Source organism: Dreissena polymorpha, chromosome 1 (assembly GCF_020536995.1).
Source record: "Dreissena polymorpha isolate Duluth1 chromosome 1, UMN_Dpol_1.0, whole genome shotgun sequence".
NCBI lineage: Eukaryota > Metazoa > Mollusca > Bivalvia > Myida > Dreissenidae > Dreissena > Dreissena polymorpha.
Genome location: NC_068355.1, coordinates 158858966 through 158931054, shown reverse-complemented (window position 1 = coordinate 158931054; position 72089 = coordinate 158858966). Strand labels below are relative to the sequence as shown.

The window sequence follows — 72089 nt, the reverse complement described above, 5'->3', positions numbered from 1 at the left end:
GTGTAAATCGGACTCTGATGTAGAGCTAAATGGATACGTTGTACATAATTTTTCAAGACAATTCCAGAACAAAAATGCCAAACGTTAAAGTGGTGGTTTGTTATTTATGTACAGAGATTATTTAGAAGGTGGTATTGAAATTTATTAGAAATCATTATGATTCTATAGTTTGGATAAGATTAGATCATGAATTTTTTAACATTGAGCAAGACCTATTTTTATGTGGAGTTTATATTTGGTGCGAGAGTTCGCCAGTTTATAATTTCTCAAATGTAGATTTGTTTCAAATTTTAGAAAAAGATATATCGGATTATGCTAGTAAAGGAGCCATTTATATATGTGGAGATTTCAATAGCCGTGTTGGACAAAGAAGTGATTTTATTTTACATGATTGTTAAAATGTATGTATTGATGATATTGATTACAGTCTGACATCACTTTGAGCAGGGCCTCATTGGATCATAGGCATAACAATCATGGGATTAAGTTGCTAGATCTGTGCAAAGCTACCGGTTTACGTATTGTTAACGGACGGCTCGGAAATTCAAATCAGTATACTTTTTTGTCCAACAACGGGTGCTCAGTTATTGATTATTTGCTAACCGTTGATAGTAATTTTTCACAAGTTTCACGCTTTTTTGTTGGAGATTTTAATGAATGGAGCAATCATGCCCCAATACTCTTTACATTAAGTTGCAGTCATAATAGGCTTGTAAACACTAGTCATAAACAAAATAGATGTAAATGGAACGATAATTTAAGGGATCAATTTCGGTCAGGTATTATTGGTAATCTGACAAAATTTAATTCCATAGTAAATAATATTAACTGCGAAAGCAGAGAATCTGTTTATAATATGATTAATGATTTTACTAATACTATACGGAGTGTAGCCGATCCACTTTTTTGTAAAACCGGCTTTTTTAATAATGACGTAAATTTTAATGTAAATAAACATGAAGAAAATAAGTGGTTTGACAGCGAATGAAAAGAAGCGCGTGTTTGCTATTTAGAAGCCCTGAAATTATTTAACACACATAAGACGGATGCGTTTAGAATTATTTTTTGTAAACGAAAAGAGGAGTATAAAATATTGTTACTAAAAAAAAGGGTATATACTACAAAAATAAAATGCGTGAACTTGAGCAGATGAAAAGGTGCAGACCTAAGGTTTTTTGGAAACATTTTAAATCAAAATCATGAAAAAATTCAAGAGATATTTCTTTGGATGATTTACTCAAGTATTTCGAAAATATGAGCACTGACAGTAGCAATGTGGAGTCTGAAGCTTTTAATGTTTATAATGATTTTAATTTGCCTAATGATGTATATCCAGAACTTGATAGAGAGATCAGCATTGACGAAATTATGAATGCCGTAAAATTTTTGAAACGCAGTAAATCATGTGACAAAGACACTTTGTTAAACGAATATTTTCTGGAAAGTATTGATATTTTATCGGCTCATATGTGTGTCATGTTTAACGCAATTCTTAATTCAGGTGCTTTTCCAGATGCGTGGACTGAGGGAATAATTATACCAATTCATAAACAAGGGTCAATAAATGACGTCAATAACTATCGAGGCATTACTCTAGTAAGTTGTTTATCCAAAATATTTACAACAATATTAAATAAGCGTATCGAGAAAGTCAGTAATGACAATAACATTATTTCGGACGCACAATTCGGATTTCAGAAAGGGCGATCTACTATTGATGCGGCGTTTATTATCATGTCTTTAATCCAACATTACTTGTATAAAAACGAGCGCTTGTATGTTATTTTCGTCGATATGATGAAATGCTTCGATTCTATTTATAGAAACGGCCTATGGCTTAAATTGTATAAATCCGGAATTTCCGGTAAAATTCTTGGAATTGTACGGGATATGTATAGTAAAGTAAAATCGTGCGTAAAACATTGTTCCTCATATTCTGATGTCTTTTCATTTGCAGTAGGGCTTCGTCAAGGTGAGGTAATGTCACCTTTGTTATTTTCTATATTTGTGGAGGACCTAGAGTTGTTTCTACAAAATGACATAGAATGTGGCATACAAATTGACGATATTTTACTTATACTTCTACTTTTTGCCGATGACATGGCTATTGTTTGTAAATCACCGAGGGAAATTCAGACTCAATTGGATAATTTATACGAGTATAGCAAAACTTGGGGGTTACAAGTAAACACAGACAAAACAAAGATTATGATTTTTCGTAAAAGAGGTGAACTATTGCGCTCCGAAAAATGGACATATAATGGCATACCAATAGAATCTGTAGATAACTTCAATTACCTTGGGCCAGTATTTAAATATACAGGAAACTTTAATCTAAATCTAGAGCATCTAGCCGGAAAGGTCCTTAAAGCGATGAACCTTTTATTACACAAATGTAAAATTTATGACCTAAAACCAATAGTTCTATGTCAAATATTTGATGCATTCGTTGGTTCTATTTTAAGTTATGGGTCAGAGATATGGGGCTACACAAAAAGTAAAGAAATTGAAAGGATTCACTTAAAGTTTTGTAAGCGTTTGCTAAATGTCCACACAAATACATGCACTGTCGCAGTCTATGGAGAACTGTGTAGATACCCTCTGTTTATAAATCGCTACGTTCGCATTTTAAATTATTGGCTCAAGATTATTTTGACTGATAATATTATCTTAAAGCGTATCTATTCACAGGCTGTAGCCGATTGTGACGATGGTAACCGAAATTGGGTACACAATATAAAAAATATGTTTAACGAATACGGACTTACTTTCTTATTTGATAATGCGCATTTTTAGATGTAAATTCATGTGTATGTACCTTTAAAAACAGGGTAATAGATAACTTCAAACAAGAATGGTCTCGTTCGCTTGAACGTAGCTCTGTGCTCGATATGTATAGGCAGTTCAAAGTTACCTTAGAATATGAAACATATTTAAATGAAGTCCCTAGAAGCCTAAGATATTATTTTTGTAGATTGAGAATGTCTGCCAATCCTTTACTAATCCAGACTGGGAGACACACTAATAAACCAAGAAATGAAAGCTATTGCTTGTACTGTTTAAATAACAACACATTTGATATAGAAGACGAATACCACTTTGTATGTATATGTCCTTGCTTTTCCGATTTAAGAAAAAAGTATATAAATAAGAAATATCGTAAACGACCATCAGTGTTTAAATATATACAGTTATTGAAAAGTGTAAATAGAATTGAACTTATCAAGTTATCTTCATTTATAAAAGAAGCATTAGGTGTACGTTCTGCCTTTTATAACAATATTGTGTAATTGCTCATCTCCACTGCCTATTGGCAGTCATTAATAAACCGACTCTAATTAACTATTGTTACATGAATAATACTTACTTCTTTCTTACTGTTTATAAACTGTATGATTATTCAATAACCATTGCTGTAATGTATTTCTTATACACCATTGTTGAAATGAAATGTTGTTAGTGTGTAAAATTCACGTTGTCACTTTGTAAACTATTTCTTGTGTTATAGACGATGTACCATGTACAAGTCTGAAACAAACTATCTATCTATCTATCTAATTATATTTACAGAGTGCCTACCTAATATAAATGTTCTACCCAGTTCACCATATAAAACTTTAAACTAAACTGTCTTCTGCCTCCTGACAATTCATTACACAATTTTAATGTATTCTGTCGATTCGTAAATTATTTAAAAGTTCCCGCATATTTGAACCTTAGCTTTAAAGAGAGTATATTAGTTTACGGAGCATTTCTAACTGATTTTGTATCGTAACATTATAAACTGTTAACAAACATCGTTCTCATTTAAAAATAGTGTTCAAGAATTGTCTAAAAAAAATAATCAAACAATTTGGAAAATCAACACCCGGATGAAAAAAGAAAATGCATGTTCATTTATCGATAATCTCTTACGAGTTAAAATTCATTTAAAAATAACGTAGTTAATATTTCTCCTCTACTTTCAACATTTTCTAAGAAGTAATTTATTAAGTTTTTGTGTATTTATAGTCTATTCACATACTAAAACAAACATCGCGTAGCCATAAGGTGCATGTAAAGCTATGACTTATCATTATATTGTTCTTAACTCTTGATTTAACAAAATAGTAAATATAAAAAATGATGTAAATCACTCAACCTCTAACGTCCATCTTAAGATTTGTATACTATGATACATCTTAACTAAATAATCAAACGCTTTTTGTAACATCAAGACAGGCCACGTACAATAACTTTTGCCTTGTCCGTAATTATTTTTTTAACAAGATATTATTCAAAAATATTATCTACGGTACCCATGTTCTGTCTCAATCCTCCCTCGGCTTCAATGTAAACATTAAACTTTTCAGCCAAACAAGTTAGTCGGTCATTTTAACATTTTGTAAAGATTTAACATAAGTTTGCTTAATACATTGTAGGTCCTGAAATTCTTTGTACTAGTTTATTCGTTGAAACCACTATACCATTCAGACCATATTTCTGGGAAATAAACCGAATAAAAATTTGTGTTAAACACAGTACTTTAAATTTAAGAGAGCGCTTTGATAACACAATTATGCTTTTCCTTCCTTTATAAAACAATGACTTCCGTGGACTTAATTTACCATGTATCGGCACTTTGTATCCATCTTTTTAATGACACAATTTTAATCGTCGATCATTACGTTTGATTCTTCATCGAAGTATTTTTCATTAAAATATCAAATATCTTATTTATATGTTTCGAAATCATGTACAGCTTTAAAATAATTCACACAATCGACAGATGTTTAAAATCTTGAGTTCCTAACCGTTGATTCTTTTAACATTTTCCACAGTAATTTTGCATTTGTTTTTTTTTCTTGCTTTTTCTAGTTTATTTATGTGTAATTTATCATTCTCACTTTTTTAAATTAAACTATTAAGACAATTATTGTAACTGTATCGTACTTCAGCAAGATCTATCATTAAAACGTCAAAATATGGATGTTCAAAATGTATAGAAGTTTAATTGAACCAGTTTTGAAGCAGTTAATGTCTATGACTTTATAACATCTAAAGGAAGACATTATTTGCATAGTTATTTAGCAGCATTTCAGAACAATATAATTTTAACAATTAATGAACGTCTCATTTTGTTCATTAGTATCAAAACCAGGTTATAACCGCTGACATGTGATTATACCTTGTCCGCTTAGTAGTTCTATCCGATAAACAATTATCACGTTCAAAAAGATAATAAACCTCTTCACCTAAGCGGTTAAAGTTACACAAAGTAAAAACACAATGGGGTCGATCTATCTAAAAGTATCGACTCAATTTGAATGAATTGAATTCAATGAATATGATTTGAATGGGCCTTTTCACACATTGTTGGCTGTTTTGAAGTTTGTAATTAAATGCTTTATATTGATAAATGTAAACATTGGATCTAAAAACTCCAATACAAAATCAAAAATAAAATTTAAAAAAAAAGAAAAATAAGTAACCCTCAGCAGGGCTCAAACCACTGAGCCCTGGAGTAAAAGTCTACCATTTAGACCACTCTGCCATCCGTGCTCATACAATGAAGAATGTATTTTATACTTTATATAAGCAATCCTCGTAGTTTCACAAGATATAACGACACCAACAGAACTCTCCATATTATTCAATCGTTTCGCGTTGCAACGCTTTATAATTTTCAGGTTTTAAAATCGTCAAAAGATGCATATAATAGCTATTTTAGACGATGGTTAATGTTCAATATTACTGTTTCCTCACAAATATCATAACTGAAACGAAATTTTGCGAATCTGAAACAACTTTTTTCAATTTTGTCAATTTACCAAAACGTGAAAAGGCCCCTTTAAGGTCATACTCGAATACCGTTCTGAGTAACGGAAAAATACGAAATAAGGCGATATTACACGAAGTTTGCAATATATTTAAATCCTTACAGCTATTCGTCCAAAACAATATTATGATATATGAATTAAACTTAATTTGTAGCTTAAACTTGTTTCTTCTTTATCAGTCATAAACACTTGTATTATATTTGAAAAGTCTATTTGCGTTGTTTAACTTTCGATTTCGTGTATCGACCTGTCCTGTAGTAATAACAATTAGTAATACTAGGTCGATACAGTAATGAATGGAGTCAGTCAGAACAGATCAAAACATTAAGTAAATCACAATGGCTGTTTCAAGTGTGTTTTTCAGTGTTGTAATGTTGTGTGCACTGACATGTTCAATCATCTGTGCAGAACACCATGAAGCTGAAGAGGACAAACATAAGTGTAACGATGGTGTTTGTTTGGCAAAGGATTCTTCTCTGGCAGAGATGACCTGGATAAGTTGCATAATTATCAGGTAATATTGTCTCTGAAAAAACGTAATATTTAAAATATCATATGTTTGATCCGCATCATATCAATATTGAATTGTTGTGCTATCGTGTCCATACCATCGACATATTTTTTGTATAGAGACAAGCATGTGATAAACACCCAGGTGATCTTATCATTAATATACATCGTTGTATTTAACTGAATCCAGCAAGCTTTTGTCATGGCGGTTTGTGCATTCGTTTATTCGTGTGTGTGTTTGATATTTCCTCCGATACCGTTTGGCTAGTACATGTAATCCAGATCTCCTCAACTTAGAAAACCCATATTATCGTAAGTACAAACAATGCTGAACCCATTAAGGTACCAAACTTGGTGTTGAGAACAGGACATTTGTCTTAAACTTAAACCAAGTGAAGTACTATGTCTTTTATTATACCCCATACAAACAAAGTTTAGGGGGGTATATAGGAGTGAGATTGTCTGTCGGTCTGTCGGTTCGTATTACGTGTCCGCTCTCTAATTCAAGTTGTTTTCATCCGATCTTCACCAAACTTGGTCAGATGTTGTATATAGATGATATATAGGTCAAGTTCAAATATGGGTCATGCCGGGTCAAAAACTAGGTCACGGGGTCACTTAGTGCGTTTTAAACATGAGCATGGTGTCCGCTCTCTAATTCAAGTAGTTTTCATCCGAGCTTCACCAAACTTCACCAAACTTGGTCAGAAGTTGTATCTAGATGATGTCTAGGCCAAGTTCGAACATGGGACATGGCAGGTCAAAAACTAGGTCACTGGGTCACTTAGTGCGTTTTAAACGAATCTTGCAATTACAGGCAATGCAAACGCAATCGAATGATTTTTTGCAAACATGTTACTATGAAACCGCTAAAATCTTTATATGGTTTGCACATTTTAGCACTCGTTTTTTGTATACTTATCAATATGTGCTGCTTCTAAAACAACTGTCCCGTTATTTCTTATATGAAATAAAATGTTATTGTTGTTGTGTCTCTTGAAAGTCACATTCTATCGTTGAGCGAATGCGTATCTAACCACGCATTGTCAATGTCTAAGTGTTATAGGTTAGACGCAAAATAAAAGTTAAATACATTTATAATTAGAGGATGACCTTGGTGTCTTTTATTCAATAAAATCTTCAATTTTAATGCATAAAAGAAGAGTAGTGCACAAACTGTGTTTGTTGTAAAATGAGTATGGTTCGAATCAAGCAAGTAATATGAGAAATAAGTTCAAACACAACTTAAAACTCTTTAATACGAATATGACGGTTTTAAATTCCGTTTGTACACACACTTAATCTTTGTTCCTTACAATGCGGTAAACCAACCGTTTACTATGTGAACATATCGGTGAGGCAACCTACACATGGGGAAATTTAGAATCGCCAGCAGGAGAGAAACAATATTATAAAATGCCATCAACGCGTCAATTCAAACGTCATTTTCATAATACGATAAACCATCCATAGAGTATTGAATATAACAATTTAAACTGCTTAATCGACATATTTTTCTAAAACCCTCGGTACATATTTAAATACTAGTAATATACTATCCGTTTCAAACAATACATTAATCAATGTATTCGATTCTTAAAAGTCCTCAACCCAGGATGACGCGGCGCTGGAGTCGCAACATATGCTTCATACCATGACTACAGTGGAGATGTACCGAGCACAACGTGAGGTGGCGCATTATCTCGAGTCGGCCCTTCTGATAAGCGCTGACCACGCGGACGTTGCCAAAGAGGTAACTATCTCACAACAGATATACGAAAATTTTAACCGATGTAATATTTCTGTTATAATTTAATCGCTCTGGCTTTATTAATATACATTTTATGAATGAAACGAAATTATTATGTTAATTGCTATTTTAGTAAGCTAAAATGCAGTTGCATTACATCCAGTCACGATAAAAAGCACATACCAATCAAACCGCAGTTATAATTGTATCACGACTGATACATTGTCTGTTTACAAAATAACCGTTGTAATAGTATAAATATTGACATCGTAATACGGTTGCAACCGCTGCTGTTTTAAAATCAAAGTACTCAAAGTACTGGTGGGGCGATTTTGCTCAAATTTTGTGGTCGTTAAAACACTATACACCGTGATGTCAACCAATCACCTTTTTTGAAAAAAACAGATGGAAGTGAGGAAGGTTGACAGGCTGTCAACATTGTATGATTTAGCTATTGGGGTTAAATGTAAATGCTGCTTTTTAAAACAAGTCATTATCGTATTTGCCAATTGATACCTAAACTGCGAAGATATAATACACTAACCCAGTTCCAAACCTGACATAGATTTGACAAAGACAACCATAGCAGTAATTTCTAATTAGTACAGTAAGGTTTCTGGATCGTTCTTGCCTAAGTACACGGGCCTCCGTGTGTGTCAAAGTATCAAGTAAATCCATTCAGTATCAAGTAAGATACGGCAAATGTAAGGTTTTGAGCAATTGGATACTAAAGGTCAATGTCAACCAGGTTTCAAGGTAAAAAAGTCAACCCAGTTCCAAACCTGACATAAATTTGATAAAGACAAGCATTGCAGTAATTTCTAATTAGTACAGTGAGGTTTCTGGATCGTTATTGCCTAAGTACACGGGCCTCCGTGTGTGTCAAAGTATAAAGTAAATCAATTCAATATCAATAGTAGAGGCTGTGGAACCCAAAATCAGTCTTAACCCGGACAAAATTAGAACAGATTTGAAACTTAAATTTTCTGAAAGGTTACAGCTTGTAGATTGTGAATTCACAAAGTTCTCGAAAATTCCCATCCGGGAAACCTCAGAATCCAAGATGGCCGCCGTAAATTAAGATCAGGGATAAAATCAGAAATATCACTTTGTGAAAGGTATGATTGGTAATAGAATTATAAATACTCTTGTAACTTATTAGACTTATATTAGCAAATTTGTTCACCTGTCTTTGACATACTTGAGATCAAGGTCAAGGTCACATTAAAGGTCAAAAGTAAAATTTTGAAGAAAATTACCCATTTTACAACAAAGAAGTTACGTTTGCAAGAGTAAATGGTGCATTCTGATATAACTAATTTTACGGTAGTAAAGTATAAGTAAAACTTGTTTCTCTGCTGGAAGTAAAGCAATATCTGGTTACCAAGGCAACAGCCAGAATGGCTTCCAAGATGGCCAACATCAACTATGTAGGAATAGAGGAAAGTCGTAAATTTGACTCCTCGAAAACTATGATTGAGAATGGAAACATAAATACTCCTGTCACTAATCGACATTAGATCAAAACATTTTATCATTTTTAATTGGCATACTTGTGGTCAAGGTTAAGGTCAAAATCAAATTGAAGGTCACAATATCAATTTTGGAAGGCAATTGCCTGTTTTAACACAAAGAAAACACATGGTTACCGTATTCACATTGTTTCGTAATTTTCGTCCTGCGGCGCGAGTAATAAAAACGAACGCGTTAGAAAACAAAAAATGAAAATGATGGCCAATATTGTACACCATTCAGGTGCTTTCATCTGATAACTGTAAATGACGTCATCAACAATAGAAAAATGATGACGTTGTATGCTACAAATTGGCCGAAGATATAAACAGAAGTCTGACAGCGATATAATTATGACGCAATGTGTCTGATAAAACCATGTAAGTATACAGCATTTGCTGAAAAACATTTATATAACATGTCCGTTACCATTAAAATATTAAATTGACAAAACATTTTCATTTTATTGAGACGGATGTAGATACGATCACTTTATCAAAACATGTACACCGAAAGTCATTAAGAGTAAAATAAGTTGATATTAATCAGAATGAATCAATCCTTGCTGATTCTAATTAAAATCGACAACAAAAAATGACTCTCGAGGAGCCACAAAATTACAAATATGAACAGAACTTGGATAGTGATACAGTCATAATTAAGCACAAAGGAACGTCTAATTATGAATGATTTGAAAACAGAGGCTTAAAACCAGATGGTACAGACGTAGAGTCCTCTTGTGAAAATGACTTGGTTGAAGAAGAATTATTGAAACACTACTGGATAAGTCGCTACTCGGTGAAGATGACATTCAATATGTTGAAAAATCGAATATTTTAAACAAAGCAGTTTGGACACTGAAGACGGCTATACAAAAGTAAACGAGTTCAGAACAGCTTAACTTTGGATTGAGTCTTTGAAATGGTCGACATTCTACTCAGATTTACAAAGGCAGAACGAACATGTAACTGGTTTTTACATTTACTGGGTTTTTACATTTACAGACCCTTTGAGAAATGTTACCATTTTTCGCTTCAACTGCACATAATAAGTTATTTAATAACTACACACAATCGGTATACATATACCTAAACAAGATGCTGGAACTACCAATAACTCACCCTTCTGTCTACAAGCATTTTCTTGAAGGCTTGCATGTAGTTCGGAGATATTTTGCAGGACTTTCAACTGATCTTATCAATGAGCAAATGCTAATCAGAAGTTTAAAGGCAGTAGGGGGCTTTAATAGAGGAAGAGGAATCGATGAATATCAGAGGGTTCAGTGGATTTTATAAAGGCGAGCCTGTTCTGAAATTAATATTCAAATGCAGGAGTTAACAGGTCGGGTGTACGAAGCAAGCGAGCAACACAAGGAAATCACGACAAGGAAGGGACGGGAAAGATATTCAGAAGATGATTAATTACTTGACTGATAGAAATCCATTTACAACGGAAGAGAAGTCTTTGAGAAGCATATCTAGTGGTGTTGTTGCAGGTGAATAAAGTGAATGCAGATAAAGGTAGAGAGGTGGGAGAAGGGAAGAACATTCAAGAATATAAATTTCCCAGGTTGAAACAATGAATTCCAATGCCTGTGTGAAAATTGATGGAGAAAAGGAAAATATAGATCTCCAAATCCTATTTTAAAGGTTAATTACAGCAGCTCAACGATCTTTACCCTTAGATGATCTACCTGAATTCTTTTCTTATGAGCTTTGTACATATCCTGCTTCCCTATTTGAAAGAAAGAATATGCTTAGAGAATTACAGAAGGTATCCTTAGGTGCTGATTTAACGGAAATAGTTTCTAGTAGTGAATTACAGCAAGATCATTTAGATATCCAGTACGTTGTTGATGGAGGACACTTAATTCAAAAACTGAATTGGCCTCGGGGAAGAACATATGGTGAAATTTGTGACATGTACATTAGCTTTCTTCAACAAAAATACCAAATATGCTCTGAAGTGTTTGATGGATATTTGTCAGGACCATCTACGAAGGACACTGCTCATACACGGAGAACAAATGGAAAGGTAGGAGTGGAGGTGCATGTGGAAGAAGAGCTGTTGATGAACACAACCAAGAAAGTCTTCCTCTTAAACAGTGCAAATAAACAGCACTTTATCAATATATTAGCATATAAATTACAGCAAGGTAAAGATGTTACAAAATGTTCGGCAGATGCAGACTATGAAATAGTGAAAGTCACTCTAGAATATGCAGTCAACACTAATACGGTAGTCATAGGTGAGGACACCGATTTATTGGGGCTATTGTGTCATTACTATCGATCGACAGGAAATTCGGTCCATCTCGAAAGTGAGTCAAGGAAAAAAACAAGTCAGTAAATATACGCAAATTACAGAAGAAACTTGGAGAAAACATATGCCAGAACATACTATTCCTACGTGCATTCCTCGGTTGCGACACGGTTTCAAAACCAAGTGGTGTTGGTAAAACGATTTCATTTAGACTCCTCAAGAAGTTTAAGCGCTTTTGTTAATCTGTGGCGTTGTTCAACAAACTTCCACACCAAACTTCACAACAATAAATTCAAAGCTGTGGGAAATCCTTGAGGATTATGCTGTATTCAGAAAGAACAGAGGCAATCTCTATAAATGACCTGAGAATGAATGTGTTATTAGATAAATCGGCACAAAACCCAAACAACAGTATGTCAAAATGACCTTCCACCAACATCTAGTTCAGCGAGGTATCATGCACTGCATGCTTATTATCAGGTTTTGGAATATAAAGGTATTGCAGCTAGTCCTTGTGACTATGGCTGGGAGAGAGTCAACGACTGTTTGGTACCGAAGATGACGGATAGCATGATAGCTCAAGACAATATCCTAAAGGTTGTACGTTGTTCATGCAAAGCTGGGTGTAAGACAATGTCATGTACCTGCAGAAAACTTGGACTCAAATGCATAATTGTCTGTAACTATTGTGATGGATCATGTGCAAACCAATATGAGATATCAGTGGACTAAACGGTGTCTATATAAGTACATTATAGTTGGATTCAGACAGAGTAGTTCATTCAATGAAAGGTTAATTGGTTCATGTGTAGGAACTTAAACTTGGATTCATGACTTTATGCCACATTTTCAAATACGATAAGGGTTCTATGGTTTGGACATTTTGTAATCATCTTCATTTAGAATGAATTACTTTAATAAGTATGTAATACCAAATTTTCTTCTTTTTTTCAAATATGTATAGACTAATTCAAATGGTGAAATTTAAAATTCAATTAAATTCAACGAAAATTTCGTACAATTTTTCGTAAAATAAACGTAACCAATAAAAAATCAGTGTTCCTTATTGAAATTGCCGAAATTGCAACGCCAGATGTGGTCTGGTAAAATAGATGTTTGTAGATACAAAATGCTCGTTTTTATTATTGTTGTGCTTATTTAATTCCATTTTAATTTCGCGCAACGATATCTATTCTTACGACACATGAACACTAACATGGTGTTCGTGTGTCGTATGAACAGATATATTCGCGGGAAATTAAAATGGAATTAATTGCGTCACAAATAAATAAAAACGAGCATTTTATAACTTCAAAAATCTATGTAATCATACCACATCTAGCGTTTAAATTGTGACTATTGCTATAAGGAACACTGATTAGGTGTTAACTTTATTTTACGAAATACTTTAGGAAAGTTTCGTTGATTTTGAGCGTTATAGAGACTTTAATTGTATGTCGTAAAAATAACGGTACCCCATCCACTTCTATAATAACATACCTGAAACGTTGTACATACCTGAATTCAGTCAAAAATATTAAAGTTGAAACTTTAATTTTGACATTATGTGCAGTGTTATGATAATTTCCTAAACATAATGGAGTGAACATTATTATATAATAAAAGAAAAAGCCATTGTAGACATATTGGACGCCCTTTTGGATTTTCAAGTTGATCAAACAAACAATAAGTCCAAACATGTAATTGTTGTGACATTACGTGAATGTAGGCAACAATTTCCACAATAAAATACTGTAAATTGTTTAAATAATTTAGAAAAAAAGCATTTTTAAGGTAAATGGCCGCCACTTCGAACGCCATATTGGTAATTTTAGTATGAAAACAAGCGATTTGTAAAAGTTTGCTATTATATCCTTATTTCAAAAGATATAGGCACAAAAATATGTAAACTTTTAAAGAAATAATCTAATAAGTGCTCATAGTATCAAAATAGACGCCATCTTGGACGCCATCTTGGATTCTGGGGTTTCCCGGATTGGAATTTTCGGGAACTTTGTGATTTCAGAATTTACAAGCTATAACCTTTCAGAAAATATAAGTTTAAAAGCTGTTCCAATTTTGTCCGGGTATACCCTTCCACAGCCTCAACTACAAGTAAGATATGGCAAATGTGAGTATTTGAGCAAATGGATACTAATGGTCAATGTCAATCAGGAGTTAAGGTAAAAAAGTCAACAGAAAGGTCTTGTCCAAAGGGGTATTCTGTCCAAGAATTAAGTAAATCCATTGAATAATAGGGGGGAAAAGTATCATCCGACGCGGTACTCAAACCCACGACCTCGAGTTTTTCAGTCTCGTGCTCTACCGACTGAGCTAGCCGGGCGTTAGATTGGTTACCTCCCCATTCGCATTCTCTCTATATAGGGATCGGTACAAGCTAATTTTACCTTTACAAAATTGGAACGGTTATTTTTAGAAATATATCGCGAGATTATTCGAGGTTCAGTGGAAGTAATCCCGGTTAATTTTCCCGAACTTTTTTTGACAGCATTAAGAATAAAAGCTCGTTCTAGTCAAATAAGATTCATTAAACATATGCAACTTGAATACTATATGATACATAATATCCTCGCGTTTCTTAAAAGTGAAAATTCTTGATTTGTGAGCATGTGAATCTTTGTATTAAAATGTGACGTCACAATGTTTATGTTGGCGCGTGGTGTTTCCCATAAAAATAGTTAAAAACCACGCTCCGATTGGTCTTCGCGTTATCCAATTAAAATCGCCGATACATTAGCCTGTACCTGTTTTATATTATACACGGCGCCTATACCACGTGACTTTTTCGGATCTGTGTTGGGAGAATAAAGCGCGACCCAGTTAACATTTTAAAGGATCTCTTTTTAAATATTTTAACATATTTAATTGGATAAAGTGGAGAGCCCGCTCATTGGTAAGAGTTTTCTGTAGGTATCATGATCTTTTTAAACAAATAAGTATTTTCTCAGTAAAGTGCAACCGCGCGAGTGAACGGTTAGAAAAAAATCGGATCAGTGTTGGGACTTCATATTACAAACGCGCGGTTGCAATTTACTGAAAAAAATACTTTTTTCTTTAAAAGATCATGACACCTTTAGAAAACTCTCACGAATGAGCGGGCTTTCCATTTTATCCCATTAAAAATTGTGAAATATTTTAAAAGACATCATTAAAAATGTAAACTCCGTCGAGCTTTATTCTCCCAACACAGATCTTAAAAACTCACGTGGTATAGGCACCGTGTTATAGTCAACGGAGTCGACGGTTATATTCAACGGGGGACCACTTAAGCCGGGCGTACACATTCGTCTTCGCAATATGTATTATTGAAAAAATCTAACACTTTCCGATAGCTTTGTCATCTTCTGATTGGTCAATTTTTGCAACGGAAAATACCGATGCACTTCGTCACAGTGTTTTCGTGGCGCATTAATACTAATACCATGCGATCGGAGCTATTTTGTTTGCGAATGCAGAATCTGGATGCAAAGTGGTAAGTTGCAGTAACGGACTTCTTTCTTCGGTATACGTATATTATGTTACCTATGGGACGAATTGCAGAAGGCAATTGCCCCAAAAAACAATCATAGTCTGCCTTTAATTAGACTGACTGGTGTATTGAATATCTTCATAACCCGCTGATCGCCCGTCCAACATATATATTTTAGTTTCGTATTACCGCCCACGAGTCTCGATCCCAGCATCTCATGACTTCAGGATTGATGAAGAATTTCGCAGTGACAGCTTTAGACATTGTTAGCAGAAAGATTCCAAAGCTTTTTGTTGGTTTAAAAATGAAAGTATGTTGGATTTTATTTACCCTTAGCTACCTTTTTAATTTAATATTAACATTACATTTGCATTTATTATCTTGCACAATTAAGTCACCAGATCGCTCTTAAAACCCTAGTCTGTCTGCAGCAATGCCAATTGGCTGATTCGGGCCACAGGTACCCATTTATACACATAGTAGTAAAGAATCAAGTATAAAAAGTATTGCTAAAACAAATAAAAGGGACATTATTTTCTTTGTCCGAAACATTTTTCGGCGTAAGCTGAATAAGCCAGCTTTTCACCCTGACTTGACCTTTGTAAGTGTCCAATAATACTCAAATAAAATTTCCCGCGGCTAGGTACGAATGAATACACTTCATTTATTCCATTGGCTGATTTGAGTATAACACCAGAACATTGGAAACATATCCGCGTCTTTGTAACACTGTTTTACTGCATGAAACAATTTTATCTCTAATGAAAAGGCCCAATAGATAGAACAGTTTTACAATCAATTTTCGACATAAATACAGTTTGTGCGTTCACCTTTTATTTTCAGAGAATTACCAGCGCAAAAGCGTTTAACTAAAGGCTATGTTGTCATATTTAGTACTTACTTGCATTGCATTTCAACCCGCGAGGTTTCGGGTCAATACGCGGTCATTTTGTGAAAGTCAGAGTTTATATACAGTTCATCACCGGAGTTCGCAAAAGGGGTTGCGATCATTGTGTCTTACTGACAATAACGTAGTGACTGTAATGCATTGCATTCCAATCCGCAAGGTATCAAGGTCAGTTTGCGGTCAGTTGCAGAAATCTTTATATAAACGCCGTCTCGTAAACTTTGTGCACTTGAAGTCTGTTTTGATCAGAAAGATACTAAATAAAGATATTCGGCGATATTATTGTGGTATGTCAATCATCGATTTTTAATATGGTTTCAAAATTTGCATGATAAGGACCAATTTTGATAAAATTAATTAGAAATATTTATCCATTTAGACCAGTTTATTAAGCATGACCACAATAATTCGCTATACTATAATTATGCAATTAAATAAGATTCGAGTATTGCCGGCTGACCTATATGCACTCGTTTATTTTCATGTTTCTTGTGTTTTTCTATTCTGTAAATATAGATATCTGAGTAATAATATCACATAAAGCAAAATAAGCCACGAAATCTGGCGCAACACCCCGTAATTGATTTGCTTATGATGTAGCTAACAACTGCGCAGAAAAAAGGCATCCGCTACTTTTTATCTCATAGAGATAACTTTTGATCGTTCATAAACATCGACCACAATCAACGCCGTATATCTTTTTTAAAGATATTTCTTGTTTTACTATCCAAACATGTGTAAATCATTGCGATAGCGGCTCGAGGTAACTTGCGAGGTCACGAGGCTGCGGAATCTTGTCAGTGCTTTACAGAATGTATTGTCATCGTCCCGTGTGGTCGCCACATAAAAATCAAAACGATTGTAAGTCATATATAGACGAAAGGCAATACACGTTGTAGACCCATAACAAGATTTTGTTCATGGCGTATGTAATATTTGGAATCGAATAATGGAAATACGATTACTTGTCAAACAAACTTCGAATAATACTGGGAATCAAATTAACATTATTTTCTACGTGCGAACTCCTTTTTATAATTTCATATTTACTAGAAATACATTTTAATGAATGTCACTGTTCATCTTCGTAAAAAAACATAAAAACGAAGTTGACATAAATATCAGTAAATATTGACAGAGCAGTTCGAGCCAAAGTTGCTTACATATTCAATGAACACAATTGAATTTAAAGGATTTAAAAAAAAGAGAAACGGCTTAACTCAGAATTCTTCCATTCTTATGGCTTGTAAAATCGAATTTGTTTCTGGAATGTCTACACCTGTGATAGTATCCCTATCTAATAACTCTGTAAGTTTAAAGCCTTGGTTTTGAAATTGAATTTTACAGCTGTACTCTTTTATGTTTCTGTTTTTGGACGTCGAGTTCATCGTTCATGGGCAGATGCACATTTCACTTTCGAAACTTGACATAAAAAATTCAGGTTTTTTATTTGCTTTGTTCCCCGTTTGCTGTGAAAGTAATTTTCATTATACAATTAAGTAATAAATCAAATATTCAGAAAAAGATATTCCAAAACCGAGTTACAACAAATATTATTTAAATTTTAAAATTTGAGACAGTTTTATCAGCGTTGTAGTGTTTTGTAAATTAAATGAAATTATTAATAATTTCATCACATTCTTGTTAATTATTTGCTCTTACTATATAACACTTTTTATGAATTTATGATTTTAAAATATAAAAACGCATGTTAAGTGTGTATAATATTATGACGACAAGATGTATATGCTTAATTAAAAACATTTTTGTATGTTCTGTTCTGTTGAAAGTTTCTTTTAAATGTGTTAGAAAACAATGTCAACCTATCATCTTCAGAAAACTCCTCAATCTGAGACAGTTTAGAGTTTAAGTGGCATATACCATCGTTTTTATATTGTTTAAAAAAATATTACAAAGTGGAGTGGGTGTACCTATTTCCGAACGCTTAAGCCACTTATAATGATGTTCGGAATTACGATCACTTTCAATCAAAGGGAGACAATAATCAACTAGATCTGTGCATATGATATACTTTAGTCCAATATAGAACCATAATGGCCCATCCAAAAAAAAATTATTTACAAAGCATACGCACATCCAACTGTTCCAAATTCCGAACATATGATCGTAATTCCGAACAGAAGTGTTCCTTATTCCGAACATGATGACCTTTTTAAAAAATCCCGATGACTCCATTTAATTGACACAGTTTGAAAAACCAACTTAGAAACATTTTCCGTAATTAAAACGATTACATGTAAGTTCGATAAATAACAAGTTCGGTAAAAAGGTAATATAGAGCAATAGATCTGGAGGTTTCGGTAAATTGATATTTTAAAATACGTACACAAAACAAGGATATTAACACGCATGTTGATACTTTACAGTTAATCACGCCCTTTGTTGACTATAGAATTATAATTTACCGAAACCTCCAGACATATTTAACTATTTTACCTTTTTACCGAACTTTTCATTTACCAAACTTACTGTCGAATTGGTGAGAATGCAAAGAACACTGTACCGGTAATCCATTACCACAATCAGATTTTTGATATTTATCCAAATTACACAAAAAAACATTACATTAAAAAAGTAAATTGTGCGACTGACGGACATATATACGAATATTTTGGCGAAAATTAACCAGTCTCTATTTAAACCAGGCAGCGTTGATGTCAGAAGTCGCGTTGATGTCACCCACAAGTGTGAGCAGTCAAACGTCATCGTATTGCATTGCGAAATTTTTCGCTAAATACACAATGCTCGGGTCTATGGCTGATTCTTGTTTCGCACAAAGGGTTAAAATACTTCTCGAGGCATCCATTATGACAGAACGCTCTTTTCCAAGCTGGACAGTGGTGCGCAAGTTGAGAGATGGGTGACGGGCAAAAAAACATCCATCCACTTTCAGGGTCTTCCTGCCATCCTCCGCAATTATTTGCATTACCACATGTGCGAGTTCCTTTCGGGCTCTCCCATAACCGATCCGAGACATGTGAAGGGCCCATTGCTCCAACTGTGTTTCGTCTATAGGTGTCAACATCGTTTTCAAGCCAATTTTTGAACTGCTGAACTTGTTTTTGACACGATCATGCAATGTTGTTTTCGGGATATTATATCTTTTAGAGGTTTGACAAAGAGACATACTTCCGCTCCTAACAACCTCGGCAGCTTGATCCATCATACAGGGGTCGTATGACTGCCTCTTCGCTCCAACTTGACGACTGCAAAAGAAAAACAAAACTAGTTATTATAAGTCATCGGACATGCAATATAAAAAGAATCTTTTAAATTTGACAAAATTTAGTCTTTCGTTTGGTATTTTGATCAGTCCTTGAATGTGGTATGTAATTCCGAACACTATCGAATCCTCCTTTACACAACCCTACATCTTGTTCATGAGTGTCACACATGATCAGATGTTTCTAGATTATTATTTTTCATAGAACGCTACTGAAACGAAATTATGTGTTTTGATATAACCTTAGCAAAAAAGTGTTATCAATTAGCTATCAAATAATTCCACTTACCGGAAGGCTGTGTATATCGGCAAATGTTTTTTTTCCGAAAAACTGGCTGCACCTTTAACTCAAAATGGCACCGAAAAGAAAGAGAAAGGAAGTTATATCAAAATAATTACTTCAGATTCAGGATATATTTTACGGCACATGATTGGATAAGAAATTTATATTTTGTTCGGAATCAGGAACATGGTCGGATTTCGGAGCACCCGCTCTGGTACATTTTATTGTGTGACCGTACTATTTTGTGACTGTTGTAGTTAACGTTTTCTAAGCATACACCGCAGATTAAGGTATGTCTTGTTCGTGCTTGAGGTAATGGCCTCGCTAAGTACCAGTCCCAAACATAGCTATTGAAATCCTCTGAACATGTTCTTTGTAATATAATATGGTGATATATAATTGTTTACACAAGTATGACGTATTAGTAAGAAAACAGTTTGGCAAAAACGACCATCAAAATAAAATATATGATAAAAATGCTCAAAAGTACTAATGCAACGGAAATGTAGTTGCTTTCGAAAGCGTTTGTAAAAATGTTGTTAAGTTGCTGAAAAATCACCCTATTACTCCTTACGAAAAAACATATATTCTATCTATTTAAAAGTCACTGTGTTTTACCGACTGAACAAGAAATGCTTATTTGGCCTTATTTTTGTTGAATGATTGTCGTAATACAATTGATGTATGTGTAATATCTATTAAACAATAAATGCTCAGTACCTTACATTATTTAGCACACGGCAGCGTTTATAAATCGGCATCCGTTTGACAATATAATTGTAAAACTCCACGACTTAATATATGTATAACATATGGTCTAACTTTTCCATTTATTTCTGTAATTAAAATGAACGTCGTCAACGTAATTTTGTTTCAAACACTACTCAGTAATACTACACGGATATAAAGTAAGTATTTGAATTTCACGATAAAATAATAAAATCTAAAATACTATTATTGTAGAAACCTACAGTTATCAAGACGATTTTAAATCAAATCCTTGCAACTGCTGAGGAGATGAAAATAGAGACCGAATTAACACGAAAAAGGTAGCGTTTTGTTAGATTGTTTATGTTTAAAATTGCACAATATGCGAAATTGAATGTATGTTAGTAGATATTCCGCAATTAAAATGTACTCTGCCTGTTATTGTACGTAAAAAAGGAATAAATCCAAACAATCAGCGTTTTGAGCTTTGTAGATAGCTGACACAATTTATTCCGTATTGACATTTAATAATCATGTTATGTTTCAAGGCATGCAATTTAAAATTACATAGTTTTTATATAACAAACAATACATTTAGCTAATTAATGGGCTGAGAAAGGAATTATAAACCCATGTCGGTGTTCTGTTTTCTTTTTAAGTACTTAATTACAAATGTCAAGAATATGTTTAATAATTATGGATTTGGTTATGTTTTTGAAAATTCAAATGTTGTGCAAATAAATAGGTCTGCAAGTGAATTCAAATGTAGGCTTGTCGACCATTTTAAATAAGAGTGTTTCGGTAAAATAAATAACAGTCCTGTATTAGATATGTATAAACTATATACAACCTCTTTGGAATATGAAGAATACTTGGACTTACTCCCCAGACGTCTTCGTTTATTTTTCGTAAGATTAAAGGGGCCTTTTCACGTTTTGGTAAATTGATAAAATTGAAAGAAATCGTTACAGATTCGCACATTTTCGTTTAAGTTATGAAATTTGTGAGGGAACAGTAATACTGAACATTCACCATGCACTAAAATAGCCATTATATGCATCTTTTGACCATTTAAAACCCCAAAAATTATAAAGCGTTGCAACGCGAAACGAATTAATAATTTGGAGAGTTCTGTTGTTGTCGTTATATTTTGGGAAACTACGAGGATTGCTTATACATAGTATAAAATACGTCTGGTATTCTATACGGAAGGATAGTCGAGTGGTCTAAGTCGTTGACTTTTTACTCCAAGACTCCAGGGGTCAGTGTTTCGAGTCCCGCTGAGGGTTTTTAATGTTATTCTTGAATTTTTACTGGAGCTTTTTATATCCAATGTTTATATTTATCAATATAAAGTTTTTAATAACAAACTTCGAAACATGCCAAAATCTGTGAAAATGCCCCTTTAAGAGTTTCTGCACACCCATTGAGGATCCAAACTGGCAGATATGCACATTACAACATCCCACGAAATGAACGTTATTGTTTGTGTTGTAACGACTTAGATTTAGAAGATGATTATCATTTTATATGTATATGCCGCTGTTACACTGATTTAAGAAAAAAAAAATCAGCCGTACATTGTATGTTAAGCCATCGGTATTTAAATTCCACAAGTTGTTAGTATCATAGATTAGTTATTTCTAATCAATGTAAATATATAAAAGAAGCTTTAATTATAAGAAATGACATCCTTAATAATATCGTTTAATAGATTTCATCATCCCCTATATACATTTTGGGTTCTCACCATCAATTGTGTTTAAGTATCCCCCGCCATCGGCGTAGGGATATTGTTTTGGCGTTGTCCGTCCGTCTTTCCGTCCGTCCGTCCGGAGCCATATCTTGGAAGTGCTTTGGCGGATTTCATTGAAACTTGGTATGAGTATATATATGGATAAGGGGATGATGCACGCCAAATGGCATTGTACACCATCTGTTAATAACAGAGTTATGGCCCTATGTATCTTGAAAAAAAGCTTTTTTGAGTATCAAATATAACATTTTTTGTGTCCAGAAGCATATTGGCGGGGAATATCAATTCAACGATTTTGCTTGTTGTATTTGTATTTTAAATTGACTATATATGTTATGTAATGCTAGATAGAAATTCTGTGTTCTCACCATCGATTGTGTTTATTTGTATTTGTATTTTAAATTGACTATATATGTTATGTAATGCTTTATTGTTTTTCGTAGTCACGTGACAGATAATCATGTGTATATTTGTGTATTAAGACGATGTAATTTTGTATTAGTCTGAATAAAGTGTCTGTCTGTCCAAAAAAAAAAAAAAAAAAATACTTGACACATTTCAGATACTACGATCTACATGGTCAAGTCCGAAATAATATTATAACTGTGAATACAAAAACTAATGGCAATAAAAAAAATCTGATGAATTGAAGGTAAAAATGGAGAAAGAAAAACAACAAGCCAAGCTTGCTTAAGAACAGGAACATAAGTTGGGGATGACAAAGGCTGATTTAGACAAGGACATTCGGAACCTCAAACAAGAGCGGGATAATCTATATGGTAAGAATTGTATATGCAGCATATCCATACAATAATATACTTTTAAGTTTTTTGTATAATTTAAAACTTTGCTCATCTTAAAATTTTCAAGCATTTTTTAAAATGCCCAATGCTCAAGTTAATTTTGGTTGACATTTTCACAATAAATAGAGAATATAGCAAGTGGTTTATAATAAATACATGTATTTCTTAGAGACATTTGTATCGGCGTACATCCTTTCAGCTTCACCTTTTATTGCGAATATGCCATCTAATTTACTCATATTCTTTACGAGCCGACCAAACAAAGTCATTTCCCTTCCACGGCAGATTTTCTATATAATCCAACATGGCCCTCGAATGTTGATTCCCAAAGTAATTTGCCACTAATCAATAAAACCAGATTTTAATTGATGGGCTTCCAAAAACACGAACATGAAAGAAATAAATGAAAGAAACATTGCTTGCTTTTGGGGCTAAACCGAAATGAAATTTCCCCATAAATACGGACAATTAACGCATGTATGCACTATATATTCAAATGCAAATACATGTGCTTTTGATCATAGAACTCGGATGCTTTTTATTTCTAGGTTCTGCGAAAAGAGAACAGGAAAATAGAAAGGATCACACGTTTAAGTTTGGACATAGTATGGGTGGTATTGGATTCATTTTGGACCTGTTTGGGAACATTTTTACCCACATTTTTGGGGGAAATGATAATTACGTAAGTATGGATTGATTTTCCAATAGGTTGACATTACTGTGAATTCTTCTTTTGATAGCACGCTTCTAAGAAATTGATAAATTATGTATTGTTCTTAAAAATTAAATTGATCAAAAAAGAAAGGAGCTTTATTTAATTAGATATTTCATCTGATACAATTGTACAAAGATTAAAAATGATAAGATATTTAAAACATAGGAGTATTTGTATATAACGAATTGTTCGGAGCATATTTCCCACTTAATTCTTTGTTGCTACATAGTTTTCAGAATTATTAAATGATTATTCAATTTTCCTCAAAATCATGATTACATTTGAAACCGAGAGAAAGGCATTTGTACTATAAAATATACGTTGTATATTCGATTTACATCATCTAATGAAACCACTAACATCATGCAATTTAAGAAATATCAAAGTAATAGGGGGATGAAAATGTTTCACTGTAAAAAGTTGTGTTGTAGAACGAGAATGTTTATGCCTAATGAAATGTTGTATCATCCCATACATTACAAGTTATTGAAATAGGTCGGATAGAACGTAAACAAATACAAATAAAAAGTTTAATAAGAATGTAGAATAAGAAAGTTTTTAGAAACCTCTTAAGCCAAACAGAAATGGTATGACAAGTACAAAACACAGCTAAATGTTACTATAAAAAAAATGCTTGCAAAAACTCGAACACTAAACTGATTAGTCCCATAACAGTTTCACCGAAATGGGCCAAATGTTTACACCCCGTCCGTAATATCCATCCGTCAGATTCTCTGTACGTCAGCAAAATGTGTTCATGCAATTTTCCAAACAAAAAAATACCGAAGTTATTCGATAAAAAATTTGGGAGAGGGCAACGCAACATTTATGCAGGATCCCTTATTTGTTCACCAAAACAAGGTCATGGTGTGCGTGCGTTTATGTTTTTTTCTAATGACCTGTCACGAACCGCTGTGCAAAATTAAACACCGCATCAAGAGAGTGATTCTCAGAGACCCTCTTTCGAAATTGTTCAAATCATATGTGCCCGTTGCATATGTAGTTCAGCAGAGCTTAACAGCATTGTATGCAAACCATTAGACTCATTGGAATCAGATTATGTATTTTGACTTATACACAAAGCAATAATTTAACATTATTTTGGTATTGAACGAAAGTGTCATCTTTATCGTGTACCATTTAAACAAATCGTGCTCCTAAGGTCATTATATAAGATGAATATAGTGCAACCTTTAGATACATTTCCTCTTAAACTATAAGGCATACATGTCTGGTATTTGATATGCAACACTATGGAAGTATCATGCATGTTTCTTAACTATTGGCAGTATGCCAATAGCCTTAAGTGCTGAAAAAGTCACGTGGTGTTGCTGCAGGCGGAAAAATGCTCGGATGGTGACAAACACATGCCGATGTTATCTTTTTCTGATTGGCTGGCGGTTTATGTACGCGTCTATATTTGTAGAAAATATGTGCCTTCAGACGGATACAATATTTTTCATAACTGTGTATACATGGAAAGATTATCTATTAAAAAGTCTTATGTTGATGAAAATTATATGGGTTTACAATTCGCAAACGCCAACGCCGACCTACATTGCAGCGTCGGCGCTATAGTTTTAAATGTGTTAGCTGTTATATTTCATATATTTCGAAAAAATGCAAAAATCTTTGAACAATTCCTTTAAAAAAGTGGATGGGAACGAGATTTTGATTTAATTATGGTACCTTAACAACTTGTGTCATTGATGCCATCTTTCAAATAAGTCTGTTCCTTACTTTTTAAGCTAACTTTTTGCATACATATTTATTTGTTTTTTACATAGTTAATCTCTTCGAACTTGATGTTGTGAAAACACACTTGCTCAATCTATTTATTAATTGGGTACGTTACGTTTAATAGTTTTAAAAGAGTAATAATTTCCTTTCGTTACCTTAAATAGTTTTAACGGAAAATAATTGAATTGCTTTTTGCAAAAGAATGGTGAGTCATTTAGGGCTGAAATATCGTTTTTTATGTGACGGCAACCATTAACCTTGAGATTTAGGGGGTCAATTAAGGTATTTTTTATATAAGTCTGAAAATCATATTTCATATTATTTGAATCTATTTGCATTATTTAAATATGTATGAAAACATTCAGAATTAGGGCTCCAAAATACAGCATTCATACAATAATTTGCGTAAGTAACATTGTCCGTAAACAACAACTACACAACAACTATAACGCAGTGTTCCTTTCTGCTTAGATGAAAATAAAGCGGTGTTAGCATGTTAATTATAGGAAACAAACAAAACAAGCAAAACTAAGTTATATTTTGACCTTAGCTTCCGAATGAAAAAGTCGTTCTGTCTCGTTACTAATTATGGTTTTATGATAACGGTAATTACCAACTAGTACGAATATTTCAAAGGAGCCTGTAATAGTTATGAGAAATAATTAATACATCCTTATAAACAAACAAAGGGCAGACTTGTAGGGAACAATTTTTCTACTTATTCATATAAGAGCGGGCATTTAATTATTCGCACGATATCAAGCTACCTTGAAACGTGTTTATGAATTTTCCGATTGATATACAAATGTATAACGTTTTTCAATATTTCATAACTTCTTGTGTGATGTATTTGTAATTAATTAGTAAAACATATCTTTTTGATAACCATTATTATTTTAATTAAGTCAAACGTTTATTGAACATTAAGTTTGGCGAAACTCCTCTGTATCTTGCCAATACCTTTTAATGCCGTCGGCGCTTTGATTTATCATACATCTATTGTCCAAATTTGTCCCACCCTGGGCTCAAAATTCGTCCTCACTTTGATTCAACTTTTTTACCCTATATGGATATATTTAAAATTTAGACACCAACTTTGGGCAAATCATGTCCTCTGATCAAAACTGCCTCTTCTTGGGATTAATAAGTTGCCTTTATATGTATTTAATTAAAGTCTAAAAATCTATTCACAACTGTTCGGTTCCTTCTGGTTTAAAGTGAGCAACCAACAGCCTTTGGTCCTCTTGTTGTTTAAAAGAATGTTGTTTTTTTTCATTTCATGCGATTTTTACCTCTACAGTATCAAGAGATAATGAAACAATACAGTGAAGCAGACGAGTCCCTGCGCAGAACAATGGAAGGACAGGAAGATATTATTGATCAAATACTCGATATGAGGGCAAAAGCATTAAGTAGTTTGGAGAACCTTAAAAAAATGGCTCGTCAACAAGGTAAAATAACAGTTTGAATGGTAAATTTTATTACAGATCTGACCTCGTATTCAGTGTAACGCGTGATGCGTAAGCAAGAAATCTTGATATATATTAAGACTAGCTGATGGTAACAGGAGTATCATTCTGGAGATGTTCAGGCACTTTCAATACTCACGACGAAGTGTTAAATTGTATAAATCGAGATTTTTCTTTGAACAAACATCAATAATTTTTCAAAAGATTTGATATACAAATTGTCAAAATACAAGATCCACATTTAGAACAATTACCGACACAACTAATCTATAGACATTCATGAGTCTTACCAGAAAAATATGGCGATAAATTTATTAACAATAATTATCAGTATATTTGATTTTCCGTCAGGTTTTATTTACTGTAAGAAAATGTAAAATTAGCGTGTGTTCGTTATGATTTTTTCGTGTGTAAGTTTCATAAGTTCTAATATATTGTATGGTTGTTTAAACATGTTGCACCATGTGTATGCCTTTTTAAGCAAGTAAGAGAGCAAGAACCGTAATTACTTATGTTTTCGGACACTCTAAGTTTTCGGACACCCCTTTTTTAGCAAAACTAATTATTTTTCGTGACTCTTAATTTTCGGACACACGAGTTTTCGTCCATTATTAATGTCTCTAAGTTTTCGGACAGTATATTTTACAGCGCTATTTTATCAAAGTTTGGTCCTGTTTTCGATTTCTAATGACACTTCGATCATTGGGTTTTCAAACCAGACTAACATCATAAAACATGGCAGGTGCATGCATGAGGGCAACGGACCATTACATTTGCGTTATTGGGTAATAACCTTGTAAGCCGGTATTGAACAATGGTTTCGCCCGAGAGCATAAGCGTTATGACAATTACCAGGGGTAGTGCCAATTAACAGTTCCAGGGGCGTAGCTGCTACTTGGCACAGCTGGCCCGGACCTACATTTTTTTTGAAACATGAAACAAATAAAAATGCTTCAACTTCGAAAAACGCATTAAAATGTTGACCCTGTGGGGGTGAGGTGTTAGAAATCTGCATTTTACATTGACATAATCCTCAGACAATGGATTCTGGTCGTGTTCAACGGACATATCTTCCAATTATCAACTCTACTTATTTATATGTGCATAGATTCTAGTTCGCTTCTTTTCACGTGACTTGCTGTTACAAGTTTACATAGATCTACATGTAGATCTTCTTTTCTCCCTTTCAACACTACAGTTAGTTGTAATCGATTATCTTTGGATTTTTAAGAAACATTCCGAATGATATTTATGACCTCGGACATTTAAAATGGAGCACTTGCCCCCGTATCCCGATCCATTGACTGAATCCGGGTTGGTTTGGTCTCTTGATGCCGAACAAAAACAAAATTTAGTTCTCTGACATTGAGATAAAACAGTAAAATACCAAAGAAAAACAGACCAAAGTCTTATATTTTCTTATCGTATCATTTGTCTAGATAATGCTTTAAATCTCACCATAGGCGTTATAGGATTTTAAAATGTTCAGGGGGAGTACCCCCGAACCCCCAAACCCCCCGATTCTATGTATCATGTCCGGGCCTACAGCTCAAAAAAAGCTAGCTACGCCCCTGAGTTCAATTATCTACCGCAATGGTACTACCCCTTCTCAGTAAAATAACTGTGACAAATACTAAACGCTTCAAAGTGTGATGCATCCTATTGCAAGTTTTACGAACAATGGAAGGTGTGTTAGACAACAACTATAGGAAATAACAAACAAAGAATTCATAGTTTGCTTTTTTATTGCGTAAATTACAGGTTCATACTAGCGAGTATCGGTACATCACATGCTCATTTTTGAACTCGTTGGTCACAGTACAACCTTTTAATAACTTTCTGTCAAATAAATTTAATAAAGCATTTAAAATTATATAAAATGCAGTGCAAATATATATAACTGTAATTTATACTATACGGCATGGTACTTTACAAGCGCATGCTATTACCGGTAGTCGTTGATACAATTGACGTTATTTTCGGACACTTCAGTTTTCGACTCTAAGTTTTCGGACACCTGTATTTTGTGAAAAATTTTCGTATCTAAGTGTTCGGACACGAATTTTTTTTAAATAGTTTTTAAGTGTCCGAAAACATAGAGTAATTACGGTACATCACGAACTTAAATGTCAGTTTGATATAGTCATCAGCTGATTAAATATAAAATACTTCATATAAAGAATGGAAACCTATATACCTAAACTCACATTGTAAACAAAATAAACCTTATTTCAATTTTCGAAATGCCTTTCTTTTCTCATTAATTACTTATAGTGACAGGAAAAACACGAAGAATGTCAGTTATCAGCGCATATAGGATTTATGCAATCCTAATAAAGGATAGGATGATATCTATTTGTTCTGTGATATCAATAGTCTTATAAAGTTGGGAATTTTATATTCTTAACTATTATACATGTATTGGGCGTATAAAGATTTATATATTTCCACAATGAAAACACTTTAAATACGTTTTTGTATTGCAATCATTAAAATAAATGTGTATGTCTATTAGTCATTTTGATAATGGAAATTTGAGCCTCTATTCACATGTCATTTTGGCGCCAAACATGTATATTAGATTTTTGTATTCCTTTGATTGAAATTAGTACATAACTTTTTTTTATTACAAAAGCATGTGAATAAATATTTAGAACAAGCATTAACATATATACATTCTGAATTTCAACTAAAAAGCGTTGATATGCACGTAAAGAAACAAGTCATGGTTTCCATATTATTACAGCAACAACTTTGAAAAAAAAAACATCCGGAAATTAATTTTTAACGCATATGTACATGTATTTGCCACATGATAGTATAGCATTAATTTAATCTACATTATTCGAATTATTTTATGACGTATGATTGCAGATGGCCTTGGTGATATAACTCACCTTCGAGAGGTCGACCGTTACTTAGGAAACGTTGATAAAGAGTTCACTAAAATCCTCACTTACTGGGAGAATATGGCTGCTACAATTAAATACCTAAGGGACGATATCGTCGATAGTAGCACATTCGTGGATGTGATTTCAGAACCTGATGGGGAAACGCAGTTCCGCGAAGATCTAATTAGAACTGAAAAGGTAAGCCATGTCAGTCCGTAAGTTTAATCATTCAAAGAAATTATTTGTTATTAAGATTTGTGCAAATGAGTGCGAATCGAGTGTATAACTTATTTCCTATATAATATTTTTACAAGCGTTCTAAGCAGTTGAATTAGAATAGCAGCAAACGAACACAAATAAAACAAAGTATTTTCATGAAATGAGTAAATGACATATAATATAATTAATTAACAATAATTGTGTGCAAAATTGTTGGCACCTTATTTAACGTTACCACTGTCGTGCGATCCGTTAAGAATAACATGATTGACCATACGGAAATGATCGTGGTCTTTTTCTGACATGCATTTCTGGCTTATATATGATATCATACGTGTGCGTTCTTTGCGATACGTTGCAATAAGCTTGGCAATACGTTGCAATAAGCTTGGCAATCACAGATGCTGTGATCTGACACGATCAGATATCTAGTTCAGAAACGATAACATAGTATAAGACGGTATTTTAACGAATAAGTTTTCGATTTGGTCGCAATCGATCACAAGCAACAATCTTGCACGAGATAATCGACTGGACCTTTGTAATATAAATATTGTCAGATTTTCTTTGAAACTAAAGTTTTCTTCAGGCCGCGACAGACCGTCATATTTTTTTCAACACATCGAATTCGGACTGCTTTATTGCAAAACATTACGATCTGATCTGATTTATATGATAACCCCGAAAACAATAATTCGCAGATGCTGATTTTAAACGTACACAGTTTTTTTAACTATTTAATTTGTGTTAAACGATAAATATGATTTACAAAATGGTCATCAATGTCTGATAATAGCCAATTAAACTTGGTTGCTTTAAACTTGCACCTGTCGATACTCGAATAATGTGAATCAAATATTCATGCGTGTTATTAAAAACAATTCCATTGAGTATATTTTTATTTCGAAACTTGCTTATTTATTTTTTTTTTTTGGGGGGTGGGGAGGTCGAAGAATCATCATTATATATTGTTAAGGTTAGTATACATTTTTATAAATAATTTCGTCATTACCTAAAAGAGTTCTAGCTCAGAAGCCTATAATTTCGTTGTAAATAGTGACAGATAGCGGGTATCTCCCAAAGTCACCATATAGCATATATGAGGGGATACTTTTACGAGACATAGTAATTTGTCTTAGGAATTCCCTATGCACGCGTTCAAAATGGTCTACGTTTTCATATCCCCATATGTCGCATCCATATGTAATTATGGGTACAATAGTATAATAAAAAACATTTAACGATAAATCTGAGTTATTTGCACGGGTATAAAGTAAATTCGTTGCTTTTTTACCTTTGAACATTATGATGTGCGCATAGAAATGAACCGTAAACTGAAATGAGCGCCATCTTTTAGTAACGACGTGTGCAACAGGTGTGATTTACAATGTCAACTCAAACCAACCTGTTTTGAACATAGTAACAGATGGGGTTATCACTGACACACAAGATGGCGACGCCCATGCCGAGACAGAAATGTTTCGCCGTCATGTACCCTTTGTTACATTTATAACTTGTTAAAACGCCGCTTACATGTACTTTCCAGCCATATCGGAAAGAAGTGATTAGCGTTTATATCGTGTAAATATTCGCGCTTTATCTCGACCTTACTCGCTGCGAAATTTCGTAGCGGATCACAACATTTCAGCTCCCGCTTAAAAAAAAATCGAAGAGAGTAAAGTCGAAATAAAGGGCAAATATTCAAAATTTATTGGCAATCCGGCATTTGGTCAAGAACATATTTACAAAAGAAACATGGCCAAGACAGGGAATCATACAATAATACAAATCAAAGAGGAGCAAATATCACAATCATAACAAATAATATATGTGACTATCAAATAAAATTATGTTTGTTAGCATTCAAGTATAATACAGCTAGACTATTTAAATTCTCACGTCTAAGTTTGAACGCTTCGACCAAAAAAATTGCAATGTTTTTGAGTTAAAGGCCATTAGTACAAGATATTTATTAGATTTATTAGATTTGTATTTATTATTAGTACAAGATATCATTGATATGTATTTACTTATCGAAGGCCATGATGTCCGGATGTTATTAATTCGTAAATCGTTATATAATGGACAACATAATACAAATTGATATTCGGATTCACAAACATTCTGGTTACAGAGTTGACACGTGCGTTCTATTCGGGACAACATACTATATCTATCAACTTCTATTTCAAGACAATGGGAACTTAATCGAAATTTGCTCATTTTGATTCTTGACGTTTCATTAGATATTTTCATATTAGATGCTTTTTTTAAATTTAAAGTAGAGTTCCATTTTGGACTGTGAGGCTAAAGTATCCCTCCACTCTTGAACAAATTGGTTTTTAATTCTTTGGTTTACCATGTAAAGAATATCGCACAAAGAACATCTTGTATGAACATCTAGAACATCTATGTAAGATAAAAATACAATCGGTTGTACTTCGTTTGTCTCAAAAACCAAATTGAAAAGAATTCTTTTTTTTTTCTCCCACACCAGTGTAATTCCTCTGTAATTGGAGGGCTCTTTCTTGCCACCTTTTTTATAAATTGGTATGATTGCACCTGTACACCGAGAATCTGGATAAATACCACGATCAAATCAAAGTACTGGCAGTACTGGTGTGACGATGCTTTTGAAGAGGATGGATATAAAACATCAATTTAAGTTTATCTATATCACCACAATTGTGTATGTTGATACGAACATTTGAGTACGAAAAAAAAATTGGGTACGAAAATTTTGGGTACGAAAAAAAATTTGGTACGAAAAAAAATTGCGTACGAAACATTTTTGGTACGAAAAAAAGTTTAGGGGTACGGGGAAGTAGTACCCGTGGGTAACTTGACCCATTGAGCGAAACTGGGAGGCGGGTCACATTCTTGTTCATTAAGTATGGCAATACATTCATGATGATTCTCGAAAGTAGGTATGAGCACATAGCCGGACCATGTGAGCTCAATCGTATGAGCACTTGACTATCCGAGTTCGCCCACGAACATATGGATAAGTTAACTAATAGCGCAATGACCTTATACATGCATATGCTGAAATCTAACAATCGAACGAAATATCAAACATAGTATGTATACTTAGGTGGTTGTGTAATTTCTGTTAGAATATCGTATTCAATATGTAAATTTTAAATGATTGTGCCCGCACTTGAGTTTGTTGTCAAGTTTGAGTCTATACGCGCCTAGGCTGCACCCAGTGTGTGTATTTGTGTTTTTCCAAAGTAATGAGTTACCTCCGCGCTGAGGCTGCATAATGTTGGGACCCGGAGTGTGTCCAGCACTCCTACCTAATAAGATTAGATTGACGACAGTTGGCACGAATTTTGAATGATAGCTGCAATTTCCAGCTATTTGTTTTGTACTGAAATACTTTTTTAATTTTTTATATGGTCAAATGCTGCGGGGAGGGATGAGATTTTCCGGAAAAAAAACAACTGTCAGGAATGGTGACCACAAAACATACAAAATATAACATTGCGCCGGGAGCGGGAATCGAACCGGTGTCGTAAAGGTGAAAAAGCGAACGTCCTTACCACTGCACTAGCGGGACGGACAATTACGCAAAGCAATGATGTTTTATCTATATATATCATAGCAGTGCAGCGTTTACAATTTGCAGGTTCGAAATCGTTCGCATTCTTTAGTTTTGTGATCACGTAAAAAGTTAATTTTACATGTTTTTATTCGCAATTTATTTACTAAATCGAGAACAAATATCAAACAAAAGAGAGAAAATATATAGTTGTTTCATTGGTCCATAAAAATAAAATGGATGTAAAATTACTAATTTGAAATTAACGTTCTGATACACTTATTGAATCTGTTTCCCCAGGATATGCTGTACTATTAATATTTACCTTTATCAACACGAACGACAACTCTGCTAGGAGAATGTTATCAATGAAAATCAATCTCCTACGCAGTGGCGAATGCCAAGGGAAGTAACTGAAAAATCGAGTTATCTCAATCGGACTGGCTCGGTCTTTTACATAGGTCGCAATTGTGAAGAATTTTTTTACTGGTTATAAAACCTTGGACGCTGCTGTTCCAGCATCGTCAAAAATGTAATAAAAATGTTAGTAAGCTATGGTGAGATAAAATCATTAGAGTCAATAAAGAAATCGGCTACATTGTAAAACAAGTCACAGCTTTTATTACGCTTCATTTCTCTTACTTCTTCTTCAGTAAATGCACAATAGAGCGTTTTGATTAAAGGCAACAAATTCATGTAATGTATTAAATGTACTGCTATGTGCAGTATTTGATGATTGTTTAAAATGGTTTAAAAATGAAACATTTTGATATCATTACTGTTTGGAACATGTTTCTTTTTGTATTTATTAATATATCGCCAACAAATTTCGATTATTTTGGCTTAGCATAGAAATATGTACGTTTTGTCTCCCATTTAGCGCGGCAATATTTATTTTTGGAATTTAACAATCTATCTTGTTACCGTCACAAGGATTTCGTTCTTTTACGTTCATAAAACTCGTTTTTGTTTATTTTACATTCTTCGTCATGATTTCGTCATGCATTTAATTGTGCGCTGGTTACCGCCTGCATGTTCAGTGTTATCGTTAAGCTGAAAGAAGATATCAAAAATTGTATTCGATAAAGCATCTTTACAGTTATCAATATTGTCACGGTCCGATAGCGATGTATTTGTTATTTCGTCGAAAATGTGTCTTTTATCTTCTAGGGTATGTTTGAAAAAATCTATATGATTTTGTTTCCAATCTATCTTAGGTGTGCCCTTGATTTGTTGATGTGCATTTATCACAAAGTAAAGTAAATTCAATCGGGCAGTGATCACAAAATTCAGTCAAATCAAGAACGTTCATATTGCTTATACGCGTTTACATATTGTAGTTCAATATCAATACGAAATACACGCTAATTACTTAATTGTTGTTATGCCTGGAAAGTGAGCGGCATTAAAAAATCAATACAAGTAATAAAGGGTGAAAAACGGCGAAAAATACCAGGTCTCGGCCTGGACCTCGCCATCTCGTTTGTCACTTGATTACCCTTCTAAGTAGATGCGTTATGCAGGAAAGTGCCACGTGACCAATGGTTGGCGCGTATCTTTTTTCCAAGCAGTCTAAACAAAAATGTTATCAAACTTTAAAATATTATCATAAATACTTAGTCACCGTGGAATATCTGTGGATCTATAGTAAAGCATATCTACAGGTTGTCGTTTGTTATTAGAAGATTTTTTAAACGAAGTCTTGGTATCGAAATGAGTACTCCTAATTCAGCATTTACGGGGAACTAGGGCAATACCCGTTATATATAAATCGCCATGTACGAATTATAAAATATTTTATACAAGTGTATACTGTTAAACAAACTAATTGTACATTATATAGTACACTAAGTTGTATGAGAAAAGGTGCTGAAAATATGATACGATGTAACAATTGGATAACAAAAGTACGGGACTTGCTTCAAAATACTGTGTTTTTTTTTAGATGTTTGGATTTTTCCAGAATCAGTAAATATGTATTTATTCCTATATTTGAAACTACACTTCTTGATATGTACGTAGGTTTGTGGCTATGTGATTTAAATGTAGAAAAGTTCATTAACTTTATACAAAGAATTGAGACATCGACTTGAATTATCTGATTACCTTAACACAATCAAACACTTTCATTTAAGAAAAAAAATATCAAAATTAAGACTTTCGACATGTTAAAAATTGAATCTGGGTGACCTATAAATATTCCTAAAATCGAACGTAAATGTAATATATGTAACTCAAATAATATCGAAGATGTGTATCATTTTGTAGTTGCATATCCTCTTTATACCGATATAAGAAAAATGTGTATTGACTTTCCTTAAAACCGACCTAGTATGCCTACATGTATTCTATTGTTAACAAATACTAAGACCAAAGTCCTAATAAACTCGCGATATATAACCGTGCTTGCTTTTTAGGTTAGATGATTTCAGAATCATCTTTATGATTTTATTATCGAAAACATGTGGTTCAGTTCGTGATTAAACCTTTTAAGAGGTGCAAGCATATTCAATTTCCTTCACAAACTACTATGTTTTATGAATTGTCATTACATCTGGTCACTGGTGAGTCATTTTATTATTTTAAGTGTTTTTAGTTGTATTATTGTTATAAATAATATAATATAATGCATTTCTATTCGATAATATTGATTTCCTGATACTATTGTCTTGCTCATGGTTGCGAAAACGTTCGCTCACATCCACTGAATTTTTTTTCATTATACATAAACGTTGTCTATACTTTTTTAAATTTAAAGTAACATTACTACTCAAAATCAACGAATGTTGCGTACAATATTTCGTAAAATAAACTTAACCAATTAAAAATCAGTGTTCCTTATGGCAATTGCCGAAATTTAACGCCAGATGTGGTCTGGTAAAATATTTGTTTGTAGATACAAAATGCTCGTAGTTTTTCCATTTTAGTTTCCCGTATCGATATCTATTCATACGACACATGAACACTAACATGGTGTTCGTGTGTCGTATGAATAGATATATGCGCGGGAAATTAAAATGTAATTAATTGTGGTCACAAATAAATAAAAACGAGCATTTTGTATCTACAAAAATCTATGTAATCATACCACATCTAGCGTTGAAATTGTGGCTATTGCTATAAGGAACACTGATTGTTTAGGTGTTAACTTTATTTTACGAAATACTTTAAGAAATTTTGGTTGATTTTGAGCGTTATAGAGACTTTAATTTGAACTAAAGCCATAAATCACACGGTATTCAGCTTATAAACGGTATTCAGCTGTGAAATACAAAAGTGTGCGAACCTGAAAGTATAATCAAATGATAATTAGTTTAAATATCATTACAAAAATAAGATCATCGTACCAGTTTTAAACTGAGCTAAAATATAAACAATTAACTGTCCTTATTATGCCCCCTTCGAAGAATAGGGCTATATTGTTTTGATTGATGTCGGTCGATCTGTCAGTAGACCAGTTCGTTTCCGATCAATAACTTGTTAAAGGATGGACCAATTGGCTTGATACTTCCCATGTGGAATGGCCTTTGTCACACTAAGAGTGAAAATTGTTTCCGATCAATTACTTGTGAACGGAGGGACCGATTGGCTTGATAAGTTCCGGGTTTATTGGCGTTAGACAATAGATGGCCCCTATTGAAATTGAGGTCACAAGTTGAAAGGTCAAGGTAAATGTCAAACTAAATGTGAAAGAGTTTTCGATCAATTACTCGTCAACTGATCAACCGATTGGCTATATACTTCCCATGTACAATGTCATTGGGAAGTAGATGACCCCCATTGAAATTGGGATCACTAGGTCAAATGTCAAGGTCACTCTCACAATAAGTGCGAACTTCTTTTTTGATCAATAACTCGTCGACGAATTGACCGATTGGCTTGATACTTCACATGTGCATTGGCCTCGGACAGTAGATGGCCCCAATTGAAATTGGGTTACTAGTTCAAAGGTCAAGGTCACTGTGACATTAAGTGTAAAATTAGTTTTTATTCGATATGTCATCCAAGGATTTTCCGGGAAGAGAACCGATTATCGTCGACTTTCTCATCCAACAACGATAAATCGATTTTATTCAATCATCGTGACATAACTAGTTCTAATAATATTATATTCTCAACCCATTTACTATATCGATGATTTAACAGAAAAGCATAATACTGTGTCAACTTAAAACTTATTTAAGTAACTAAGTCACACTAATATGATAAGATTAATGATCAGATTAATTCTTATGGTCAGTTTTGTTGCAAAAAAAATCCTGTGTCAAGGCCCTGTTTTGGGGGTTAGGGGGCATATGGCATATATCTCCGACTGCGGTTGGGTGGGGGGGAGCATATATCTCCGACTGCGGAGCTCTTGTTATTCTTTTATGTATGTACTTTTACAGAATTGGAAGTTTTTTGGAAAAATATGCAGTGCTTACATCGAAGAAAGCGACAAAGAAGTGTTCACACTGTACAGGTTTTTGTCGAAACCAATTGACAACAAGAGCGCCGAGGCGATACGAAAACGGCAAGACGACATTATAGCTCAGATCGAAAACGACATTAATTCTGCACTGCCTTCAATGGACGATTAAACTATTTTTAATAATATGCTATCGTTCTTAACTTAACAATTAATGTGGAACAGAGTCAGGTAATATTATTTAATCAGAGATCATCACATAATATATCGAAATTAGTCTACCTTTTTTTAAATGCAGTTCTGTGTGTTCGTTCTGTCATTTATGCAAATGATTCTTACATGATATTTTAATATCGTAAGTTTTTTTGCGCAAATATTTATTTAATGCTTGATCGCTCTAGAAAAAAGTTTACACAAATTAAAAATGTTATGGTTATATGTATCATGTAAAAAGTTAATGCACCTGCTTACTAATGTTTGTCATAACAACTGAGGATTGCTTTGTGTATTATTATTTTTTATTCATTGCCTTTATAATTTGTATTATTATTACTATTATCTAGCTATTTGTGTTGACGAAATAATAAAAAGTTAATAAATACCGATAATATATGTCGGCGTAAAGCAAAACGTTCAAGTGCTTGCAGCCTATGTATACTTATTAAAAGTTAAAAGCAGCCTATGACAAAAAAAATAAAATGTTGTTTAAAAATATCCCATGTCTGCATAAAAGGTAAATTGTTATTATTGATATTATTGCCTTAAAGTGATATTATGGGCATTTTTCACTGTTGAATCGAGCTGAAAACAATTAAAGTGATATTATGGGCATTTTTCACTGTTGAATTGAGCTGAAAAGAATTAACAGGTCAAAAGAGTAAGTTAAAATGTGGTTACAGCGCAATTATCTGCAACTCATCTTGCTACCAGTTGTTTATAAAAATATATTTTATATTATATATTTTACGTGACCCACCCAGTCCTGTAAGCCGAAATTATCCGTAAAACAAAATGGTGTCTTTTTGTCGTATAAACGAATCTGTACTAAAACTAAATTTAGGTTCACATTGTACATGCATGATCAGTTGTCAAACGAAAGTACGGTTGATATTCAAATGCATTATTTTTCTCTTTCCGGGATATTGTTTTAGAATGTTGATGCTGCATTAACAAATTTAAGTGTATATGAAGTGAAAACGACAAAAATAAACAACGGTTGCGATAGACACCTATAAACTGTTAGATGCCCATAATATCACTTTAACAGGTCAAAAGAGTTAGTTAAAATGTGGTTACTGACCAATTATCTGCAACTCATCTTGCTACCAGTTGTTTATAAAAATATATTTTATATTCGATATTCTTACGTGACTCACTCACCCAGTCCTCTAAGCCGAAATGATCCGCAAAACAAAATTGTGTCTGTGTGTCGTATGAACGGATCTGCACTAAAACTAAATTTAGGCTCACATCGTACATGCATGATCAGTTGTCAAACAAAAGTACGGTTGATATTCAAATGCATTATTTTTCTCTTTCCGTGATATTGCTTTAGTATGTTGATGGTGCATTAACAAATATATCGTGTATATGAAGTGAAAACACCAAAAATAAAAAGGTTCGAGCCCCAGTAGAATCAAATTATTTTATTTGTGTTCTATGTTAACTTTTTGTTTTGATGTAGACATTTTAGTTTAAATAAATATGCTGTTTTATTGTAACCATTTTTTGTTTTTATTATGACCATGAAATATATGTGTGAGAGGATGGGGGGGGGGGGGGTGTTCGTTAACACATTACAACTTTTACAGTGTGTTCATATCAATGAGTACTCAACCCCTATCGTAATTGAGCAACGTAAGAATAAGTTCAGAATCATCTCCCCTTGAAGTTGAGAAAAATATGAAATTACGCTTACAAGATGAAGCAGATTTTTTTAAAGCTACACAGTTCTGTCCCATTAATGAACACTGCACACTGATGCCAGTAAAAAAAAAAGGAAACCAATGTTAATAAAAAGAACTATGAAATATTTGGGGGTTACAACACAAAATCGTAGATAATGGTTATTTGGGGTTATAACACAACATCATAGATAATGGTTATTTGGGGGTTATAACACAAAATCATAGATAATGGTTATACCAGTATCTTTTTCTATTTTGTTTAAAATAATCGGCCAATATATTAATATTTACAGTAGAAAAAAAATTGTTCCATGTAACTTCATTGAGTGCCTTTTACACTGAAATTCCCGACGCCCTTTGATGCTTTGCATCAATCGTTATCTTGTAAGAGATAAGCAATGCAAGTTAATTACTCATTAGTGAAATTTTCATCAGAATACTATGATTTCAAAAGGATCAGATACAATGAAATGAAATATAAATGGAAGTATCAGATAAGCTCTTTCTTGTCCAGAACTCACCATCATATTGTGCTTATTCCAGATCATCGTAATGAATCTGAGACAGTTGCCACAATCCATAGCATGACATGCATAATTTCATAGCGTTGATGAATATGAGTAATATTTTTACCTGCTTAATATTATGTGGTCCAGCAGATATTTATAACGGTATTAATTACAGACGTTAACTCTTTTTGTTTGCTTGAGTTGTTATACTTCATAAATATTATGCGCCTTGACTGTTTTGTCTTAATTAATACGCAGGTTGCGAAAGATGAATGGAAGACAATTATTAATATGCAGACAAACGATTAGAAAGCAAAGCTTGTAAAATGATTTATATTGCCACACGATATCTTAAGAACGCTTTGATCATCTAATAAGATTCTCTGGTTTATTATACAACAAAGGAAGACGCTTGTAAATATTAACGACCACGGATATCGTTAAAAGGGTCTTGTCTTTAGAAATGTTTCTCTTACCGTAAATGTATATGAAACTTTACAAGTACAATAATGTTAGTAAAATTGCTACATGTTTTAGAAGAAGTATTCACAAATATGTTTTGAAAAACTACTTCCTCATTTCACGGAATAAATCCACATGAACATGTACCCGGAGTACGGAGGTCGTCTTTTATTGATTAAACTAAGTTTAAACTGATTAGATTCGTTTACAAAACGTTAAAACGATACCAATGATACATTCAACCCCTATCTACACGTGAATGGCTGTTATGCATAAGTAAATGTTCATAAAAATATGAATACATATTATTTTTTTATTTAACATATGTCTAAATTTTGTAAACATTGTAAAAGGGATGAACTTGAGTTTTTTTGGTTTAAAATTATAACATGTTGTGTTTACCCTTTATGTAATCTTCAGGATGACAACACGCTCTGAGTAAATGCGTTTAGCAAGAAACGCTTATGAAGCGAAGTATAAATTGGTATGCTCTTAAAAAGTTTATTTCCACAATAATAACAAACTACATATATCAATATAAATCAATATTGTGCTAAGACTAAAGCCATGTAGTTAACCGGAAAAAAACACGACACGTGAGAACAATAAACATCCAGATATATCGTCATCTTGTCGTTCTTTAGATGAGGCAAGCAACACATTTGCTATACAATGCAACATAATAATTATAAAATTATACACACAACAAAATCAGAGAACACACATATGTCGTGTAACATTAACCCCATTACATTTTAATTAATCTGGAAACATAAATGTAATACATAAGCGCTTCAATTACATGTTTGTATTGGAACATCGGCAAGACGACATTGACCATCTACAAACAAGTTAACAGAACATAGTCAAAGTGCAAAATTACAATACAAATATATATTAATAAACAGAAACTGCAATGAAAAGTGATCAAATATCATGTGCAAATGTGTATGTGTTTACGACAACTCGATAAGACCAAATAAGTAGTATGCTTACAATATATTGAGGGTTTCAATATATTTATTTAAGCAAATACTTGAAGACTTTCCTTACCGAGTTTTATGGCATCAGTGATGAATCTGGCTACATTGTTAAGGTAGCGCACCTGTAATGGGCACCTTTCCAAATATAATCTAATGTATTATTTTCTTAATCAGCATCATTTCACTTAACTACATGCAATTTGTTAGGGAGGCTTTCCATGCTTTTTAAAGAAATATACTTATTTTTTTCAAAACCACCCCCACGCTCGGCTTTTGTCCAGTTTATTTTCACCACTGGTGTATATGAAAGTTCCATAATTCGTCCAGATTTCCAAATATGGGCATGCATTTGGTGTCTACAGATGCAGTAAAGGTGTTTGAAGTTTAAACAAGATAAAATAAATATTCTTTTACAGACATTTATTTTAAGCTCATCTAATTTTTGAAAAAAAATTATGAGCCATTGTCATCACCTTGGCGTCGGCGTTGGCGTCGGCGTCCGGTTAAGTTTTGCGTTTAGGTCCACTTTTCTCAGAAAGTATCAATGCTATTGCATTCAAACTGACACTTACTAACTATCATGAGGGGACTGGGCAGGCAAAGTTAGATAACTCTGGCGTGCATTTTGACAGAATTATGTGCCCTTTTTATCCTTAGAAAATTGAAAATTTTGGTTAAGTTTTGTGTTAAGGTCCATTTTATTCCTTAAGTATCACAGCTATTGCTTTCATACTTGCAACACTTACTAACTATCATAAGGGGACTGTGCAGGCAAAGTTATGTAACTCTGACTGGCATTTTGACAGAATTATGTGCCCTTTTAAACTTAGAAAATTGAAAATTTGGTTAAGTTTTGTGTTTAGGTCCACTTTATTCCTACAGTATCAAAGCTATTGCTTTCATACTTGCAACACTTATTAACTATCATAAGGGGACTGTGCAGGCAAAGTTATGTAACTCTGACTGGCATTTGGACGGAATTATGGGCCCTTTATACTTAGAAAATTGAAAATTTGGTTAAGTTTTGTGTTTTGGTCCACTTTAACCCTAAAGTATCATAGATATTGCTTTCATACTTGGAACACTCGCAAACTATCATGAGGGGACAGTAAAAGGACAAGTTGCATAACTCTGGTTGTCATTTTTACGGAATTATGGCCCTTTTTTGGCTTAGTAACTTTGAATATAAGGTTAAATTTTGTGTTTCGATCCACTTTACTTCTAAAGTATCAAGGCTATTGCTTTCAAACTTCAAATACTTTCATGCTATCATGAGGTTACTGTACCTGGCAAGTTGAATTTTACCTTGACCTTTGAATGACCTGGACTCTCAAGGTAAAATTATTAAATTTTGCTAAAATTGCCATAACTTCTTCATCTATGATTAGATTTGATTGATACTTTGACAAAACTACTCTTACCTGACATACCACAATAGACTCCACCCAAACCATCCCCCGTGCCCTACCCCCCCCCCCGAATCCTCCCCCCCTAACTTTTGTTTTAAGATCATCTCACAAATGACCACCAGACCCTCATACTATACCCCCCACCACACCCCAAATTATTTTTTTTTGAAACGGTTAAAAAACACAAATATTTATTTTTATTATTTTATTTTTGAAATACCGTCAAACCATCGCACCCAAGAATCCCCCACCCCCCTTCCCCCTATTTTTTTTTTAGATCATCTCTCAAATGACCACCACACCCTCACACTATTCCCCCCCCCCACCCCACCCCACCCTTCCCCCCCAATTTTTTTTGAAACTGTTAAAAAACACAAATATTTATTTTTATTATTTTATTTTTGAAATACTGTCCAACCATCGCACCCAAGAATCCCCTCCCCCCCCCCCCCGAATTTTTTTTTTGCGTTCTTTTTTCGAATTTTCGAATTTTTGGAAGATAAGTAATAAATGTCCACACCCCCACACTATACACCCCTCTTCACTCCACCCCTCCCTCCTTTGTGATTGAAATTGAGAGTCCCTTCACCTTTAAAAAGAAAATAGATGAGCGGTCTGCACCCGCAAGGCGGTGCTCTTGTTTATAACTTGTTATCTATGGAAGAGCGCCATGAAATGTAAGTGGTTCCAGCCAAGTAGACATTGGGTTGATTAAAAACAAAGTGTCATAAAATTCAAAATAGTATCATTTAAGTAATATTGTGAACATAATTTTTATAGATACACTATTTACAGCAAAAATACCAAGAAATAGACAGATTTACCGTTTTCTTTTTGAAATAAAAATAAAAATGCAACATGCATGTTTCGTATTTTTAGCAGTAAATCACCAAATTTTGCCATAACGTTGTTTTAATTTTAAACATTGAAGAATGTGCATAAAAATTGCAACATATTAAACAAGAAACATAGCTTATATGCTATATTAAATAAAATAACGTAAGAAAAGAAATAGAACGCGTCGCAAAAAGTATGCATTGTCGGCAGGATTCGAACCTGCGCGGGAAGATACCAAAATATTTCTAGTCTAACCTTAACCACTCGGCCACAACAACTACACATTAGTACCTGCTTAAATGAGATATCCATACGTAAACAGGTAAAAAGCCTCGTCGATCTTCGAAGAAATCGTGGGAAATCATTACAGGTGCGCTACCTTAATTGCTTTTACATTTTAACAAGATATCATTTTTAAATTTCACTTAAATTGGCCAGTTTGATCGATAACAAATTTATTTCGTAGATCATTATACATTAAGCAAATTAGAAAGAAGTGATATTCGTGTTTAACAGTATTTGCGTTAATAGTTTACATTTGCGTTAAAATTTGGGTATATACTTAAATCTACGAATCTATATATCAAATTACTATTTTATACAAATGCAGAAAGTATTTTTTTATGTAAACGTAACAGTATGAAATAAAGGTTATTATGTGATCATGAAATACCAATAATTAGATACTCCAATTAGTTTTGTTTCTTTTCAGTTTTCGATTTTACGATATTGATAGACATTTGATTATTCGATTAAAATCAAACCTAAAATCTGTTAAAAATGAAGTATTGAAACACAAAAGATCAGCTTCTATGAAAATGTATTTAATGGGTCTTAAGAAATGTATGTCCCATAATCACAGTAAATTATTCAATGTGTTGATCGTGGAATGAGTTTTTAAATATTTATTTAAACACAAAACGTTTAAGTACCATCCACAACATAATTTTTACAATAAATTAGTATAGGACAATTATAAGCATATGCAATTGTTAACAATGAGTAAAGTAACAAAGAGACAAATGATTTAAAAACAACAATAAAACATCAATTTTAACATGACAAATGCAATATACGAAATATCCACAGACGTCATAAGGACATGAGTATACGAAATATCCACAGACGTCATAAGGACATGAGTATGAATACAACACCAACACAACAACACAGTAAAAACGATTCAACCCAGGTTAATCGCACAGCAGCATAATACAATTATGCTTTTTTTAAACAAGCTGATTTTCAGACTGTAAATACGATCATCAAATAACATAGCACACCATTATCGAATTACGAAATGCATCGTTTAAATTACAGTTAAAATCATATACTTTTTCATATAACCACGATCTTTGTCTAAAATCTGCACATCTATATACATGTATTGTTTTATTGTGCTTTCTAACATGTCATGCACACATTTATTTCTCAAAAACACTTCACATATATGGAAAACATTTACATTTGATTATATGGCGTATTGGCAAACGGAAACGAGTCTTGAAAATGTAGTCCTTGATGAACAATAATCAGTTTCTACGGTCGGCTCTTAGGAGTTCTAATATATGTAGTCCTTGATGAACAATAATCAGTCTCTACGGTCGGCTCTTAGGAGTTCTAATAAATGTAGTCCTTGATGAACAATAATCAGTTTCTACGGTCGGCTCTTAGCTTGAAAATGTAGTCCTTGATGAACAATAATCAGTCTCTACGGTCGGCTCTGTAGTCCTTGATGAACAATAATCAGTCTCTACGGTCGGCTCTTAGGAGTTCTAATATCATGTAGTCCTTGATGAACAATAATCAGTCTCTACGGTCGGCTCTTAGGAGTTCTAATATCATGAAGTCCTTGATGAACAATAATCAGTCTCTACGGTCGGCTCTTAGGAGTTCTAATATCATGTAGTCCTTGATGAACAATAATCAGTTTATACGGTCGGCTCCTTGATGAACAATAATCAGTCTCTACGGTCGGCTCTTAGGAGTTCTAATATATGTAGTCCTTGATGAACAATAATCAGTTTCTACGGTCGGCTCTTAGCTTGAAAATGTAGTCCTTGATGAACAATAATCAGTCTCTACGGTCGGCTCTGTAGTCCTTGATGAACAATAATCAGTCTCTACGGTCGGCTCTTAGGAGTTCTAATATCATGTAGTCCTTGATGAACAATAATCAGTCTCTACGGTCGGCTCTTAGGAGTTCTAATAGTAGTCCTTGATGAACAATAATCAGTCTCTACGGTCGGCTCTTAGGAGTTCTAATATCATGTAGTCCTTGATGAACAATAATCAGTCTCTACGGTCGGCTCTTAGGAGTTCTAATATCATGAAGTCCTTGATGAACAATAATCAGTCTCTACGGTCGGCTCTTAGGAGTTCTAATATCATTTAGTCCTTGATGAACAATAATCAGTCTCTACGGTCGGCTCTTAGGAGTTCTAATATCATGTAGTCCTTGATGAACAAAAATCAGTCTCTACGGTCGGCTCTTAGGAGTTCTAATATCATTCCTAAGACCCGCTTGTTAACAATGAAGGCAAAAAATAAAAACACGCCTTGTGATGCGTTAAGAACAATGAATAAATAAGAGAAAATTATATACTCGGTGAAACTATATATGATACCAAATATCCAAGTCATTCCTGTAATTGTTGATAGTTTGACAAAAATGAGAAGCTCATTTCGGTCATTTTGCACATTTCTTTCAATTTTAGAATTTCTGATACGGATGACAACTTGGATGAACATTGCAAAATTCGAAACGATTACTAGGCAAACAGGGATCATAAATGTATAAATTACATTTTCTTGTAAGTTTATGTGACATACTTTGTACCCGTAACCAATATTGTTGTTAATATGTGTTGACATCGCGCTATTTATTCCAACACATGTCGCTGAAACCGTAAAGGCATAAACATTATATAAGCAATATTCCCTTAAGTTTGTTTCAGATGGTAATATTTGTGTTTTACGGAACACCCGGTACATGTGGATTGTACATACATTCATCCACATGATGACCATCAACCATGAAAAGTGAGACAATAAACCTACTGCTTTGCATGGCGTTGAATCACCTTCGAGTCGTCCGAAACTACTAACGATGTAAACAACATGTGCAGTAAGAAGCGCTATAAATAATGCCATAGCATTTTTCCCAGGCGTATTAAATCTGAGTGTAGGAAGAAGAGCGTACGACATCAGTGATAAAATAAGGCATACAAGTGAAACAACAATACAGACCAGCGATACCCATTGATCAGTAGACCATGTCACTCTTGAACTGATAGTCATGTATTTCTGATATGTATCGTAGCACAACGATATAGCCCCATTATTAAAGTGCACGTATTCGTTCGTATCGATTTTAAATGTATTACCTATATGAAATACGCCATCGTATGTTCGTTTCCAATGTGTGCTATTTAGAAATAATTTTATTCTAGGGCATGGTAAAAAATCCATTAAATCAAACACATAACTAACCCGATCACATGGGTAACATGAGATATCGGGCCAAAGACGACACATAAGTTCAGTATTAAATAAAAACACATTATTGTCATAATTACCGAACGCATCCACAACTTTCACTCGATAAACATGATCATCTCCATCAGGTATTTCCAACTTGTGCAAAGCCGATACAGTTTCAACACTAAATAGTTCCAGTTCTAATGTCACGGTAAACCTTAGATCAACGTCTAAACAAAACCAGCTCGACCCTGTTACCTGATTAGACAATGCTAAAACATATATAGTCTGTACATAAAAAAGACAGAGTTGATTGTCAAAAATATTTCTCAGCTTCGTGTTTAAGATGCCAAGAAGGCGGATAACAGTTGTTTCGTTCGGTTGGGAAACTTTCTGTAAAGGGATTAGCTTTACTTTAACTGAGACAGCGTAGTTGTTGTACCATTTTATATTTGATATACACTGACCATTTTTGTAGACTCGTCGACCAGGACAGTAAACTTTACTTTCCTCCTGCAAATAATAAAACTTGTTTTAAGAATAATAATACTGAGCTTTCTTATCAACCAGTTCATATTAACCTTACATTGATGACATGAAGGTCATTCGTCAGATATTTTTTACTTAAAGTGATGTTATAGGCATTTTTCGCTATTAAAGTGATATTATGGGCATTTTTCACTGTTGAATTGAGCTGAAATGAATTTACAGGGCAAAAGAGTTAGTTAAAATGTGGTTACTGACCAATTATCTGCAACTCATTTTGCTACCAGTTGTTTATAAAAATATATTTTATATTCGATATCTTACGTGACCCACCCAGTCCTGTAAGCCGAAATGATCCGTAAAGCACAATTGTGTCTTTGTGTCGTATGAACGAATCTGCACTATACTAAATTTAGTATCACATCGTACATGCATGATCAGTTGTCAAACGAAAGTACGGTTGATATTCAAATGCATTATTTTTCTCTTTCCGGAATATTGTTTTAGTATGTTGATGCTGCATTGACAAATATTAGCGTATATGAAGTGAAAACACCAAAAATAAAGAACTGTTGCGATAGACACCTATAAACTGTTAGATGCCCATAATATCACTTTAAATTGAGCTGAATATTTTATATTATATATTGTACGTGACCCACCCAAACTTGTAAGCCGAAATGATCCGTAAAACAAAATGGTGTCTTTGTGTCGTATAAACGAATTTTCACTAAAACTAAATTTACGTTCACATTGTACATGCGTGATCAGTTGTCAAACGAAAGTACGGTTGATATTCAAATGCATTATTTTTCTCTTTCCGGGATATTATTTTAGTATGTTGATGTTGCGTTAACAAATATAAGTGAATATGAAGATAAAAAAACAAAAATAAACAAAGGTTGCGATAGACACCTATAAACTGTTAGATGTCCATAATATCACTTAAAATTGTGTATACAATACAGTCAATAATAATTGCTATACGGGTAACGTGTAACCTCAAGTTCTACTCATATGTAGAATCTGATGTTTTACTATAGTAAATTAAAGCTTGCTCATTGAATGAATTACATATATGTGTTAAAACAAGACAACGATTGCATTACTCATGATATTCACGTAATGTGCATTATGCATAAAGCAATCAACTAAACGTTCAGATTTTAAGTTTTCAAACGCTATTTGATTTATGATAGGCATTAGTATAAAAACTATTTACTTAAATGATATTTTTTTAGCTAACATCATTTGAAATGGTTAACAATGTATTGACGACTATTAGCTCACAAACCTCACGGGGTAAAATCGCATTTCCCTTAGACACGGGCGATGTCGGCGTATATATCTTCAAGAGACCAGAAAACGAGTAAGGGTTTGCTGTAAAAAACGCACAATTTGGCTGAACGATATAAATGTTTAACCCATTGCATAAAAAGCAAAATACATTTTGAAACCTCAAAATGTCATATGGAAACCGAATGACGGAATGATTCTGATGGCAAGCATGCTCCAATTCAGAATCGTATTTTTCCCATAGCCCAGTTTCATTACATTTGTCTAAGGTTGTCCAACAAGATTTTTCGTTTAAGTCGTACGGACTGTCTCGATTATTTTCGAACACAATAGTGCAGTTTTGAGTTTCAAAAACAGATTGTTTTATATCGATTTCCTCTGAAAACGGTGGGTAATTACACATGATAGTCGCAGTAAAATATTCCAGATGATGTTCCTTTTCCCCATAACAAAGTGCGCAGTGTTTGTTTCTGTAATATGTTTTCGTTTTATTATTTACACATGGGACCATATCTGTAAGCGTAGTTTCGTTTGATTCGTATTCTATTTCACACATTTTCTTAAGCTGTAGAGGGCCGTTAGGACACTTTAAATATCCGAGAAGTCCTTGTCTGTAGTATTTATTTTTATTGCCCAACTCTAGGGGTATGCAATGTTGTTCAAAAACACTAATATTTGCACCATCATCCAAATAATCATTTTGTATAAAGTCTGGACAACACGACCTGCCTGGTATATTACAGGGCTGCTCACAAAAACAATAGTCACAACACTTGCGGCCTAGATCCTCTGATTCAGTACACATGCCGGAAAGACGACATAACTCAACGTGTGTAGCTGGTTCGCCTGACCAGACATTTGTCGTTACATTGTCATCTACATATAAAGACAAATTCTCACAATATATTTTACAAAATAAATGAAGCATAACGCTTGCAAACACTGAAATATTTCTTATATCCATGTTGTTTCTAGTCAGCGTTAAAACGATGGTTTCGTTCAAAGGTTTATTTCTTATTACTTATTATCAAAGCAAAAACGAATTTATACTAGTGGTATTAATGATATGTTCTGAATATTTGGCCTATCAATACTTTACATCGAAAACTCCTCCCCATCTCTTTGAAGTAGAAATGTCCATACATCAATATTACAACCATTACAGCGTTAAACCACGTCAGTCTGAAACTCACAAACAAATACCGCTTGTTCAGTATAATACAATATTGGAATATGTCACCCAGTGATATGCGAGTGCAATCATTGGACAATAATTCATATAAATTCTATATGATTGACATCTGTAGAAATCTTAAACATTTGCGGCGCCTATGCACACGACTTACGCGACAAGCAATATTTTAATCAGATTCTTATGAAATACCGGTCTAACAATTAAAGATAGCCTTGATTGAGTTGCTCATTGATTTGTTTGAAATTACTCGATATTGCTTAGTGTTTTACAATAAAGTTTTATAATATAAAATATTGACTTATATTAATATGTTTTTGTATTGCATATTTATAAAGACAGGCATATTTTAAAGAAACACTATTATTATAATGTTTGTTTAAGTAGTTCACTTACGTTTTTCTGAAAAGGGTTATCTCTATTTAAACACATACAGTATGCACGTGCACTACGTTAACACACATATAAAACCTTCTTAAATAACGGTATTGACATTTTGAAATTATTGTACCATTCGTTTTACAAAAATGTGAATCAAAGAAGGCGATATAAATTTAGGGTTAAAATCCATTTTTGATCAACATATAGGCGCACTGTCTCATCGTGGACAGCGTTTTACGTACATTCATGAAGCATCGGTTCCCCCAGAGACCGAATAAAATATTTATGCGATTAAAATGAGAAAAAATATTGATATTCCTTTTCCGGCTAGTCTGTCAAATAATTTATTAACTACAGCCACATTGAATACCAGAACATGTGGAAGAATGAATGAATGTAACTATATTTCACACTAAGATTAAACAATATGATTAAAGCGATATAAAATATGGTTGTCATTTTAATTTTATTAAATTTGAATTATTCGGTTATCAGTATCTCTGAAAAAAAGAACATTCAATATAATGTATCAACAAGCGAAAGCGAAGAAAAAAAACTGATCAACATCTTTACCTTGCCTTTTATTCTTTCGTAGATAATGTTCTAATGATGAAAGGTTTTGACCATGGCACCAAAGATTATCACCGGTCCAAACCGTTTAAACCACTTTATGGGAATTTTACAAAAACAGACATTGTATCGTGTAACATAAAACAAGTGCTACCACTCTCAATGGTAAAGGCCCGCATTATCGGATTAACCTAAACGTACTACATTTGTTCAACGTGAAATGTATAAATCAAAGCGCCATAGGCGCTGAAGTCCTGTGTTTAGATTTAGTGTGACGTAAAATGCATTTAGGATGTGTTTTTGTTTCGAATTTCTCTCTTTGTCCGAATTTATACGGATTGACTCTAGCGGTTGAGTGCAGAAGCTCAGAGACTGTGAGAAAAGACAATATTTGTGTAAATACTACAGTGTATATAGACGGTGGAGGACTACACGATACTGGTTGCGGGAATGATAATCTTTTGTTCAACTCTACAGATCTGGTAGAGGTTCGTCTAAACAGATATACAACAACAACAACATGGACGCAAAAAAACTGTTAATGTTGGCGTCAAATAAATCACTTTCAATAACCTAATATAGCATTTTATTACATAATTAACAGATCAGAAAAACACTCATACTTCCTTTGTAATGTGTATACAAAAGAAAATCCACTTAAGCCCAAGTCTCATTATTGCCGGTAGAGCCCCGGTCCATCACGATTTGCAAACGCCGGTCGACCGGCGAGAACCGGGATGATTAGTAGACATTTTTTAACGCGGTCAGACTATTTTCCGGTGCCGCCCAGGTTGAAGCCGGTCAACAGCCCGACAGAGTTCTGGTCAACCCGGACTAGCTACGGTTTATCCCGTTGAAGCCCCGGTTGACGCCGGTAGAGCCCCGGTGAAAGCCGGCAGCGTCCCGGCAAAGCCCCGGTTGTCGCCGGTAGTGACCCGGTTGAGCCCCGGTGAAAGACGGCAGCGTCCCGGCAGAGCCCCGGTATACCGTAACACCGGGGCTATACCGGCATCAAACCCCGGCAGAGCTACGGCAACATCCCGGTTTCACCCCGGTCGTCGCCGGTAATGCCCCGGTGAATGCCGGTGGCGTCCCGGCAGAGCGCCGATGTACCGTTGCTATACCGGGACTCTACCGGCATTCACCGGGGCGTTGCCGTAGCTCTGCCGGGGTCTGTGTGAGCCCCGTTGGAGCTACGGTGCCGTCCCGGTTGTTCCCGATGCGGTCCCGGTTGTTCCCGGTCATCTCGGAGGTATTTAACATTTGAATACTTTCCCGTTGGAGCCCCGGTTTTTCCCAGTTCATCGCGGTCGTCCCCGGTTCATCCCGGTAGAGCCCCGGTTCATACCGGTAGATCCCTCATCACGCACTGGGGTTCCGACGGCATCATAGTGAGACTGGGCCTTTACCCTGATAAAGAACAGTGTACAGATGGTGTACGTTGTCTCACGTAGAACGTTTCGCGCTCGATCTGCCAGTGAAATACCATATCCGGTAACTCTGTATATTTCCGAGAATTATCATGAATATTAGTTGTTGTTTTTTTTTATTTTCTTTTTTCTTTAATGTCTCGTTAACGCAAAATAAAATAACAATATTTTAAAATATGTTTATAAATACCTAATATATTGACTTCAAAAACTGTCTCAAAAAACACTCGTTTCTTTTCGGCCTAGACCGTCAAGTGAGGAACTTATTCTCGCATAAATATGTAAACAATAAAAACTAGTTCGTAGCCAATGCTTAGCAATTTTGCTCCAATAATGTATATGTTTTTTTAATTTTTATGACACGGTCATGTTATATAGTGATGTTCTGTATTTAAAAGGCGGATTATTGAGATCTGCGAAGAACTACTTTTATTGCGCATGAATTAAGGGGTAATCGGAGTTTTGGGAATTTGGTTTTTGGCAGTCAGCCAATTCGGATAGGCTCAGAAATGTGTATTATTACAATGGTCTTGGGACTACGCCCCAGGCCAAAAACGTGTTTTGTATGTATTTATTGTAAACAAAAGTGAAAATATTCGGAGAAACATTGCCCTGAAATAATGGTGAAAGAGTTATAATGTGTTTACTCTGCACTACCTTAATTTCCGTATCGTTATATGAACATTAATTTCAATACTAATAGAGAAATGCAACAACTAATGATTTGTAAACATTAAAGAAAACTGTATGCTTTTAATTCTCTGCTTAACATGTTAAAACCCTGCATATATGTATAATGTATTTTTATTTTAATCAATTCATCACTTTTTTAGTATGCCCCCCCCCCCCATTCGAAGAGGAGGGTGTATATTGTTTTGCACATGTCGGTCGGTCGGTCCGTCCACCAAATGGTTTAAGGATGATAACTCAAGAACGCTTAGGCCTGTTATCAGGAAAGTTCATAGCGACATTGGTCATGACTAGCAGATGACCATTATTGATGTTCAGGTCACTAGGTCAAAGTTCAAGGTCACAGTGACTCGAAGAAGTAATATGGTTTCCGGATGATAACTCAAGAACGCTTAAGCCTGGTATCAGAAAAGTTCATAAGGACATTAGTCATGACTGGCATATGACCCCTATTGATTTTCAGGTCACTAGGTCATCGTTCACGGTCACAGTGACTCGAAGCATTCAAGTGGTTTCCGGATGATAACTCAAGAACGCTTAAGCATGGGATCAGGAAAGTCCATAGGGACATTGGTCACGTCAAAGTTCAAGGTCACATAGACTCTAAACAGTAAAATGGTTTCCGTATGATTACTCAAGAACGCTTACAGCCACACACCTTGAAATGAAATACATGTTAATCAATACATATAGATGCAATTTGAAAGTGTGCAAAACTTGCATTAAATCTATAGCGTAGTAAGCAAGTAATTTATATTTTTTAAATTGTAAAACCGAAATTAGGATTTCTATACGTATACGTCCATTTCGACAAACGCGATTATTTTTAAGTTTTAAAGCGCAAAAAGACGGGTTTCTACCTTGTAACCACCAGCTTTATCATAATTGGCATAAATAAAATTGAATCTTTTGCATAGTTAGCAAGTAATGTATTATTTTTCAAACGGTACCGCTTTTTAAACCGAAAGTAGGTTTTCTGTACGTATACGTCCATTTCGACAAACGCGATTACTTTTAAGTGTTAAAGCGCAAAAAAGACGGATTTCTACCTTGTAACCACCAGATAAATTCTAATTGGCATAGATAAAATATGTTTTTTATTTATACTTAAATTTACTTTCATTTCAAGGAGTGTGGCTTTAAGAATGGAATCAGGAAAGTTCATAGGGACATTGGTCATGACCGGCAGATGACCCCTATTGACGACTTTCAGGTCACTAGGTCAACGTTTAAGGTCACAGTGACTCGAAACAGTAAAATGGTTTCCGGATGATAACTCAAGAACGCTTATGCCTGGTATCAGGAATGTTCATAGGGACATTTTTCATGACTGACATATGACCTCTATTGGTTTTTAGCACTCTAGGTCAATTGTCAAGGTCACGGTGACTCGAAACAGTAAAATGGTTTCTAACGTATTCACACAATGGCTGCCACTACAAATGACAGCCCATTGGGGGGGAGCATGCGTGTTTTACAAACAGCCCTTGTTTATGTTTTTTTTTGAAAAGGTAAATAACTATAAAATAATATTAGAATAGTTATGATCAGTGGACCCTGTACTTTCACTTATTGTACTTTATCAATTAATAATGAAACAAATCATCCCTTTAATAACTATAAAACAATATAGAATATTAAGGAAATTATGCCCTAAACGTGAGACATAAACAAAGCGCGATAGCTCTGTAAACATGAAAGAGGATTAAATGATCTCTATTTCGGATGTTTCTCTAAAAATCATCAATCATCATGTTGTAAATACTTTTAACAATAGCGGTAATACGCTAGAAACAAAAGTTTGTCTATACACAAAAAGCAAAGTGCAACATATTCTTATTGCAAGACAGTTGTTTTGTCTGAACTTTGCATATTCAGGGAGCAGGATCACGTGACTATGTGTGGTTGCCCCTTGTTACTTTATAAGAGGTAAACACGACGGTAAGTGGTGCTTTATTTCAAATAACTTTTTTAAACATTTTTTCTTAAGGATTTATACTAGTGCATAAAAGACCGATGTTTTATGCTGATTATGGTACATGAAAAACATCAGAATTACAAGAACTTTATTTATAATTTGATAAGCCTGTGTTCTTGTTCAAAATTCGATTTGTTCTTCACGGTTATGCTTCATGCAGCGTGAAATAATGTCACGATTTCAGACGTTTTCAAGGATTTATTCTTATTCCTTAAGACATCGGCACAAACTACAAAAAAAAACTGCTTTTAATGAACTAAAGGTTTTTGCAAATGTATTTCAATAACTTAAGATATTTGCAAAAATAAAGATCTTAACAGTGTGGTTACATTCTGTCCAGCCCGTGTGTAAACGCCTGAAAACCCTGTTGATTCTGCACCCTGATATTGTCACAAAATATATTTCAAAAGTTGTATTGAATATTAATATACTTGGAGCACTTAGCTAAGCTTCGAACAAGTAACATTTCTAAAGGACATTAACTATGTAAATGCAGATGAGAGAAATTGTGTTCTTGTACGGTTTGCCGTAAAGCCTTGTATTGCTGTATGAAGTTTTACATATATCCTTTAAAGGGACCTTTTCAAGTTTTGGTAAATGACAAAATTGAAACAAATTGTTTTAATTTGCAAATTTTCGTTGCAGTTATTATATTTGCGAGGAAACAAAAATACCGAACAGCTATTATGCACTAAAATAACGTGTTTAAGGATTTTTATTTCGACTAGCGATGCTTTACTTTTTTATTTCAACGAGTGAGTAGTGCGTTAACCTATGCGCGGAGTGAGTAGTGTATTTACCTATGCGCGGAGTGAGTAGTGTGTTTACCTATGCGCGGAGTGAGTAGTGTATTTACATATGCGCGGAGTGAGTAGTGTGTTCACATATGCGCGGAGTGAGTAGTGTGTTTACCTATGCGCGGAGTGAGTAGTGTATTTACATATGCGCGGAGTGAGTAGTGTGTTCACATATGCGCGGAGTGAGTAATGTGTTTACCTATGCGCGGAGTGAGTAGTGTGTATACCTAGGCGCGGAGTGAGTAGTGTGTTTACCTAGGCGCGGAGTGAGTAGTGTGTTTATTATGCCACGACAGCGCATTTACGTTGGAGACGCTGACATGATATTTTAAAGTGTTATCGGATACCCATCCGATAACAGTTTTAAGCTCCGCCCATCAATATCCGTTTTAAAACTCCGCCCATATTTGGTTTACTCAATGATTTTTTTTTAGCGTTCCATGTTTTAGCCCCGCCCATTCTGAGAACTACTTTTTTGTAGGCGTGGTATGTCGCTTCTTTGATTTAAATGGAAACAAACAGCGATTCTTATTTTATCCAGAAGTTAGAACATTAATTAACAATAAGTTGTTTTTTTAACAAAACTAACACTTTATTAAGTATATATCTATAGGGAAATATAAATTAAATGAGCATTAATCAATGGAAAAAAAACAAATACAAAGGTGCACCGCTACCATTTATTGGCTGCAGATGAACACAATTTAAAACAGTAATGATAAACATTTTAAACGTAACACAAATATACTTAACACGTTTTAAATAAAATATGACAGATTTGATCAGTTAAAGAAGAATTTATGACAAATATTCACTAAACATCTCGTCTAAGATTATATAAAAAAAATTAACTAATTTTTTACAAATGCTTTCCTTTTTTGTGTCATTCATATAAAAAGCAAGGCAAACAGGTGAATAGCATACACAATGAATTAACATTGACAAAGTAAAATCATTAATACTTGATTGAGATGCTTTGCTAATGCCTGCCATGAATAATAATACATGACAATTTCAATTTTTAAGTGTCTGAAATCAAACTTTCACAAACAAAATGATTCTATCTCCACAACCAAACAGGAAATTTGTGTGGTCAACCTGAAAATAAAATAAAGATTCCTTTAGAAAAAAAAACATCATCAAACATTCATTGCATGACTGCTTTAACCCTTTCAGTGCTGGAACCGAATTTTGAAGGCCTTTGCAAACAGTTTGGATCCAGATGAGACGCCACAAAATGTGGCGTCTTATCTGGATCCAAACTGTTTGCTATTCTGATAGTTATCTTTGAAAAAAATGAAGAAAATGCTTATTTTACAAATTCAGCAGACGACATTTTAGCAGACGACAAATTTCCCAGCATGCAAAGGGTTAAACATAAAAATCCAGATATATAATTTGTATTAAAATTGAAACTTTTTAAATATAGTGACATATAGATTTATAACATGTTCAGATAAAACAATTACATAAATACTCTCAAAAATAAATTTGTCGACAAAAAAGTATTACCTTTCCGACAAATTAATTAGATGGGTTGATGTGAAGCTGTGCCGGAGTGCAGTTGGAAGGGGGGGGAATATCTCGAGTGGGTTGAGAGGAAGAGAAAGACTCGGACAAGTGCAACTGACGAGGGTAGAACTGTGCCGCCAAGAATTTTGGTAGATATCATCAACCATGGAATGTGTGGTCGCAACTTTCTGCCATTAAAAGAAAATCATTTCATATTATAATAAAATAAAACAAATCCAACAGGAGATAACATTTCAAAATAGAGTGTTTTAATAACATTTTTATGGCACAACTTGAACAAATAACAACTTTAATAGACACAATATTATTAATACAAAATGATATAAAAATAATTAAGAATTTCTTTTAACTTAAAATATTTTTATTATGGACTCGGCGCTTTTTTTGCTTATTAAAGGAATAGGTGTTTGTTTTCCTAATTTGAGAAATTTGCGACTCAAATTTTCACAATTTAAAGAAGTTCAGACTCAAATTTTCACAATTTAAAAAAAGTTTGCAACTCATTTTTTCACAATGTTGATCTGTGGGCGACACAATTTTGAACAGTTGTCGACACATGTTTTCAAAAAAGTTGCACAGCGCGCAACTCATTTGTTCACAGTTTTCAACAGTGAATTTTTTTATGAACAGTGCATGACTCAATTTGTTCACAATTTTGAACAGTGTGCAACTCATTTTTTAAAATTGTGAACAGTGCGCGACTCATTTTTCCACCATGTTGAATAAACAGTGCGCGACTCCTTTTTTTCCAAATTTTGAACAGTGCGCGACTCATTTTTACAAATATTGAACAATGCGCAACTCATGTGTTTTCACAATTTGAAGAGTTTGTGACTTATTTTTTTGTAATTTTGAATGAACAGTGCCCCACAAAATTGTCCCCCATTTTTGAACAGTGCGCAAACGATTGTTCCAAATTTTGTACAGCGCGTGACATGATTTTTTCACAATTTTAAACAGTGCGCAACTCATTTTTCCACAATTTTGAATGAACAGTGCATGACTTATTTTTTTGCAAAAATTTGAACAGTGAGCAACTCATTTTACAAATTTTGTACAGCGCGTGACTCATTTTTTCAAAATTTTATTTATGAAAAGTGTGCGACTCATTTTTCCACAATTTTGAAATCATAATGAACAGTGGGCAACTAATGTTTCCCACAATTTTGAACAGTGCGCGACTCATTTTTTCAAATTTTGGTACAGTGCGTGTCTCATTTTTTCACAATTTCGAACAGTGCGAAACTCATTTTTCCACAATTTTGAATAAACAGTTCGCGACAGTAGAACAACTGGCACTGATCATTGGTTCATCAGCATGAGAATGGGTGTTAAAAAATGGCACAAATAATGAAACATGTGTGTTTAAGCATGCATACATAACAATGAAACTTACCAACCACTCGGCCACTCCTGGAAACATATGTTGCAGAAGCTGCGGGATTCAGCATGCTCTCCCACTGATATTATGCAGATCAGTGGTCAAACTGGCAGTCAACTTATGTTGGGATTTCCCAATTGTGAAGATATTAACGTCACTCCTCAGCAATTTTCAAACACAAACATGTTTATTTATTGTCACTCAAACAGCAATTAATCCATCATGTCACCCTGACAGTCTCAAAACACGATGCAAAACCAAAGCATTTTCGTTTCGTCTAACACACAGCTGGTAACGTCGCTGAATATTGCACAAAAGCAGCTTATGAAGTTCCAGCGACTCGAAATACACGTTCCCCACCCACTTTGACTTCGCACGTGTAGGCCTGTTTTTTGGGGAAAACTGTGAACATCTCACAACTAAACGTATATTACGGAGATGGACAAGTTGAAAAATAAATCACTCTTATCACTTCCAAATTGCGCACTACGTTAAAATCCCGTTCCATTTGATTATTGTATTTATTGTTTGAAATTTTCACTCTACACATTCGCTTTGAAAATAGCGGTTGGTGTGTACTCTTGGAAGTACATGTCGAATGTGTTATTGTAAAAAATATTGGTATTGTGTTTTTAGTGCAGAAATTGTTCTTTTAAGTTTCGATTTCTCGCTTCAGTTTTTGTATTATGTGCGTTTAATTTTGATTGATTGTTGCTTACTTTCGAACTATTTTTTATGTGTAAATATATATGCATAGACGCTAGCGGATGTAATCAGGTTGCTACTAATTTGCATATTTATCAATGAATTTAGCAGTTGTTTGTTTGTGTTTGTTTTGTGAATATTTTCTTATTTACTATAAAATGTGGCATAATAAATAGAATATATGGTTGGTGACTTTTGATATCATGTGATATAAGACTCGTCCGATATGGCGTGTGAAAAGGCTCGGCAAGCCTCGCCTTTTCCTACGCCACATCAGACTCGTCTTATATCACATGATATCAAAAGTCACCAACCATATATTCTCTATTTACCTATGCGCGGAGTGAGTATTGTGTTCACTTATGCGCGGAGTGAGTAGTGTGTTTACATATGCGCGGAGTGAGTAGTGTGTTTACCTATGTGCACTTTGCATGCCTTTCAACCGGTTGAACCTTTAATGCGTTTTTTTATTTACCGTTTAGAAATGGCGACTTCGGCTTCAATCATTTTTATTTTAAAGGCTACCCCATACTTGTGTCAAATGAGTAAGGAATGTTCAGATTTTTATTCTTTGTGTTGCTAGAATTTTACTTTTTACACATCAGATCTTTCATGTGTTTTGATCGTATTCGTTGTATGCATTAAATTAGTTGCACATGTGTACGTGAATTGTTTGTGTTATACCTAAAATCAGCGCTACTAGGCCACATCTACAGGAAAATCCGCGTAAGAACAAAATATCATAATTTAAATAGAAACAATAGGCCAGTTCATTGTTATTGTTTTGATTCCCGATTTCCGCGCATGCGCAATGCACTGGTAGTCAAAAGCATTGCTTACAGCTAACGCAAAGCATATGGATAACGAGACTTGTTTAGTCAATAAATCGAAAAGAAACTAAAAAAACAACACCTAAATAATATTTAAAAAATATAATGTTTAGTGCCAAAAGAATGCATTAACACATTTAGTTGCATTTTAAAAGAACGCGTCATTAGCATAAAAGTAATTAACATTGTCTGAAGACTGAACGACAGACAACTCGACGCAACAAAGAGCTCTATGCATTAGCCGTATAATTATTTGCAGAAAAGCTTCAATAAAAATAATGATACATCTAATTATAAAATTATAATTATCAATTGCATGCGTAAACTATAATAATAAAAAATTAGTGATAGCTAGAATGTGTCAGTGTTTCATTGAAAATAAACGTACTACAAAGCCCTATTACAAGCGAAGTTCATGACGGTATTTACATGTAATTTTAATTTGGATGGGTGTTGTTCAGAGAATGACTTGAGGAATATTAACATTCAACTGAAAAACACAACCTCACATGATGCAAATTGAACTGTGTATTCATGTATTTTGTAAACTCGTTTCTAGTGATCGAGTATGAGTGACAACTATCTAACATTTAACACACACGCACAAACACACACACACACAACATAATATATATACATATATAATATAATATATACACATTGTTTCATTATTATTTACCCCCATTGATGTCAAACGTTATTTCTTGTTTTTATGATGTATTTCGTGCATTGCCGTAACATTACATCTTCATACGGAATGACGTATTTATAATTAACCGATGCCCGCTAAATACGTAAAATATTTTTTATTTACATTTTATAATTCATAAATACTTTATTTTTTATAAATAAAACGGGCTTGTATCTTTACCGTGTTCAATTTCCGATAATCTATAGACTTCAAATTTGTACAATAATTATGTAACATATCTAATTTAAGCAACTGTTAAGTATTTCGGTGGTAAATTTATTCAACCAAATGCCTAGTTACTTAATACTACCAGAATGAAGACATGGTGGCATCATCAATTGCGTTTAATGACCAGACTGTCATCTGCCACCTAGTGTGATTTATGACACCATGTTGTTAGTTAGGTCTGGACAATATCTGATCAAAACGAGATAATCGGATTAGGCAGAACAAAGGGGCAATTAAACACCGGAATACAAAGGCTTAAACGATTTTAAGATTGATGCAAACAATCAAATGAAAACTATTGCATTTAATTAAATGTTTATTTAATGTGTCAACATGTTAGTTTTCCCGGACCAGGGTAAAGGTCCCTGCCCAGACAAATACCATTATGGTTAATTTGTAAATGTTTTTTATTTGGATTTGATCTATTTATTCATTGTGTTCAATCTTATTTGTTTCAGAAACGTAGAACAACTTGTTGGCATGTTGAAAAATAAAATCTAAATATAATCGTTTAAATTTAACCGATCACGCTCTATTTCTCCCCATTGATTGTATCTTTCTTTTGACTACCAATATAGCCCGGATGTAAACACGCAGGTGCGCGTGACGTCACGCGTGAACTGGTCTATATAGGGAAGTCTACGACAATGAAAGCATACTTCACTTATTTCAAGATTATTGCAATTTTGTTTTGATGTATGTCTGGAAAGTTTAGAAACCAAAGAAATGGCCAGAGGTAATCGTTTTGTATGCTTGAAGAGTTAATTTTTAGTTTGGTTTTACTGCTCACAATAAGAATTTAACATTTCAAATATCTATCATTTATTTCATCAATATTGTGTTTGATGTAAATATCATTATTCGGTATTATGCCGATAGCTTTTGAAAATGGTCTCGAGATAATTTAAAGTTCATAATTATTGTCCAACATTATTAATTTAGATTTTTCCCCTTCATATCATTTTAAAGGGATCTTTTCACGCTTTGGTAAATTGACAAAATTGAAAAAAGTTGTTTCAGATTCGCACATTTTCGTTTTAGTTAAGATATTTGTGAGGAAACAGTAATACTGAACATTTACCATGGTCTAATATAGCCATTATATGCATCTTTTGACGATTTTAAAACCTAAAAATTATAAAGCGTTGCAACGCGAAACGATTGAATAATTTGGAGAGTTCTGTTTTTGTCGTTAAATTTTGTGAAACTACGAAGATTGCTTATATAAGGTATCAAATACGTCCTGCATGTGTACTCGGCGGAATAGCTCAGTAGGCTAAAGCGTTTTTACTTCAGGACTCTGGCAGGACTCCAGGGGTCACTGGTTCGAAACCTGCTCCGGGCAATGTTCTTTTCCTTTTTTTCATTTTATTCTTGATTTTTTACTGGAACTTTTACGATCCAATGTTTACATTTATTAATATAAAGCATTTAATGAATAAGTTAAAAAATGCCAAAATCTGTGAAAAGGCCCCTTTAAGCAACATAATTTATTTGCAAATGATCGTAAAACGATAAGTTCAATTTAACATCAGATACAACCAACCACATGATACTTACGTAACTGTTAATATCAAACAAATTAATATAAAGCACTGAAATATTGATAAAATTTATGTACGTCGCTAAAGTTGTTCTATAACAATAAACAACACAATCTATAGCACCCGTAGGCTAATTATTTTCATAATGATTGATGCACAGCGTCTTGTTTCGATGGAATAATTTTCAATTACTTAAATTGCGCACTTCCTGAGAAAGTATAACCTACCATGATCTTCATTTAAGTTGTTTTGATACTAATACAAATTTTAATACGCCAGTTTTAATATCTTTAAACAACTGATCCTTAATAATGAAGAGGCTCTCAAGCCATTTCACAATATCGCACCAATAACAGAGGAAAGTGCAAACGTTTAAAAGGGCATATCCCTGTTCCCCATTCTCATGTTCAGTTCATTTGTCATTTTAAAGGAGCATTAACGAGACATATTTTACAAATGAAAACGATAATATTTCAAGATACGAGTGAGAGGATATAACCTGGTCACGATCCATCGATATGTTTTAAGGAAGTTCGTGCCTGTAAGTGGCCAATACTTAAATCAAGGCGGCCAACAACCAAACCGGAGAACTCCTACGCATGTCATACCCGTCCGCATTATAAGGCCTCATCAGGACAGTACATGCATTACACTATATGCAAAGCATCCGCAATTAATACGCACTCCGCGATGCAAATGACATATACACCCGATCTTTGGCCGTGCTATATATTCCGTATAACAATGCTACGAGCGGATCTATCCGACTTAGACTACATCTAGAAATCGTTTAGTTTTCAGTATAAATTATATGCGAATGCACGACAACAAAATGCTTGCAGTGAACGTGTACCATGTTGTTTTCTGTTAAACGGGTTACGTTGTAGGAAACACAGTCGGGGCAATTACGACCACATACGCGTATGTGATTATTTGGAGTGTGATTTTATTGTTTTATTCGGGAATATAATAGTTTCATGTTACCAGCTTAAAACAATTCCGCAACAGGATTTCATTATACTAGAAACTCAGAAAAATGACAAACCGAGGATTTTTAACTCTTAAAGTAACATTACTACTCAAAATCATCAAAAATTGCATACAATATTTCGTAAAATAAAGCTAAACAATTAAAAATCATTGTTCCTTATGGCCATTGTCGAAATTTCAACGACAGGTCTGGTCTGTTAAAATAGATGTTTGTGGATACGAAATGCTCGTTTTTATGATGGTTTTAACATAGTACCATTTTAGTGTTCGTGTGTCGTATCAATAGATACATTCGCAGGAAATTAACATGGAATTTATTGTGGTCACGAATAAATAAAAACGAGCATTTTGTATCTACAAAAATCTACGTAATCATTCCACATCTAGCGTTGAAATTGTGGCTATTGCTATAAGGAACACTGATTGTTTAGGTGTTAACTTTATTTTACGAAATACTTTACGAAATTTTCGTTGATTTTGAGCGTTATAGAGACTTTAAACAATAGGCTCTTCCACATTTTACCTTCATGGCCATATTTGTTATATACATATGTTTATTTGTATTTATGTTTAATTAAAGATTGACATGTCACTTTTATGTCAATTTTATAGTCAAGTCAAGTCAATTTTATTTTTGTAAACAAAGGCCTCCGGCCCAAAACACATAGTACTACATTATAACTAGCTATAAGACCATATCAGAGTTGTGTCTAGAACATTTTTTTATAAAAATACAAACGGGTTATGTTAATATAGTAATATAAGTTATTGATATTTTAGATCTTAACATAGCTGTGGTTAGGCAATATCTACACATAGGAAAACACATACACAAACAACAACACAAACAAAACAGGCGTATTAATATATCAAAAGTATTTGATTTAGTTATTGATAATTTTCAATAAATGATACACATATATACCACGTGACTTTTTAAGATCTGTGTTGGGAGAATAAAGCGCGACCCAGTTAACATTTTTGATGATGTCTATTTAAATATTTCACCATTTAATAATATGGGGAGAGCCCGCTCGTTCGTGAGAGTTTTCTAAAGGTAGCATGATCTTTTTAAACAAATAAGTAGTTTTTCAGTAAAGTGCAACCGCGTGTTTGTAATATCAAGCCCCCGCACTGATCCGACATTGTTCTAACCGTTCAAACGCGCGGTTGCACTTTACTGAAAAAATACTAATTTGTTTTAAAAGATCATGATACCTATAGAAAACTCTAATGACTGAGCGGGCTCTCCACTTCATCCCATTAAAAATGATGAACTATTTAAAAAGAGATCCTAAAAAATGTTAAATGTGTCGCGAGTTATTCTCACAACACAGATCCGAAAAAGTCACGTGGTATAGGCACCGTGTTATTAAGTTATAAAAATAAGCGGTGAATCGCCTGAAGAATACCACCTATAAAGATAATTTAATAATATTTCATTGTATTTGATACACTCGAATAAAGAATGGTATTCGCAATCCAGATATCGAACTTCGTTTGTAGTACAATTATTACATATTCAGTTCTCTTTTTGTACATTATTGCGTCTAACCAGTTCGATTTGTAATTAGTGGTTTGAGGCTCGATATTTCGAAAGCGACATCTTATATGTTGGTGTTAAATCAATTGATAAGTACTTTTCTGTGTGAAGTGGGCTTTTGTACTGTTTATAATGATGACATCGAGTTTGAAACGTCGTCGTGCCATTTTTGCGTGCAACAAACAATAACGCGTTGCTTAAAAGATGATTTAAGCATGTTTTTATCCCCTCATTTGGACTTATCCAAGCATATCCAAATTCGCATGTGAACAACAAATGTCTTATGTTCGATGCCCAGCAGATTCGCCTAGCGTATTCTAATGATTTAAAAAATAAATAACAATTTCTCGGAAAACGATACGCGGGCATTCGGTAAAGGTTAAACCAACATCTAATACAATTCGTAAAATAATTTACACACAATTTGGTGACTACCACATTCTCCAAACAACCATAATACAATTATTTGTGTTTCGTGATTTTTTTACAAAAAGTGTTGTGAACAGTTTCAATTTCTTGTACGTATTCATATAACGTAACAAAGAATAGGTTTGACCATAGAATCAAATCTTTTGAACATTTAGAGATACTGAAAGTAACCGAATTGCTTTTGAAAGTAATTTATTGAGAATATAGCCGTTTGTGCTTTGGCGGCTAGATGATTATGTACCAATTTCCATGTAAAGGCCCATATACTTTCATACTGGTGTTGTTTTGACTTCTTTTCCCCGAAAATACCTACCGTCTGTGCTTTTTAATACTCCATGATTACGAAAAACAACTTTTTCGGTTTGATTGAGAGTTCCTTTCATCTCTGTGTTTTGACAGAATAACTAAATCAAATTAATTTGTCCTTGTAAATTTTGTTTTGTTTCCGCGGAATCTGCAATATCGACAGCGAACATTAAACAAATGTTGTCTGGAATATCATTGGTGACAAAAATATCCGAACCACAGTTTTCTCGCAGAAAGGTAAATAACTCGTCAATAAAGAGGGCAAATATTGTCGAACTTGTTTTGTCTCCTTGTCTGGTGCTGATGTTACGAGAGAACCTATAGGTAACAGCGTGCTCAACTGATTGTTATTATCATATAAGCATGAAGTTTTCTTTTGCTCTTTCATGCAGGATTTTAAGTTCTTATACATAGCTTTTAGAACATTCAGAAATTTACCATGTAAGTCTTTCCTTTCAAGAAATTTAAACAATTTCAAATGGTTAAATGAATCTTTTTTAAGCTTTTTGAAATCAACATATAAACAATAAAATCTGCCTTTCTTTTTCGATATATATGTTGGTATCATAGCTTGGAGGAAAAACACGTTGTCAACTGTCGAGTACCCGAGCCTGAAACCCGATTGAGATTCGTTGATTTCAATATTGTTCTCGGCCCAGGAGTATAAACGAGCATTAATTATTTAAGAAAATACTTTGTGCATCGTGTTAGTAAGATAAATGCCTCTGTAATTTCCAGGATCATGAGTTGTTCCCGATTTATAAATTGGACATATTATGCTAGTTCCCCGCGAAACTGGAAAAGTACTCGAATCGAGAATTTTGTTAAAGAGTTTACATAGATACGGTGTTATAACGTTCGGGGAAAAATTATAAAATTCCGCGGGAATACCATCAACACCATAACTTTTGTTGTTTGTCAATTTGGACAATGACCGTTCGACTTCTTGTACGGTAAATGTTCAATTAAGTTCGTATTCTGATACATCAATAACTTCTGTATTTTCCGAATTTTCAATTTCCGCAGTATCTGTATCAGAGAGTGGTTAACTAAAATGGTATACCATTCATCACCCGTAATATTTAAATCTATACACGGTTGAGTATTAAAGTGATATTATGGGCATCTAACAGTTTATAGGTGTCTATTGCAAACGTTGTTTATTTTTTGTGTTTACACATCATATACACTTATATTTGCTAATGTAGCATCAACATACTAAAACAATATCCCGGAAAGAGAAAAATAATGCAGTTGAATATCAACTGTTCTTTCGTTTGACGACTGATCATGCATGTACGATGTGAACCTAAATTTAGTTTTAGTGCAGATTCGTTCATACGACACAAAGACACAATTTTGTTTTACGGATATTTTCGGCTTAGAGGACTGGGTGAGTCACGTAAGATATCGAATATAAAATATATTCTTATAAACAACTGGTAGCAAGATGAGTTGACTAACTCTTTTGACCTGTTAATTCTTTTAGCTCAATTCAACAGTGAAAAATGCCCATAATATCACTTTAATACGTTTGGATTTCCTCCAGAACAGAGACCCGGTGTTTCTTACATATGGATTTAAAGTAACATTACTACTTACAATCAACGAACATTTCGTACAATTGTTCGTAAAATAAACTTAACCAATTAAAAATCAGTGTTCCTTATGGCAATTGCCGAAATTTCAACGCCTGATGTGGTCTGGTAAAATAGATGTTTGTAGATACAAAATGCTCGTTTTTATGATTGTTTTGTTTATCTATTCATACGACACATGAACACTGTTCGTGTGTCGTATGAATAGATATATTTGCGGGAATTAATTGTGGCCACAAATAAATAAAAACGAGCATTTTGTATCTACAAAAATCTATGTAATCATACCACATCTAGCGTTGAAATTTTGGCTATTGCTATAAGGAACACTGATTGTTAAGGTGTTAACTTAATTTTACGAAATACTTAACGAAATTTTCGTTGATTTTGAGCGTTATAGAGACTTTAAATTCGTTTCTCAAATCGTTATAATCACGCAAATTAGCTGCTATATGTGTTGCTCTAAATTGACGTGGCGCCGCTTACTTGGCTCGCTTTTTATCGTCGCACGTATAATATAATATACCCATATGAATAAATATAAAGAACGGTTAATTTTGAATCAAAAAAATATTGTATTTATAAACATTTGCATCTGTACAGTATTTTATATTCACGCATGTATACATATTTATTGTCCAGTTAATAGAAGTTTTTTTAAGTATAACTCGTCATACAGATAATTAAAAGGGTTTTTAACCAAATATAACCACCTAAGGAGAAATAAAAAATTAAGCTTGAGAAAAACTGTTAAAAACCTCTAAATAGGAATTTCACTTCTGGTCAAAATCGAGCTAAGAAGCAGATTTGTTATTCAAAATGCTATCCTTTTTCGAAAAAAAAGAACATGAATTTGAATAAACACAGCGACTTTGCTTTCTCTACAGTGACACTTGATTGAAGCCTTAATATATATTTCCTCTGCTTGTATTACTTTTGGAACAGACTACTGTCTGACCCTTTTTGTGTTGATTATGGAAAGCTCTTACCCAAACATAGTATGTACTGATCAAACCACAGCATCAGAATATATGAGTAAACATACATTGTAAAAGCGGTATTTTCTTGCTTCACAGCAATATAACCCGACCCCCACCCTTAAAATAATTCAAACGAACGATATATTTCCTGACTACAAATACAACTTGTGTATCTCCATACCACGTATGCATCCCTATTAGATTTTGGTGAATTGCGGTCGTTCCAAAGCGATTTACGACAAAAGGGGAGATTCTGATGTCACTGGCCATGCAAACTGTTGAAACATTATCAAATGGAAACATTGTCAGACTGTTACGAGTGCTAATTGTGATGAAAATGTGATAGATTTACCACATTATCTATTTACGTCAGCACAAGGAAAGCGATTTTGGTTAGATTCAACAGAATTATCTATATTAAGTACAAATTTAAAATAAATAATGTTTGTGCGGTCGAATAGCATTGCGCTTTTTAAGGATGTAACGTAACGGATACTATCGGACATTATTATACATAAATATAATAATGGAAGTTTGGAAATTATGATTAAATTTAAATGTATTTATAATTTCCGAAATTCCATTATTATAATAATTCCATAATGCCCAAAATGTTGGTTACGTAAAGCCCAAGTCTTATTATTGCCGGTAGAGCCCCGGTCCATCCCGGTTTGCTAACGCCGGTCGACCGGCGAGAACCGGGATGATGCGTAGAAAATTTTTAACGCGGTCACACTATTTCCCGGTGCCGCCCCGGTTGAAGCCGGTCAACAATCCGGCAGAGTCCCGGTCAACCCCGGACTAGGTACGGTTTATCCCGGGGAAACCCCTGTAGAGCCACGGTTGTCGCCGGTAATGCCAAGGTGGAGCCCCGGTGAAAGCTGGCAGCGTCCCGGCAGAGCGCCGGTTTACCGATGTACCGTAGCTATACCGGGACTCTGCCGGCATTCACTGGGGCTCCACCGGGGCACCACCGGTGACAAACGGGTCGTTGCCGTAGCTCTGACGGGGTATGAATGGGCCCCGGTGGGGCTACGGTGCCGCCAGACCGGCATCAGACCCCGGCAGAGCTACAGCAACGCCCCGGTTTAACCACGGTCGTCGCCGGTAATGCCCATGCGGAGCCCCGGTGAATGCCGGTGGCGTCCCGGCGGAGCGCCGGTTTACCGATGTACCGAAGCTATACCGGGACACTGTCGGCATTCACCGGGGCTCCATCGGGGCACCACCGGCGACAACAGGGACGTTATCGAAGCTCTGACGGGGTATGAATGGGCCCCGATGGAGCTACGGTACCGTCCCGGTTGTTCCCGGTGCCGCGCCGGTCGTTTCCGGTCCTTCCCAGTGACTCCCGGAGGTATTTAACATTTTGATACTTTCCCGGTTGAGCCCCGGTTCAACCCAGTCGTCCCCGGTTCATCCCGGTAGAGCCCCGGTTCATTCCGGTAGATCCCGAATCACGAACCAGGACTCCACCGGCATCATAGTGAGACTGGGCCTTTACAAGGAGAAAATATCTCCAAGTAAAGCATGTATGTGAAAAGTCAACAGGACTCATCCCTTTAGGCTCTATTTTGGCTGTTTTCTTGTCAACTCATATATCCCCGTAATTACAACTTATGATTTTCAACGTATCCCTATTGGGGATTCTTAAGTTGGTTTACCGGGCGTGATTTAATTGACCACATGAAACCATCATCGCTGCGTTTCACACACTCGACATAACTAAAAAGGCGTTCATTTAAACAAGCAATTACTCCATCGCTGTCATTCTTAACTAATCAAGATGTTTTTGTAATGAGAAAAACGATCAAAATTCTTAACATAATATGACATGTTCTTCTTAACTTATGTTAGTAAATAACAAAATATCATGTTATTTAATTAAGTGTTTAATGACTGCAGTTTCTAATTTGTCACAAGATTTTACATTAAGTCTTAATTAACTCATTGAAAATAAATACAAAAAATGTACCTCAGCTTGCCGTTAAACGCCTTCGTATTTGTTTTCGTTTCATTGGCTTTCGATCTACCTTTCCTTTGAGAAGCAACGGTATTCAGGGTGCAGGATCACGTGACAGTGTTTCCCAATTAAACTTTAATGGATGTAAACGCAACGGTAAAGTGTGCTTTATTTTTTTTTAAACTTGTTAAAACATGTTACTTCAGATTTTAAACTAGTGTCTAAAAAAGTTTTTATGCAGCTTATTGCAATTTGAAAAACATCAGAAATACTTTATTTCATAAGCCTGTGTTCTTGGCCAAAAAGTCGATCTATAAGGCATTCATGTAAATATTATTTAACACGCAACGTGAAAGATTGGCACCGATTTCAGACGTTTTCATGGATAAATTGTTAAATCTTAGGTATCGGCACACATTGCAAGAAAAACTGTCTTTTATGCACTAAAGATTTTGGCAAATGTATTTCGATAACTTGAGATATTTGCAAAAATAAAAATCTCACTGGTGTGTTTACATTCTTTCCAGCTCGTGTTTCCCCTGTGAACCCAGATGATTCTGCACCCTGATTACACATGTAAGCATTACCAATAAATTACTTAATTATTTAAGTTTATCCACAACGGGCACACAAAGGCCAGGCACACTATAGACTTCAAAACGGTCAACTGACCCCACAAGCCAACTGGTTTATCCACATCAGGCACGCTATGGTATTCAACAACGGTCAACTGACCACACAAGCCAACTGGCGTATACTCATCAGGCGCACTATGGCCTTCGACAAACGGTCAACTGACAGATATAATAAAAAACATTATTTATACAATTAATTATAATTTTAAAACAAATCATAGTCATAGTAATACCATACTCCATAAACCATACCTTTATGTTCTCCAATACTTAATATACCATTCGAACAGTCCACT

At 34.2% G+C, this 72089-nt stretch overlaps 2 protein-coding genes across 3 annotated transcripts; one reads left to right on the top strand and one right to left on the bottom strand.

Annotated features, from left to right (window-relative positions):
• Positions 1 to 15519: 15519 nt before the first annotated feature.
• LOC127858055 (uncharacterized) lies at positions 15520 to 39751 on the top strand. Its single transcript, XM_052394936.1, has 7 exons — positions 15520 to 15653; positions 20741 to 20826; positions 22804 to 23020; positions 23593 to 23726; positions 26800 to 26950; positions 29843 to 30057; positions 38011 to 39751. Exons 3-7 carry the CDS (start codon positions 22957 to 22959, stop codon positions 38200 to 38202), a joined length of 756 nt encoding a protein of 251 aa, XP_052250896.1. The 5' UTR covers positions 15520 to 15653; positions 20741 to 20826; positions 22804 to 22956; the 3' UTR covers positions 38203 to 39751.
• A 6806-nt stretch (positions 39752 to 46557) lies between these two features.
• On the bottom strand, positions 46558 to 51038 carry LOC127857998 (adhesion G protein-coupled receptor E2-like). 2 transcript variants are annotated; one of them, XM_052394843.1, is made up of 2 exons: positions 50499 to 51038; positions 46558 to 48130 (listed from the first exon to the last, which is right to left on the bottom strand). In XM_052394843.1, exons 1-2 carry the CDS (start codon positions 50538 to 50540, stop codon positions 46610 to 46612), a joined length of 1563 nt encoding a protein of 520 aa, XP_052250803.1. In that variant the 5' UTR covers positions 50541 to 51038; the 3' UTR covers positions 46558 to 46609. The 2 variants fall into 2 exon arrangements, with proteins under 2 accessions (XP_052250803.1, XP_052250795.1); XM_052394835.1 differs by lacking the exon at positions 50499 to 51038 and adding an exon at positions 49398 to 49960.
• Positions 51039 to 72089: the final 21051 nt, after the last annotated feature.

Coding starts and splice junctions, on each gene's coding strand:
- LOC127858055 (XM_052394936.1), top strand. CDS start 22,957: ATGACAAAGGCTGATTTAGACAAGGACATTCGGAACCTCAAACAAGAG. Junction 23,021..23,592: donor AGAGCGGGATAATCTATATG/GTAAGAATTGTA, acceptor TTTTATTTCTAG/GTTCTGCGAAAAGAGAACAG. Junction 23,727..26,799: donor TTGGGGGAAATGATAATTAC/GTAAGTATGGAT, acceptor TTACCTCTACAG/TATCAAGAGATAATGAAACA.
- LOC127857998 (XM_052394835.1), bottom strand. CDS start 49,955: ATGTGTGAAATAGAATACGAATCAAACGAAACTACGCTTACAGATATG. Junction 48,131..49,397: donor ATGCGATTTTACCCCGTGAG/GTTTGTGAGCTA, acceptor TATTATTTGCAG/GAGGAAAGTAAAGTTTACTG.